This window comes from Pterocles gutturalis, unplaced genomic scaffold (assembly GCF_000699245.1).
Source record: "Pterocles gutturalis isolate BGI_N339 unplaced genomic scaffold, ASM69924v1 scaffold6802, whole genome shotgun sequence".
Lineage (NCBI taxonomy): Eukaryota > Metazoa > Chordata > Aves > Pterocliformes > Pteroclidae > Pterocles > Pterocles gutturalis.
The window spans coordinates 1-56,144 of NW_010110109.1; the positions used below are offsets into that span (position 1 = coordinate 1).

The 56,144-nt window shown below is 39.2% G+C and overlaps 1 protein-coding gene across 1 annotated transcript; it reads right to left on the reverse strand.

Moving 5' to 3' along the window:
- Nucleotides 1-480: 480 nt before the first annotated feature.
- Nucleotides 481-43,528, reverse strand: LOC104461578 (serine/threonine-protein kinase MRCK beta-like; the record flags this gene model as incomplete). Its single annotated transcript, XM_010073213.1, has 18 exons — nt 481-629; nt 2,237-2,342; nt 3,187-3,311; nt 3,888-3,993; nt 4,170-4,414; nt 4,852-4,962; nt 6,608-6,850; nt 8,393-8,526; nt 10,405-10,524; nt 10,632-10,798; nt 11,793-11,872; nt 12,852-13,100; nt 14,449-14,649; nt 15,975-16,068; nt 19,327-19,475; nt 26,354-26,449; nt 29,950-30,033; nt 43,437-43,528. Coding segments are annotated over 18 exons (2,551 nt in total), but the record flags the coding sequence as incomplete, so codon positions are not given.
- Between the last annotated feature and the right edge of the window lie 12,616 nt (nt 43,529-56,144).

Genomic DNA, 56,144 nt, shown 5'->3' on the forward strand with positions numbered 1-56,144 from the left:
TATATATATATATTTTTTTTTTTTTTTAAGGCTGACTGAATTTTATTTTTCCCCTGAATAGGCACATCACTACTTGATAGTGAAAACTGTACTTGAGAGACTTGCTATCTTCGCAGATATCTGCCAAACAAAACTATTCTCATAGCAGCTTTGCTTTTAATTCCCAATAATATGTCTACTCTCCAGTTAGTCTAAGAAAAGGACTTGAATTTGCTTTGAATTTGCTCTTATGTTTTTTTCCCCTAGGTGCCCGAGATCCATATCCTATTACCAAGATATTCACAGCAGTGAAATGTTTACTTGAAGAAATTTTTACAGTTCTCATTTGACTATGTAAGAAACATAGTCTGTAGAATGGGATCCTTCCGGCAAAGTCCAATATCCCAGGCGCAAGGGGCCATTTTAAGAACGTTTTTACTGTTCTAACCAGCAGTTTCGAGCAGTGCATTAAACCCCCAACAGAACCAAAGCCCTTGTTACCTTTCAAAAGATATGTTTGCATCTTTAACTTTTCGTAGCTCGTCTTGAACTAGTTGTTTGGCACGAATTTCTGCATCAAGGGCAGACTGTAGTTCCAGCCTAGCTGACATATCCAACTTCTGGCTGCGTCGCACTTTCCAAAGTGGATCCTGTTGCAGTAAGTTACTGAATATTAATATCAACTGTCTAGAGATTTCTGTTCTTGTTCAAAGATGTAGAATAGCTTTCACACTGGTTCAGAGAATGCTCTTTTAATTAGTTATGGATGGTATACCTGCTACATGGAAATCAGTCGATAGTTAGACTTTTTTATACAAAAATGAAGTAATGAGCAATTTTTTAAACAGTTAAACCACTAACACAATATGCTTGAAAACAAAATGCTGGGTCACTGAACATGAAAGTCAAACTGAGAGAACCCATTGAAAATGGCTAGTTTTCACTGTCCAAACTAGCAAAGAGTATAAAACTTCCACAGTTACACACTGGCATTTTGAACATTAGAAAATGTACACACTTAATGTAAAACATACTAATTTAAAACATGAGTGGCAAAACCATGAAAAAATGAAATAATATGGGTCTTGAGACACCTGAGCTACCCAAGATACCTAGAATGTTTGCCTCAACAATTCTTATGCTTGCCAAGTAGCATAAGCTACACCTCTGCATATACCATGAAATTCTGGTCTAGTACCCTCGAAAGCTAATTTTCCAAGCTTTTCCAAACATTTCTCAGTGCGGACTACATTTTTGACATTCCCTAATGGATAACTCTCACACAAACTTGCAAATAACAGTCATGAAAATCAGAAACACTTTTTTATGTTGGGAAAAAATTGCCTTAGGTCAGGTTCTGCTGAAGTTACAAAACCAGTTGTAATACAAAGAACAGACAGTGTTCTTTATTCTGCCAGTAGCTAGGAAGAAAATGCCAACTGCATTTGATATGATCTTCCTTCCTATTAAACCTCTTAATATTATAATTGTCTCTTGATGAGGCAGGCAAATGTTAGCTCATGGGAAGTCATAACTTTCTCTTATTTTCTCCTATTCACAGGTTTGGAAGCAGTAAGTGACTTCTTTTATCTATATAAACCAGCAACAGATGGACTCTTTGCATGGCAGACTGTACTTACTGGCATTGCTAGGGATGTGGGCTTCCATGCCTAGCTGCAAATGGCTCTCCCTTTCCTTATGCAGGTATCTAGTACCTGCCAAGGCAAAGCAGTGTTTTTGTCTTTGAAACCATGCTCCTTTGTGAGGGGCTCTTCTATTTTGCAGATTTTTTTAAAATTAATTTTACTACTGTATGGGCAAATTATGGGATAAAGGTCTTACTGGTTTGCATAATAAAGGTACATGCTCTCAGTGTGTCACTAGTTTGTAGCAATATCAACCACAAAATAAAACTTGTTATCTCACTGTAATGGCAATTAAAATTATTCACTTGCATCTAATGTGGTAGGTACATTTCTGTACCCCCTTTTAATAGTTTAAGTTCTTGTTTCTTCTCTCCTCTGTACTGTTTAAAGCAGCTTGTGGTGGCAGATATTAGCATGAAACAATCACCCCCTGTAATTATCAAACTCTGATCAGATTATCTAGATGGATTTCACAAGCAATAGATAAAAACTAGAAATGCAGAGCACTGGATTTATTAGCAAATAATTCTGATCAAGAACAAATAGCTGAAACTAAAAATGTAGCTTCTTGGACATCCCCAGAACAGCCCAAATGTTTGCCATTTTCTTACCAGTGTTCGTGACCCCAGACTGGAACTTCTCAATGATTCTAGTTCTTCTGTCATCTTGGAAGCTAATGCTTGGAGATAGCCACGAGCATCCTTCTCATCACTGACCCTGTTGTGCAATTACAAAACCCTGTTACTTAATAGTTTCATGGCTCATAGCACCAAATAGTGTACCACCAAATAATCAGAGTGTCTGCCCTAGATTTAGGGGCATAACAGCAATGCAGGAAAAACTCTCCCAGCAAGAGAAAACTGAATACATCTTAGATTGCCTACTTTAGATTTTTTTTTTAATCTGATTCTCTTGATTGTGGCAGTTGCTAGGGAAACTGAAGTTTCCTGTCCACCATCACCAAGAGTTCTGCAGAGATTCGCTGTTATTGTTTGGAACATCATCTGCATATTGCTTCTTCAATTTTCATAATGGCTACCTTCAAGTCCTTCTGTAACATCTGAGAGGGCAGATACAATACCAGCATCTGACTAATCCCCTCACCTTACCACTCTCCACTCACTAGCTGAAATGCCTTTTCAGACATAAGTATTATCCAGAAACTAGAAATTAATCTAATTGAAAACCACTGCTATCCAAGGACCAGTCTGCAATAACATTTAACTTCAGCCAGCAGAATTTCAAGCAGGAGACACATATAGGTGACCAAATGTCTTGCACGCTGAAAATACTTGCACAGCACATAACAGAGGGAAGGACCAACCCGTGAATTAAGTGCAAGTGCTTGTCAAGTACAGCTAGTGAGGTTCTATATGTTAACATGGACCTTTTAAATCATGTCCGTTTTCCTGAACAAATTTATGAAAATTAATCAACATTCAGAAGTACAATGCTTTTGTTGATCCCAGACACATAGAAAAGGCCTGGCTATACATTAAAAAAAGCCAATCAATATTTTAAAAGTTGAAAGTGGCTATCTGGATCTCTAAACAGCACATACCACTGAATAATTTCTGCAATCTGAGCTTCCCAGTGAGCAACAGACTCCTTCTTTGCTGCTAGGTCTTGGAGCTCATCTTCTAGCTGTCTGTTCTGTGCTGTTAATTTGTCCACAAAAGAGCAGAGCTGAAACAAAAGATTAATTTCACTCATAGCTTATGTCAGTTTCAGACTTTTTACATACATGTGTGTCTATACACCTACAGAATCTGAACAAACATGACCACCTTGGGCTATCTGGAAGTTCTAACACAGACAAAGAACTGGAAGTTGTTCTTCTTTTGTGAAAACCGGAGACTAGCTCCTGAGCAAAGAACACATTGCCAGGTCGCACACAACTATCCGAAACAAAGGAAAAGAAAAACCTAGTGTAGAGGCCATCAAGAGTAAGGAGGCTGAACTGTAAGCCATCAGGAAGGCAGGCAGTCTTTGTAAATGCTTCCCTCTCTGCACAGGCTTCATTAAGAAATCAGAAGGTTGTGCCCTCTGACTTGTGGGAATCAATCCCATAAAGAGCCCTACTGGGATTCTTAAATTACTATTTAGCCAGATCTGACATTTTCATGGTGAAAACTACATTTGTTTTATTCAGATACTGCCTGAACACTCACAGATCTCTCCTGATCAATGAGTAGACTACTTCAACATCAGAAAGTAACACAGAGTTATGTTTTGCTTAAAAATGTTTCCTAAAATATTTACCCTCTCGTTTTCTGTTGTTAGCTTTTTGTTATCTTCCAAGAGCATTGATCTTTCACGCTCATATTTCTCTTTCATTGTTCCTACTGCTTCCTCCATTTCACTGTGCCTAAGGAGAAGGACAAGAAACAGAAATACTTATACTGTAACACTACTGACCCTGCAGATGAGTTTTCAAAAAGGAATAAACAGCTACGGTGAGATACCATCCTGCACAGATATGTATGCAATGCAATATACACAAAAAAGAAAGCCCTAACTAATGAATCATGTCCAAAATCTTACCTCTCTCGCTTTGTTTTCTCTAATTTATCTTTTAATATCATGATCTCTTTCTGCAGTGCAAGTTGATGGCTCTCTGAATCATGTACTTCCTTCTTCACATTTTTCACTTCCAAAACATGTGATGCTTCTCGTCGGACCAACTCCTCTTCATAAAATAAGATTTTCTTTTCCAGCTCAGACTTAATTTTGGAAAGCTCCTGCTGATGTTCTAGTGTGGCACCTGCTGCCCGGCCTCCCTGCTTCAGCTGCAGAAGAAGAAGAGAAACCATCAGGAAGAGACTATGATCTTTATATTTTGGGAATACTATTTAAACTTAGAATTGTCCAGTTGGTGGCACCTTGGAAAGATTTTTATCTGGAACTGATTTAAAAGGAGCCTGTTCTCCAAGCATTATGCCCCCTAATTGACTGCTCTGACTACACAACTCTAATGAGGGGCTCAAACGGGTTGCAAAGATAACAAATGTTTAATATCTGCTTAGAATTAATAAACTGGACATTTTTAAGACATTACTGTCCAATGAGATATTAAAGTACTTCAAGCAAAAAAAAAAACCCCAATAAAATCTTAATAGGTTAGGTCAGGCTTCTAGTAATGCTGTAGTTTTAAGACAACAGTTGACTAAGCAAAACTACTGCAGCTCCTGTGTCATGAGCAAAAATCTGTCAAAAAACATATAACCTTTAGTGCTTCCAGTTCATTTTCCAGTTGTTTGGAGAAGGCCTCACTGTGCTCGCGAAGCTTGCGTTCTTTTGAAGCTTCTGATACAACTTCTTCAAGTTGGGCTTCCAGCTGCAACAAGAGTAATTTCAAGTCACTTCAAGACAAGATAGCACTGTCTCCTCCATATGGGTGAGCAGCAAGTTTTTCCTTATTTCTAGTTTACGTTACACCACTATAACAATCATCTCAGAATATCGTAACTGTTTTGCCTTCATTGATCAAGGTATCCATCTGTCTCACACAGCAGAGCTATTATTATATGACTTTTTGTACTGATATGAACTACACCAAGTATGTGCAGGGATAACTGCACAGCTTCTATTTATGCTAAGAGAAGGAAATGGCACTACAAAATAATTGCAGCTGTTAAAGAACAAAGTGTCCCACATCTACAGGTCAGCTCCATGCCTCTGTATCTGCTAAGGCCCCAACCTCTGAGCCAAATTATTGCAAAATACTTCAAATACAAACACTGAACGCTTTTACCTTCCAATGATGGAACAAAATAAGCTTGATCATCAATTTACAGACTTCAGAAAGCTTATCAGAAAGACAATTTAAGTTCAGTGGCAACTAAGGTGGCTGTTGCAATTCAAGCAATAGTGGCACAGTTTTAAAACCTGACAGGAAGAGTAAGATTTGTATCTCCGCATTCAAATGCAACTGCAAAGTTGTTCTTAAACAGATAGTACTTAGAATTGTGGGCCAAGATAATGAACTTAGGGACTATGTGCTGAACAGAAGATTGATACAGCTGTTAGGAAAGAGAGAACAAAGGAATTCTGTAAGAACAAAGACAGGAGATTCTGTGCATGGAAATATTTAACTAAATAAGCAACAACACCTGAATGTCTGCTGCACTGCTCTAGAGACAAGGTACCACAGCCCTGCTCATAAAATACGATGCCACAGACCTTTGCCTTTCCCAATAAACTACCACTTCTTATTAATGGATAAAAGTCGGAAATTTCACCTCTTACTACATTTTCATAGATTGCCGTTCAACTTGCTAGAAGTTTTCTGGCAATTTTATAAGGCTCTTGAATTTCTCTTCCACGCTTCACCCAGTTAATGCATAGTATTTGATGATTTTTCAGTGATTAAAACATGCTGGGTTAACCACAATACCTGTTTCTTATGACCTCTTCTGGTTATTCACCTCATCTTACATAAAACTATAAATAACCTGGAATACTAATAGCAAATTAACTTGCTTAAAGATATTACAGAGATATTACCAGGAAGGAAAACCACATATCTAGTCTGTATCACTATTCCTCCCTCCAGCTGAAGAGAAAAAAATCTGTTAAGAAAAAAATTAATTCAGAGTACTCCAGCCTTAAAGCACATGAAGAAGACATTAAGCTTTCTAGGTTTCAAGAAGACTATGAGTCAGAGCCTACAAGAATCAAAACACAAGAACTAAAAAGCTGGACATAAAGCAAGAATAGTTTCCTCCAGATTAAAATCAGACTGAGTACAAACAAGAAAAGACTCAGTTTGTTTCCTGATACATCAGTACAACATTTAGAAACAAATTCAAGGTCTGTTTTGGGAACTGTAGCAAAATTACATGGAAGAGTTACTGGGGCAACTTCTCACAGATGGACAAAGTAAATTACCATTAACAGTGCCAATTTTTTAATAAAATCACATATGAGGTACTGGATAAGCAGCAGCTGAAACGTTATTGTTAGCTTTTTTATCAAGCTACCTCTTTTCTGATCTTCTCCAATTTACGGATGTCCTGTCGCATAGCATCAATTTTCTGCATGCTCACTTCCACCTCTTCTTCTTTGTCGCGAAGTTGCCGGGACAGCTTCTGCTTTTGAGACCGCAAGTCTCCCATCCTCTCACTGAGCTCGGAGAACTCTTGCACAGCTAGCTTTCTTTGTTGGTGGGCATCCCTCAATTCTTTCGATTGTGTCTTTAATCTCTCTGAGGCTTCTACAAGTTGCTGGTTTAAATAAAAAAATATAATAAGAAGAGTCATTTGAACTCCATGTATTTTTTCCAAGAAAGGAACTGGACCTACATAAGCATGGCTTGAAAGTTCAACCACCTCACTTCTAAGCATTGTTTCTAATTTTTAATTTACACTTTTTTTTTTCCCCCTGGCTAAGCAGCTGCAGTAACATACCCAGAAAGCAGTTATTCTGCTTCTACTGTGGCAGCTCCAAGAGCACCTTTGCTGTTCCAGAACTCTTTGTTATAAATCTGACTACACAAGGCCACCTCACTTCTAAATAATTTAATTTTAGATTACTACCATGTAACTCCACAACAGCAACCTTTTTTAAAGGAATGTTTTAGCAGACAGCTCATTCAAGGGAACCACCAAATACACTGCACCAGCACTGAGATGCTGCAGTAAATCTTGTGGAAGTCTTCAGAAAACTGAGGAAGATTCCTTAGAACAAACCGTGAAGCTCTAATACTTCAATTTTAAGTATAAAAGTGGTTTCCTTTACAGCAAGTACTTAGCAAAAATTAACAAGTTAAAATAGAAATTGAATGTTCTACATCAAATCATTCGAGAGTAGGAGGAAAAAAAAAAAAAAGAGCAGAACCAGACAAAAGGATAAATGTACACTGGCCAAGAGACATCTAAAATTTCTGCCATTAGCAGGAGCACTGCAGGAGCATTCATTAACTTCTCAAAAGGCAGGTGTTCAAACCAGAGGAGGAGATTTGCCTTCTCTGCTATTCATATGATCCTGTGCATAACCCTTACCAGTGATTAACAGACAGAAAAGAGGCTGTTAAATTTTTTTTGACAAAAACCCTAGAGATTTTGGCTCAGGGATTACTTTTGGACCCATCTGAATGCCATGTGAACAATATGGCTACTAGCCCTTTCCAAAACTAGCTATTTGAATACAGGTAGCTTTTTTTGGTATTATTGAAAGTGGATATTATTATTATAGGATATGCAAAGCTCCTATTTAAGTCGGCAAAATATTTTAAAGCAAGACACCATTACATTTTAGGAAGAAAACAAAGGTGTAATTTACACGACAGTAAATAAACTCAGCAATTACATAAAAGTCACCCTCAACCTTAAGAAATAATTAACTTTTTGGTATTACAAAGAGTAAGTGCGTTCAAGTTGGCACAGTGACTTAGCTCTATTAACTCTTTCATATATATATATATATATGTTTCTTGGTATGTACAGGACTGATGAGTAGCTATAGATCTGAGTTTAACTCCTATGTATATTTAAACATTAGAGAATAATCAAATTTTTAAACTAAAACCATTTTTAGGTGTTTGTTCCATCTACCAAAACCTACTGAAACTAGTAAGATGCTTATAAACTTCCAAAAAAGAAAGTGTGTTACTTTGGAAAACTACTGTTATTACTAATGAAATTAACAGGTTCTCAGTACAGTTCTAAAAAGCAGCATTTTAAATACTGAAATTGCAATCACAACAAAACTGTTCTAGAACTGCTTTACATGACCATTTTTAAATGTATTTATCTTTGGATCAATACCTTATGCAGGTCCTCCTTTTCTTGCCGCAGTACTCTGCACTGTTTTTCCAGTCCTTTCAACTTCTGTATAGAGTCTTCATGTTCTTGTCGAAAAGCCACAGCATCTGCAAGTTGTCCTTCCAATTTACTTATATCTGTAGATTAATACATATTAACAGTAACTGGTCCCAAATTTACACAAATAAAGCAAGCAACATTAATCAAGCAAACTGGCATCATTTCACTTAAACAATTGATTTCTTTCCCATGCCCGCCATTTTGGATAGTTAATTTGGGGGCATTCACAGCTCCACAAAATTCTAATTTTCTCAGCCTATTAAAGAAATCCTCCCAAAGACTGTGATCTCTTGAAGTGAAAAAGACTCAGCACAGGGCTTTGCTTTGTTTTTGAGGAATGCAATTTCTGGCCCTTGAAAACACTGAAATAAATGTGAGTTGTTTGAATTCCTGTTCTAGTAATTTGTCTCCTAAATAGTTTTCATTATATGACAAGCAAGGCTACAGTCACCAGTCCATCCAGCAAGACAGGAAAGGACTATTTATTTCCTAGAGCACATAAGAACTCACAATCTGGGAAGGAAATACCATCCTGCACAAGGCAGGCTGGAGACCCGACTGCCCGTATTCTTGGTAGTATGTTCTCCTGGCAGTTCTCCCTTTACTCTCAAAGAAAATTACACACATTTGATTTTAAATTATCATCTTTAAACACAACAGACTAACCACCTTTATGTATTTCTGCTCAGTCTTAAGAGCCGGTAAGACAATGAACTGCCATTCTCCATTATGTTTTCATTACTACTTCTATTAAACAAATAAATAAGAAATTGCACACGGAATAACTGTCTTACTCAATTTCCACTGATATCTGTGGCAGAATAGGAAGCTGCACCCATGTACTCAGAGATCCAAATACTGCCATAATGATTAAAGTATTAATCCTTTTTTCATTTCAGACAAATCTCCTCCCACTCTACATGAACCAATAGTACTTCTTTTTAAACCAAACCATACTGCTAGTTTTTTTTATTTAACAGGGCACCACCAGCTGAAGAGCTGGATAGACATGAACCATTTGCAGAAGAGTAGAACCTTAACCTAACTCAAACCTAACTCCAGAATACACAAGAATAGCTTTTTTTTTTTTTTTGAAAGATAATCTACTTAGGAGAGCTGAGTTATTTTTGCAACACATGCACCTACAAAAGGGGTATGCTGCCAAACTGCAGGGGGAAAGAAAAGAAAAATCAGCATCAGCAACTCAGCATCTGAACTCACGCTATGTGAACCTCTTTGAACCTCTCAGCCAAGTTATTAGGATTCAAAACTACCATTTTGTTTATCACTGATTCCCACATAAAAATTAGATGCTAACAGGAGGTTTGTATGGATAAACTAAGAGCATTGTCAAGCAACAGATTTTCAGTGATATGGATGAGTCAGTCTTCTCTCAGGACAGATGCCAGTATTTGTTTTTCTGCAACGCTCAGTGCTTCCTAATTAATGCGTCAGCAGACAGAAACACAAGGGGAGCAGGAGCTTATAAATATTTAAATGTGAACTATTATCAGACATTCCCCCACCTTTTCTCCTACGTTACTACCGAACAACTAGTCTTCTCTCCCCACTGTCTCTTACACCTACCTCCAAGTAAAACTCCTCCAAAACAATACTCCCCACAAAAAGGAGGAAGAAGAGAACAGGATCTCCTGAGATTTTTAGGGAAACAAACATCACACAAAATATTTAACTGAACCCATCCACACAATTCACTGTACTCTAGACTATCCATGCTAGTATATGCTATCAGGCCAAGCAAGTGGAAGAAAAAGTTAAGTGGTCATCTGGAAAAACTGAAATGCCTCTTAACATTGAATCAGACTTAAAAAAAACCTTTATTTTTTCAGCACCTCAAGAACATTAATTCTACTTATTGCGAAAACACAGTATATAATGCTGCTAGGAGTAGCAAAATAAATTGCATTACTATAATTGTCACGCCAGAGGCTTACCTGTTAATTTGTTCTTCAACCGTTCAATTTCTTCATTTAATTTTTTAATCTCCTTATCACGGCTTGTATTTACTGTAACACACACTGGACCTTGGAGGTTCTGCATTGTCTGTGTAGGCTCTTAAAATCAGAAAAGGAAGGAAAAGATTTTCAATAAAATACATTCTAATTCTTCGTAATGAGTAGAGCTAAGTATCCAAACAAACACAAACCACTAAACCACTGACCTTGCAGTTTTCTGTTCAAATCCTGCTTTTCTTGCTCTAATTTCCGTATTTTCTTTTCATAGCCTTCTATTTGTGAAGTGTTCTTTAAGTCACGCTGTACATCCGTATCTTTGGTTGTAGTGTCAGACTGCATCGCACTCTTTAAAGTGCCTCTATCAGATAAAGAGCTGAAAATAAACATGTAAGTTAGAACTTCTTAATAAATACTCACAGCAGTCTATAGCAGTGACATGGTGGGATTCCACCAAATAGGCACCTTAAATTTACAAGAACAATTAGTGCAGTAACCGTTACTATTGAGACAACTGTCAGGGTAGGTAAAGTTATTATTCCCTAGTTACTGTGTATGCTGCTGTAGCATCAAGATACCTGCATTCAGGACTTTAATGATGTTGATGTACGTTCACTTTACAAACTGCCTGAATGATTGAATGATTGAAAATGTTAACTCTCCTATGCCAAAGTTTACTACTACCTAACAGTGAAATAAGCAGAATGGAAAGTGTACCTGCACCGAGACTGCTGAAAACCAAACTCAAAAAGTTTAGTTTCAAGTGTGAAAAAGATGGATTTAAGTTAAGCCACATGATTTCATTCTGAAAAGGATGAGAAGTGTGTACTGGGTACTTTCTGAAACAGTATTGCATGGGGTAACAAATCCCAGCAAAGGGAAATAAGGAATAACAGGGCAGAATAACCTTAAAATCAGAGACAAGTATACGTTTGAGGGACCCTCAAGTCAGATGGAGGCCATTTCAAAGATGGGCAATGTGAGCCACTTTGGCCATGCTCAGAAGCATCTGTTAACTTAGCCCACCAGCAGGACTTTGGAGCAATGAGCTAATCCTGAACTGTTCCTGGCAGACACACAACATGGACAAGAATTGCTCTCAGCCACTCAACGCAAGAAGAGCAAGTTTATACCCAATTGCAAGTAACACATCTAGTTGCTTAACTTTCATTCATTTCAAATAGATGGAATACTAAATGCAAAAGCATCTAATCTTGGCAAGCATGATCAAAATATGCTCAGACACTTGAAAAATAAAAAGGTTTATCCAGAGGTACACCTATGGACATCAACCTTTCTACATGTTTATAAAAATGAAAATTTCCTAGAATTAACTGCATTTGGGAAGCAAGACTAATGAAAAAACTTACCTATCAGTTGTGTATGTAAACCCAACAAATGGTAAATGCAATCCAGAAAAGCCTGTATGAGAACTTGGTGGCACCACTTCCTGCATGAAAACAACATGCATGAAAACCCAAAAGAGAACCCATACAGAGCCAAAGGCATTTGATTTAGCCTCAACGGTTAAAGACAGACATTTAAGGGAAAGACTTCTCTTAGCGCATACCAATACACAGTTGGCATTTATGCTTCATTGTACAGCCTTCCATTGTTCCTAGACGAACTTTATTTCAGATTAGGTCACTTAATACAATGACCTGAATTTAGGAGGCTCTTGAACTGGCACTTAAAAGGGCAGCATTTCAACAAGTTCAAAGCACAATGCAACCATTACAAGAAAACATCAAAATTCCCAGTTCCTAATTAAAAGTGACCTGGCACCAAAATGCATGCTGTTAGTTTTAGCATGCTAGTTACTGCTAGATACATAATCAAAACACATGCTAAAAGCTCTTCATTTCTTGGGATACAAGCTGACAAAAAAATTACAAAAGCCCTCTGGCTGCTCCTGATCCAAGTTTGTAAGCTACTACACAACAGAAATGGAGAGGGGGAGCACCAAAGTCCCCACTCCAAAAACCAACCTCCTGGTTCTGAAGCAAGTGGAGAAGTAACAGTGTGAGCTCTCTTGCCTGGACAGCTGTGATTACAAGCTGCATGGAGAATACATGTGTATTTCTGAAGACAGATTTTTTTTTTCGCCTTTGAAAAGGAATAAATACAAATACTAGCTCCTTGTAAAGGTAAACTAAAAGGGCAACTAAGGGTTTTTTCCCTCTACCTAAATATCTTTTAACTTTGACCGTGTAACAGTACTCCATTTTGGCAAGTGCTACCACTTAGAAAAGCAGCTCATCATTTCTGATAACCCAAAATGCCCGAGAGACAAAAAACCTGAATTCTTCACATTTGAAATTACTTTTTTCTTCTCTTACATTACTTATTTTGAAATAAGTTCTCACTACTAACTTACAGTGCAGCAGGTTGCATACTTGCATTAGTAATATTTAAAAACAAAGACTCACTGGATTTCTTAATACATCATCATCTACATCAAAGTTTGAAGTGTCAGAAGGACTGCTAACTTCTGGAATGTAAGGTGCCTCTAGGTTTCGAATGTTATCCCAATTAAGTCCTTCAAAAAATGCATGAGACTTAAAATCCTCTATTCCATTCTGTCCCAGTCTACGCTCCCTACTGCAGATAAGTCGCTGAATAAGATCTTTTGCTTCTTCAGATACATCTGTAACATGTGATGGAAACTGAAATCGTTCCTAGAAAACAAAACAAATAGAGAAATTTTTAGAGAAGGAATCCATACCATAACCTTCAACAGTAGTTTCAAAAAGAACGTGGTAAATTACACGTATTTTTTTTCACTTATAGGTTAAATACCTGTTTTTCTCACATTTAGCAAAAATTTATATTATCATAAACAAAAAGATCTAAAAATTGTACTTACCACTAACACCTGAAATTACTCTAGCTAAAAATTGGAAAAACTTTTCTGTATTTTATCTTGCTACAACTACCACTGTATAGTCAAGAAGGGCTTTTTGTCCTTATTTTTTTTTCAATAAAGGACTAGCACATATATATATATATATATCTTTTTCTAATACAACTTTCAAGTTTAAAATAATATCATTAGAGACCAAACCAGGATAACTGAAATTAAACTTTAAAACTTCCATTGAAAAACATACAATCATATTGATTGTGTGTCCAAGTGAGATTAAAATATTAAATCTGCTGGACAACAGCTTCAAATTTCCTCCCAAGTAGTTTAAGAGCCAGGTAGCCAGAGTTTATGCTGGTTACATTTGCAACCAGTCAGTTCACTGAAGAAATTAAAGCAAGTGAGAGATTAATATTCATCACAGCAAGGGTGTGAGCTCTGGCAAGGATTTCATGTCTTATCCATCACTGCTTCACTGTGAGGGAACTCATCCTGGGGAAAAGAAAATACAGCAATACACTCTACGCAAAAGTTTCTGGCTACCTAGGATGAATATGCACATAAACACATCCTACTAATACAGCTCTTGAAAGGACACTGTGAACTGGTTTATTCTTATTCTCTAATGTTCAGAATGCACCCAGAAGTTCCAACACTTCTCTACCACTTTGACCATGGACAGATGTCCTGACCTCATGTTCTTCATGCAGCTCAAGTTCACATTTTTCTACCAGTTCCACCCTGCACAACTCCCCCCAGCCTCATGTTCTTCATGCAGCTCATGTCTACAGTGGTTAACTTGCCTGTTCCCTTTTTTGTTCTGTTATCAGTGTGACAGAAAATGTGCACAGCTGTGTAAATAATACATTACTTCACTTCTCCTGCACAGCCCAGAGGAAACTTTAAATGGGCCTAACACGAGAGTTGGTTTTAATTTCAGTTTTGTGATGACTGCTTAGCTTTTCCAACAAGAATAACATCAACATTTAGACAAAAATTTCCATTTGACAAAAAATTCAATTTTCACAATTAAGAGAACCTTAAACCCGAACCAACAAATCACAACAATATGGTTCCAAAACATCGTGAAAAAGCCAAGAGCGAGCATCACTTCAATATCTTGAAATGTTTCTCTGTAAACATTACAAATTCATAGCTCTTACTTCATGATTCATAATCTTCCCATAGGTTTCCACTAAGGACTCTGCATAAAAGGGTGTTTCACCATACAGCATTTCATACATGCAGACACCCAGTGACCACCAGTCACATTCAGGCCCGTATTTTCCCATTCCATCTTCCATTGCTTGCAGTATCTCAGGGGAGATGTAGTCGGGCGTACCCACTGCTACTGACGACTGTACCTTTAAAATAAGGCAAACATAATTCTCGTAAGTTTTCAGGTTCTCTCAGCAACTTTCTCATTCACGCACTAGTATTTCTGACAAACAGAGACACCAGGACATGATTTGGGAAGGGAAGAGATTTATAAAATCACAGTGGCAAAAAAAAGAAAATACTAATAACAAAGACTGCAAAGATTAAGTTCCAGTCCACTTCTACAAAAGATGAGTTGATATGTTTTATTCTGAACACAGTAGAAAACCAAAATAATCACAACTATTGTGAAAGCAGAGAGACAAGAGGAGAATATGTTTCGCCTTTGTGTCTCTTTATACTTTAAAATTGCAATTGACTGCCAGAAGTTTAAATGAAAAATGAATAGGCAAGGAGTTCAAGTCCTATGCCTGAGTTTTACAGTTTGATTTGACGACCATAAAACAAGGTCCCAGGGTAAGTATTTCCCTATTTTTATTATATCAGAAATTGGTTTAATGTGCAAGTGGATGCAATACAGGTGTAAGGTGGGGAATTGCCCTGAGCCCACGTAGTGGGGAAGCCCTGACCATCAGGGCAGCAGCAGAGCAGCTCTAATCTCTAGGAATATATTATCAGATTTCACAAAGAGCTATACTGGCTCCTTCCATTTCATTCTGCATTTTAGTATGGCAAATCTTTGACATGCATTTTATGACTACAGAACATCATCAAGAACTGAGTTTGTGCCAAAACTGGTGAACAATGTTGCATGCCATACTTTGGCAGGATTGGCCCTTCTGGAAGCACCCTACACTCAGCAAAACAAACAAAAAAATCTCACGAGTGAGCTAGCTTTCAGGGGTGTATCCAATCTGGTGCACAAGATGGTCAATTACCGCAACGTTGCTGCTCCTTTTGTAAAAGGCATATGAAATAAACCGCTTGTTAATTATGTCCTCATTTTGGATGACTTATACTTCAAGTCTGTCACGACTGCATGTTCTGGTCACCTACGATTCCAGCATGTAAATAACACCAAACTTCTATCCTTTTTTAACACAGAGTCTTTGGATAGCTCACAAAAATATCACGAGAACTCACATGGCTAGTACGAGAAAAGGTAAAAGAAAAAACATAGCAAAGGATCATTTTAAAAGGTATCTGCCTGTAAAACAAGGAGACGAAGATGTCAAAAAACTTTTTATAAATACGTTGAGTTATACACTTCACTCGATTTTTAGCGTGTCAAAAAGCTTACAAACTATCACTTCCCTGATGCACACTGACAATATGTAACAGCTACAAGACCAGCAAATTACTCAAAAGGCCCCACTACCAGTCACCCAATTAAATTCTGCTTCATACATACTGTGCCATCTTCACTCATTTTCAGACAGGACCCAAAGTCTGCCAGTCGTATGTGGCCATTCATGTCCAAAAGAACATTATCAGGCTTTATGTCCCTGTTATAACAGAAAGAAGCAAAAAGATTTAAATATACAATATTAGCTGTGCTTGTAAAGAATAATCTTGTATCAGAACAACAAATAATTTTATGTTGGGATACCCGTGGATGCAAACTCTTTTTATTACAGCATTTACAAACCTCTCCTCCCGCTGAACTTACAACTTTGCCTGCAATATTGAAGCCTTAGATTACATCAGAGATTCAGCTCATCAAAGTTGAACTCTGAATGGTCAAACAACCAAGTAGAACAACTACGGTGGGTCATACAACTGTAATGGATACATAGTCTACCCCATCAACATCATTTCAAGATTATATGCATCACCATATATTGTTTAGGAGCAAGAAAGCCAAAAGAGAAAATGCAATCTTTTAATCTCATGTTTTTCACCAAGATTTATAACCAACTTCTGACTTCTCATCGATGAAGATTTTTTTACTTCTCTAAATTTTGTCCAGCCCTTCTGTTGGCCAGTATTTTTCAACTGCTATTCAACACTTTCTATACACTATTGCACAGCACCATTTGCTTCTATTGGTACCTAAGGACCTGTGCATCCTGTGTACATGCAGAGGTTAACTCTACAAATGACTAATTCCCTTAGCTCTAGAACATCCAAGTCTTGCAAGGTAAATTGTACCAGTCTCCCTTCCTTTCTGTACCCAACACTACCCAGGATCAGCTCCCAAAAGGCTACCATATCACCATGCCATTTTGAAATATTATTTATCTGAGCTAGCAAAAAAAGATAACCAAACCTATACATGTGTTGATTTTTTAAAATACCACACTTCTTCAATAATATTATGTATTAGTAATAAGTAAAACCACCTGTACTTTACATAACCCACCAGTCTTGCTGCACCATAAAATCCAGTATTTCTTTTCAAATGGGAAATTCCAAATGCCATTACACATGCTCAAAAATTTGAAAACTGTACAACAGCTTCAGCTTAATTTTTGAGGAAGAGACTAGAAAAAAAAAAGTACTCTAATACAACTTGCTCCATAGATGTGAAAATTGCCAATGTCTGATTTTTAGGGTGCTGAATTCCACAGTTTCACACTGGAGGAGACTTATGAGAAAAACCACAATAGGTTTAATAAAGGGTCCTCGTATGTGTAAAAATCCTGCCACTCTGATAAATTTTTCCAACACAAACTTGAATTAACACTTTTTAACCAAGGGCTAATGCTTTGACATTAATTACTGAAATTTTACTAATACTGTTGCTCATTAGCATTAAGACAAAATACTAAATGCTCATCTATGCCTGTCAACATAAATTAAATGCATACTTACTTGTTACAATACAGAAAAATATGTGCTAACCCAGAAAATTAGACCATCTCACTATGCTTTCCTAACAAAGAGTAATTTTCTGTTGTTAAGCTTATTCCATCCATTTCAGTCCCAGATAGTCTCAAGATTCCTTTACACTCCCATAAGCACAAGTCAAGCTCAGTAGGTGCAGAGTAGTATTAAAGCTTATATACAACTATACACCATTTCTTTTGTTTGTTTTTTAACAAATGCTGTTCACAGTGCCATTTGAAGCATGAGCCAATCTCATCCAACACATCTCTGCTTTACTACTTTGCATGCAGATCTTGCTTGCGTAAGGGAACACCGTTTCTGTTCAGAAAATCTTAATGCCTCATCTCTAAGCTCCACTGTTTCCTATCTATAGCTAACAGGTCATATAAGCCTTGAAAGTGTCCTTGAAAATCCTCTCCAGAGCAATCATGCTTTCTCCTAATCCATTCCAGTTGCCAAGCAGTAATTTTTTGGGCATTCATACCTCTCCTATTCAAATTGTATGTTTGGCCTCTGAGCCTCACTCCTACTGCCACAACAATCAGTCAGCCCCATGCAAAGATGCAGCTGGTCATTTTGTCAGGACACCTTTCCTCGGAAATGCGTGTAATGGTGCCTCTGGTGACGTTCTCTGAGTCCGTAACATTTTAGAATCACCACATATTGGTCACATTTACTCACAGGAGTATTACAGGGTTTATGTATCTTATCTCTGTTTAATTTTTGAAACAGTGATTAAAGTCCGAACAGAAGAGTTCAAAGCATTATAGTTCAATAATTCCCAGTGTCTTTTAAACATTCATTGTAAATAAAAATCACTTCACTTACCTAATAGTTTTCACTCACAAATTTCATAAAACAGACAGTAAAACTATCTTTATTTCACAGACTATGAAATAAAGGCATAAAGGGGTAAAAGGGACCTGGCCAAGATCTACCTGCCATGTCAGATACAATGCTAGTATGAAGTCCACTTCTCCTGAGCCAGGACTTTCCAGGACTTATCACGAACCCACTTGTATGGCCACAAGCAGCTTCCAGTTAACTGAAAAACCTAACTATTCTCACTCCGCATATTTTCTAACTTCTGTATTTACTGAAATCAAGCTATAAAGTCAGCATATAGAGACACAACTGCAAAGATTTCCAGAATTTCTATAGTTTTGCTTTGTAACTGACATATCATACACAGTTGTCAAATCTGAAAAAGTAAACAAAAGCTAGAAATTCTCACTTGATCAAGATTCTTTCAATTATGAAATGAAATATTTATCAGGTGCCTCCCTTGCACTACTCACCACTCTTCTAAAACAGTTGCTCCAAGAGGAAGCCAAAAAAGCAGCATGCAAAGCGTTCTCTACCTTCCTGACCCATTTCCTCTGGCAGAGAACGAGGAATATTATGTACTTAACGACTACAGAACACAACCTAAGTTAACGCGATGGTAGGCACTGATCTGGAATATACATCCTGTGTGCGGAAACAATTAGGCACATGCCCACTCATTACAAAAAACATTTGAGGACGACCTCAGGTAAACAGTTGCACTGATGTTATCATGGCCTTACTGTGCATAAATTTCACTAGAATGCCTAAACATTTGCAGCAAATTCAAACTGCTTCAAACTTCTAGATTGGCTTGGACAGAGGCAGATAAATGTTCATGAAGTGAATTGAGAATAAGTCAAGAAGCTTGATTAAAAATAAAAGCTTTAGTAAAGGTTAGTCAGATAAATGTCACTGCTTCTAGTATCAATCCATCAAAACTTGATATTTAAAATGTAATAGCTTATACAGCTATTATACAGTATATAGTAAGCAAGTAGTCACAGTAGTTTGCCTGTGGCTACTGTGTCCATTTGTATACGTAGCAATATCTTTAGGATTAATTTCATACAACTGTACATGTATTTTTTCCCGAGATGGTATTTTACCTGTGTACATAATGCAGCTCATGTATGGAATGTATAGCAAGCACCATTTCACCAATGTAGAACCTAGCCATATCTTCAGGAAGCTTGTCTTCAAACTTACTGAGAAGTGTCAGTAAGTCACCACCAACATAGTAGTCCATCACTAGATACTGAAAAAGGAGAAATAAAGTAGTTAAGTAAAGAGTGACAGGCGATAAGAAAAAAAAAATTAAAGCTCACCAGATATCTGCTGCAAAAGACCCTTTTACTAATTTTTTCCTATGCCTGGGGAAAGTTGTCAAAATCTGTAATAATTTGCATTACTTTTATTTGCTCCTTTAGTGTAAAAACATACCATATTCCTTTAATAATTGCAGTAAGGGTGACACATCAGCATTCAGTTCTTACCATAAAAACAACCCAACCAAAATATGGCACCAACAAACAAGTAAAGCAGGGTAAATTTATCTCTGTCCTAACTACAGTGCCACACAAATAAAATTATCTAATATCACCAACTAATGTAGGTTATCAACCTTTAAACTGACAATTTCCAGAGGATGCAGGAAAACTGTTAGAAACAATACTTGATGCAGCATAGTCCAAAACACGCATTACTACTTTTAGTACCATTTCAATACTACTGGTGGTTCCAAAAGTGGGACTTATCACATCAACATCTTCAAACACTCATCTTGGCACATGTCACATCACGGATGTATAACATGGCTGGCAGGAGCTTGATGACACTATTCATTAGGGATGCCCATGACAAGCCAGAAGCACTGTCAAGCCAGAAGCACTAGAGCGGTGGGAAACTTAAAAATCAAACATTTCTGTTATTTCAAATATGTTTCAGTTAAAAGGTAAACAACATCCTAGGCCAATTGGCCATCATCCTACCCACAGAAAGAACCAACACATATAGGGTAACATGAAAGGAAAGAACTCAGACTTGCTATTTGTTTCTCATACCACAAAACAGGGATCACGTTTTGGTTATTTCCTTGCAATATCCACCTAAATTCAGACCATCACTTCAAGTATAGTGACTTTATCTGGTACTGCCAGTCCTGAGCCATTTTGTTCCATGCTTCCCAAGATGCTTTGAGACATGGTTTTAGGAATAACTTTGCTTATTCTGGAAATAACTTTACAAAGCAGTCATCTTATTTTTCTTCTCAAGGTAAAACAAACCTGCAATCCACTTTCCCTGACACAGATTTATCTTCCATAAGAGATGCAAATTAAAGAAGACAGAATCATAGAATCATTAAGGTTGGAAAAGACCTCAAGGATCACCAAGTCCAACCGCCAACCCACACCACCTTACTCACTAAACCATGTCCCTAAGCACCACATCTACACGTTTCTTGAACGCCTCCAGGGATGGTGACTCCACCACTTCCCTGGGCAGCCTGTTCCAATGCCTGATCACTCTTTCAGTGAAGAAATTTTTTCTAATATCCAGCCTAAACCTCCCGTGGTGCAACTTGAGGCCATTTCCTCTTGTCCTATCACTTGTTACTTTAGAGAAGAGGCCAGCACCCACCTCACTACAACCTCCACAAAGGCCCATAAAGTGCAATACTAATCACTTTCTCACTGTCTTTTGGCTTAAAAGAGCAACTCTGAAAGGCATAGGTTTTGATATTTTTCTCCATCTTTTTCAAATTATATCTTAATCTGATAGGTAAATTTCATCACTTACATTGAAATCAGTCTGTACTGCACAACAGAAAGGAATTTTAAAATGTGTTGGAACACTGTACACGTACAACTATGTCTGAAAAAAAAAGGCTGCAGACAGGAATGAACAATCTTTTAAAAGGGATATTGCATTAAAGTATTTTGTCTCAAACAGAAGGCTAAGAGAGCTTTTAGAGCTTTCCGTGGGAGCTGAAATATCCTTCCTGTCAAAGAGTCAAGGTAACGCACTTCCCTCAGCTCCCACAGTGTTCATAACTCAGCAAGAACTCAGCTGACCCATGAAATGAGGCACTTGGATCAGAAGATGGTGAGACCTCTTCTGTAAGAAAGTCAAATTTTATTAATCTTCCTGAATTGGAACAACAATCTTCCTGCCAGGAGACACTTCTCCCTTCACATGGGGTTAAAATAAAGGCAATTCTGATGCTGAAATCTAGAGTTATCGTATTTCTTCCAGGGAAGGGACTACATCAAAGAGAGAGAGAAGTTGGAAATCAAAGGGGGAAAAAAGACATCAAAATACTCTTCATGAATACTCAGGAGTCTTTAAGAGGCTGAGAGCAGGCCAACACACATAGGCTCTTCTTCATGAATGAGACTGGGAAAGAAATTTTTTCTGATAAGTCATAAGAAAACCAACAGATTTGAATCTGGAAAAGATTAAGAACTTCAGGTACTATACATGTTTCTAATATTACCAAAGAATAGTTTGGGTTGGAAGGGACCTTAAAGATCACTTAGTCCAAATCCCCCTGCAATGAGCAGGGACACCTTCAACTACATCAGTTTCCTCAGAGCCCTGTCCAACCCGACCTTGAATGTTTCCAGGGATGGGGCATCTACCACATCTCTGAGCCACTTGTGCCAGTGTTTCAACACCTCCACAGTAAAAATTTCTTCCTTATGTCTAGTCGGAATCTAAATCTTTCAGTTTAAAACCATTACCCTTGTCCTATCACAACATGCCCTACTAAAAAGTTTGTCCACCATCTCTCCTGTAGCCCCCTTTAAGTACTGGAAGGTTGGTATAAGGTCTCCCCGGAGCCTTCTCTTCTCCAGGCTGAACAAGCCCAACTCTCTCAGCCTCTCCTCATCAAGCCCCAACTCTCTCAGCCTCTCCTCATATGGGAGGTGCTCCAGCCTTCCGATCACCTTTGTGGCTCTCCTCTGCACCCCCTCCAACAGGTCCATGTCTTTCCTGTGCTGAGGACTCCAGAGCTGGATGCAGTACTCCAGGTGGGGTCTCACGTGAACAGAGTAGAGGGGGAGAACCACTTCCCTCGACCTGCTGGTCATGCTTGTTTTGATGCAGCCCAGGACACGGTTGGCTTTCTGGGCTGCAAGCGCACACTGCCGGGTCACGTTCAGCTTCTCATCAACCAACACCCCCAAGTCCTTCTTCCCCAGGGCTGCTCTCAATCCATTCTCCTCTGAGCTTGTATTTGTGCTTGGGATTGTCCCAACCCAGGTGCAGGCCCTTGCACCGCATTGGCCCACCTCTCCAGCCTGTCAAGGTCTCTCTGGATGGCATCGCTTCTCTCCAGCATGTTGATTGCACCACACAACTTGGTGTTGTTGGCAACCTTTCTGAGGGTTTACTCGATCCCACTATCTGTGTCACTGATTAAGATATTAAACAGTACTGGTCCCAATACCAACCCCTGGGAAATGCCACTTGTCACTGGTGTCCACTTGGACATCGAGCCATTGACTGCAACTCATGAGGTTCGCATGGTCCCACCTCTCAAGCCTCTCAAGGTCCCTCTGGATAGCATCCCTTCCCTCAGGTGTGTCAACTGCACCACTCAGCTTAGTGTTGTCTGCAAACTGTGCTGTCTGCATCATTGATGATGATGATGATATTTAACAGTACTGGTCCCAATACAGACCCCTGAGGGACAGCACTTGTCACTGATCTTCATCTGGACCAGCCATCGGCCACTACCTTCTGGAGGCAACCATCCAACCAATTCCTCATCCACTGAACAGTCCACCATCAAATCCAGCTCTCTACAATTTAGAGAGAAAGATGCTGTAGGGGACCATAACAAAGGCCATAAGTCCAGATAGAAGACATCTGTAGCTCCTCCCTTGTCCACTGATGTAGTCACTCTATCACAGAAGGCCACTATGTTGGTCAGGCAGGACTTGCCCTTGGTGAAGCCATGCTGGCTGACTCAAGTCACCTCCCTGTCCTCCGTGTGACTTATCATAGCTTCTAGGAGGATCTGTTCCATGATCTACCCAGGCACAGAGGTGAGGCTGACAGGTCAGTAGTCCCCAGGGTCCTCCTTTCTACCCTTTTTAAAAATGGGTGCAATGTTTCCTTTTTTCCAGTCAGCAGGGTCTTTACCTGACTGCCCTGGCTTTTTAAATATCATGGAGAGTGACTTGGCAACTAGATCAGCCAATTCCCTCAGGATGCATCTTATCGAGTCCCATAGACTTCAGGACGTTCAGGTTCCTCAGGTGGTCACAAACCTGATTTCTCTTACAGTGGGAGGGACTTTACTCCCCCGTCCCCATCTTGCAGTCCATCCACTCGAGAGGTGTGAGAAGAGATTGCCAGTGAAGACAGAAGCAAAAGAAGTTATTGAGTACCTCAGCCTTCTTCCTCATCCATTGCTATCAATTTGCCAGCCTTGTTCATCAGAAGGGTACACTTTCTTTGGCCTTCTTTTTCTGGCTGACATACTGGTAGAAGCCCTTCTTATCATTTTTTGCATCCCTTGCCAATTTCAGCTCCAGCTTTGCCTTGGCCTTCCTGACCTCATGCCACATAACCAGGCAGCATCCCTATACTCTTCCCAGGATACCGTAAATTTATGGACTATGTTTTACCTACACCATATCTGCTTCAGCAAAATCACCAAGGTGGCTTACTTAACCCACCTTGAGTCAATCTGTCTCTACAAAAGCTTTATAAGAACCAGAAAAAAGCCATGGCAGCATTTCCACGTAATGTCATTTAAGAGCTGGCAGTTTAAAAACACTACCACATGGTGTATTTGCCTCTAAAGCATTTTAAAACTACAGGAGTAGAACCAGAAACTAAACTGCAGAACATACACATTTTGTAGACTTTTGTGTTTCTTGCTTTTATGTAAGTTCTGCATCATGACATGCTCTACTAATATTAAGTAGAGGGAATAAAACCACAATTACTTCTAGACTCTCCAAGAGCAGCTACTACTTTTCTGCCTTAACATCTTACCTTCTCTTTTTTTTTTGTCTCATTATGAGCCCTTTATCATGCAGCCAGAAGAGGATGGCAAAGCCCTAGGTGTGTGAAGACACCAAGGTCCTCTCACTGCTTCAGGGTCAGCTGAGGTGGTTTTGCATTTAAGAATCACTAGCTATAATGCACAAACATCACTGGGAGCAGATACAAGAACTTAGAGCTTTCTCTTTCAGACAACCAATGTCCATCTAGGTTGGAGAACAACTGTTGTCTGTTCTTGTTTTGTTCTCAGCTTTGCATTCCATTCCACAAGGATCAAGGATGAACAGCACAGCTAAAAAGTAAACCCAATCTGCCCAGGTTCTGTAACATGGGAGCACTCTCCTGAGATGTGGAAAAACACAGCTATAAACTTTTCAACCTGAGCAGAGAACTGAACAGAGATCTTCCAGCACCGGACAAGTAAACCACTAAGATGGTATGGAAGAGAACCTTCTGTCCAGGTTTTTGGATGGAAGTCACTTCCTGATGTGTTTTTCTTCGTGCATCATTTACAACAGAGTGACTGAGATGCAGATGCACTCCATCTGTGAGCACCAGACATTTACATGAGATGGATGCTGAGTAACAAACCAAACTGGAAGGCAGCATCTCAGCACATGCAGAACCAGACCTCAGGCAAGCTGGGAATCTTCTGACTTTGGCTGCCAGGCAGAGTTGTTGCTTTCTCAGATAGTGTATCTTAAATTAGATGCTAGATGTTTAAATTCTGCTGTCAAGTGAAAATTCAACATCTAAATGTCTTTGGTAACTTGGGGAAGAGACTGTATTATACTGCTATAGCTTGATTGGAACAGCTTTGTATAAAATGGTATTAGCAACACTAGATCCCACTCCATACCCTCATTACTACTCCTTGCTATCTTGCACAGCTAACAATTTTTCTTTAGGTAGCTCCATTCTTAGAAGCTACTTGGAAATACGACATTATAGGATGTCTGAAGGCCGTTTGGTTATGAGGGAATTTTAAATTATGAGATATCTTCACGAGGCAGTGCCAGAGGTAACTAAACTTTCAGGGATCGAAAATCTGGTTCCATCACAAAGCATTCAATGGTAATAGCCTGTAAATGAGGGTCTAAGACGCAAGTACTTATTTGCTTATGAGGTGCTTGTTATTCTGAAAATACTTGTAACATGACAGTCAAAATAATTTGTCTCTTTTCAGCACCTTGGAAAAAGTTTGAGTATTTTCTAACTCTGTCATATGCTCAGTTCCTGAACTCATAAGCAGCCTTTTATAAATACATTTTTTTCTTACTTATAATCATGACTTGCTACTGTGGTACTATCTAAGAAATATTAAGAAGATGAAAACTTTCACATTACAGCTATGTCAGTTGTTACAGAAATAGCAGGTTTGCAAACCCAGCCTCATACAGCCACATGGAAGCTGTATGGTTCGGTATACTGCAGTATGTTGGGGCTCTACTGACTGTGCTCCTGATCAGCACTCTGCTGACTTCTGTGACTAAAAGTCAACATAGCTTGTATGTTACAGTTCTAGTAAACCATTGTTAAAAAATGTAATTGGAGTCATGACTTTCTTCATAAATAGTTGATAATGTCTCTCAAACTACTGAGATGACCACTATGCTGATTTGAAAACATATTTTATTTAAATATTTTTAAGAAATAAGCAATTTTTTTCTGAGGCTTTTAAAATATCAGTTTTAAAACAAAATCTTAAATCACTTTTGACATTTTTAAACAAAATCTAGCTTCAAAAGACATTCTGAAAGTTTAAAATAAAATAAAAATATTTATTATTGTCACAGCATTAACATCTCTCAAATTATTTAACTGCAATGTCATCCAAAACATTAAACTTAAGCCTGATATATTTCATGCAAGGGTAGATTAGTTAATTTAAGATGCTTAACTAAACCTCTGTATACTACAGTACTACATGACTTTCTCACTCTCCTGGAGTTACAGTAAGTCCTTTGAAGTTTTTCTTCAAGGAGAAAACAAGACTGTTGAAACACTGCTGCGAGGCATCAGGTGGTCTGATTTAGTGCACTAATATCCTTAAATACAGCAAAAAAAAGTTCTTTCATAACCTAAAGCTTTTATTTGCTGATGAATCAAACATACCAAATAGTTCTCATCTTGAAAGGCATAGTGCAATGTAGTAATCCACTGACAATCTCCATTCACCAAGACATTTCTCTCCTCTCGGAAGCAAGCTGTCTGAAGGAAGAGAGAGGAAAAAGCCATTGTCAACATCAACAAGGAGTTTTCACAGGATGAATATATATGGATGTTTTATGGGATTATTTAAAAATAACTGAACAGAGGTCGCTATTCATTGGAATTCAGTCTGCACAAACGACAAGCCAGGGAATCTCTGCAGGCTTGTAGTCAGGCATTCAGTCACTCTAATCCTGACTGCAACCTTAAAAAAACCCAACAAAACAACCAACACACAACACCTCCCTCCCCGCCCCCAACACCAAAAAGCCCACAAACCAATTTGAGTAAACACTGAATCTTTGTTCCATAATGTATTTTTAAAAGCCAGAAAAATTCTAACTTGTCACTGCAATCTGTAGCAGAAAGATAATGGCTCTAGGAAAGTAAGTCTGGTTCTTCTGAAAAAGACCTTTGTGAAAATGGCTTCATGTATACTTTTCCTACACTACAGTTCCAGACACTGACAACACACTAGAGGAAATAAGCAGATTTCACTATTCCTGTCTTATCTTTGTCCAGTATAATACATTTTCATTTTCAATAATCTTTCCTCTACTTCAAATAGCACACTGCAACACTTCAGAGAAGGAAGCTCTGTGTAACAGGTTTTCTCAGCATCTTTACATAAAACCAACTTTCATAAACTTCAAGCGAGTCCTCCTTAATAAAAATATATTAATGTTTTTATTGCATCAGAACTATCAAGATGCAGACCTTGGGATTTTTCTGCTACTCTCAGAGAGCCGTTACTATGATATTTGGTAGCTGCAGATTCAAGTGTTTGGGTGCTAGATAATTTTTATTTTTTTGTCACTGCCACTTGTTCAGATGTCTTAAAAAATGTACCACAGAAGGAACATTCCTGGGAAGCCCAAGCCTTACCGTATACTGATTGCATCTTATAAAGGTATCTTAACCATTTTTCCCACTAAGGAAGCAAAACTCAATTTACGTTTCTGCTGAAGAAGACCATACTGTGGCCACATTGTAAAGTTAGTAAGTATTGGTGCAAAGAGATGTAAAGTGTAATTAAATGTTAACTGCGAGCGGTTTAACGGTTTATGAATGCAAGGCCAAAGTATCACTCTACAAAAAGTTTGGCAGCAACAGCAGCTCCCAGTAATCCTATCCCCTGCCCGCAGCACCAGAGCACAGCACTTCTCAGTTCTCCTGGCACCATGAAGTGAGGAGGCTGCCAACGCAGCAAACTAGTTTGTTTATTTTTGAAGACATCAGTTCCTTGATCCAGTATCCAGTTCACTGTGCAACCTCACATAGCAAGGGAATGTTATGAACACTTCAAAACCAGTAATGCCGCTGAACACTTTGCATCAACAATTCAAAGTATGAAACTCTCTAATTTTCTGCTTCCACTAGCTTAAAAGGCCTTGAGACATGCCTTGAAAAAGCATGCCAGGTGACCTAATCAGCTAGTCAGAACTTATTTGGAACTGTCAACAGTAATACACTCATGACTATGTATTTTGCTGTCAGAACAACAAATAGAAATGGTTCACCTCATCAACATAAATGGCATGCCTATTTTTGCTTGCAACCCACTTATGGATGACAGTTGATATTCATTAATCTTTCCTGTATTTTAGTGGCTTCCGACCATAGTGGTTTTTTTTCCCCTCACAGTTAGTACACAAATAAGCAGTGTTTAGATAACTTTTGTTTAATAAGTCATACAATGTTTTGTATTACAATTCACAAAACAAACATAAGCCAGCAGAATGTGTTTCTTAAACCACTCATACAGTGGATAACAAAACACCTGACGTCTGCTTTTCAGTGGAGCTGCCCACTTAAGAGGCCACTGTATTCTTGCAGGCTTCATTTTGAAAAATAACAAGTTTTACTTCATTTGGGAAATTTTAACACCCAGATGTTTTATGAACTTGATACGCAGGTTATAAAGTCTTGCTTATCCAGAAAAGCCAAATCAAGTAAGCAAACGGAACAGGAAAAGACAAAGGGGCACAGCAGAGAAGACAGGTCCTTTATTGTCTTTTGTAGATGGGGAAAATCAGCTGAAAGAGATCTTAACTGGACTATTACTTGTTCTAACTGTGTATTGGGAAAACTACTGCTCATTATACCTTTTTCTTTGCTGATAACCCTCTTCCACCTCACCTGCCTGAAACGGTAAGAGGAGTTATTCACATAATTGGAAGACAATTTGTAAACAGCTGTCTCCTCGGGACATCTCTATATGTAGATATTTCAGCTATTTAGGTAGGCCATTTAATTAAGTCACTTTAAAAATCACTGAAACAACCCAGCATACCTGTATTTTCATTAGAGTTTGGGAGCCCCCTAAAAGCATTTGGGTTTAAAAAAATTCTATACTGCCAATGAATTAACCCAACAGAAATCTGTGTAGAAAGGGCATGAAATTTCCCCAAGACAGAGGAAGGCTTAATGCAGAACCGCTAATGCAGCACAGCCGAGAGTGTGAACTCTCCTGACAGCTCAAAGAACAGCCGAGTGGCAGGGGGTGGGGGAAGAAGAGCACGGACCGATGGACAGAGTGTGACTAAATCAGGCAAATGCAGTGGTGAAGAGGCTTAACAAGAGGGAGAAGGATTTATTCACAGGAAAAGAGCTGGCACTGACTCACTGAAAGGAAGGGAGGAACTAGGAAGGGTAGGCTGGGGGGGAGGAGGTGTCAGGAAGGGGACAGAAGAATGGGACAGGGAAGGGTCAGCAGGCTCTGTCCTCAGCAAACAGCTAGCCTTTGCCCCTTAACAGGGGCTGCAAGTATTGGTGGGCTACATGTATTTCCCTGCATTTCCCATAAACTGCTGATTTACACAGTATTACATTTGCCATAATGTTTTCCTCTACAATGCAAGAGTAGGTATTCTAGGAATATGCCACTTCCCACGGCATATTCTCAGCAGGTCCTTTCCTAATCTGTGAAGTATGCATGCAGATTTGCATAATTTGGTGACACAACATACATCTCCTTTCATCGAAAATATCCTTTTTAAACAGATTTACCTTTTTAACATATTTAGGTTTACAAACTGAATCCATGATCCCAAAGTATTTAGTTATAATTTCACCAGTTATATAAATCCTGTTACAAACTGTAGGATGCAAAACTCTTTAATGTGTGCTTTCCGGATGCAAGAGAAAAAAAAATTTTCATAATGTTTTTGTATACAGCTGTGAATGTCATAGTAGCACTAATCTCAGCTTTCATGTAGTCTTTAACTTGCCTTTATTGTAAACAAAAATCTGGCCAATAAATTCAGGGTAAGAACTAGGGCAGACTGTCTGGTAAACGAATACACAGTAATGCTGAGAACAACAGATGCCTGGAAGGGACTGTCAGGCTTGATTGCATTAAAACAGCTTAAGAAAAAAAAAGAAAAAAGAATGAAGCTCCTATGCTCATGAAATAATTCTTCCTAATCTGGAAGAGCTTCAATGTAAATTTCCTAATGCCATTTTAAAAATTCTCTGTGTTAGAGAACCATATTACTTACCTCTGCCCTTTTAAGCATTTCCCATTTATTTAGAATTTTCATTGCATAAATGCGCTCTGTACACTTCATTTTAACAACTGCAACCTGAAATAATAAAATATCTTTATTTAACAAAAGCATGGTCAGAGAAATACAATATTTAAATGGCTTAGTATTCACACAAAAGCATGGTCAAAGAAATACAATATTTTTAAACAGCTTAATATTAACAAACTATTAATAAGTTACTACGGAGGCATCAGCAATCAGCTCACACACTGATAAATTACAGCTTGAGTCTTTTCTCCTATATTCCTCCTACATTACTACTACGTACTTGAGGCACAGCACACCATGTGTGGTCAAGTGCTCATGATTAAGTACACCAGGGATGATACATGAGGAGTACGAAGCTTTTCATATGAAGATGTGTAGTAAAGCTGCATTGTTTGCCAAGAACAAGTGATGCTTGTACACCGTGCCTTTGGCCAATGAGGCAACATTTAAAAGGGCAGCCTGAGAAAACAAGAAAGGCTGCTATCAACAGAAATACACTAGATTTGACTAATTTGTTTTCACATTTCCGGCTTCAGAAACTTGAAAGATATTTGCAAATTAACATGCTTTTGTGTACTGTATGCAGATATTTAAAAAGAAGTGAAAACAGTATTCATTTACTTATTCATCATTTTGCTTGAAGTATTCTACTATGCATCCTGTGTATTAGACTTGCTCAGACTGGTTTATTACGAACAGTAGCTGTGCACACAGCTGTACAGTGGAAGAAAAAAAAGAATACAAAAACTTTTAGGCTTAGGAATGCAAAGACTTTATTTTGACCAAGAGTTGTACTCTCCAAGACCAAAACTAATTCTTCTTGTAGTAAAGCCATCATTTCCACAAAATTCTTTCAGCTGGCAAAAGAAAAGCAGGCATCGTGACTAAGACAGCAACATTTTCACAGGACTATACATGGACTGCTTGAATATTTCTGCTAAGCTCTATTGCAGAAGCAGAAGACCAACCAGCTTTCATTGCTTCCAACGGAGCTCTGAGTAGCAGTGTGAAAAATAATAGGAATCACATCAGCTCGCCTCTTCTGTTGCTTAAAAACTCTTATCTATAAAGGATTCAGGAGCTACAGCAGCTCTAAGAAGATGCTGACTATAAACCAAGATTGGAATAATGCATCAAGCAGAGCAACACTATACAAAGTCCTGAGGAGGGAAGAGGGAAATATCTCCCAACACCTTACCAGTAAAGAGGCTCCAGACGAGGGACAGGAGGATGACTGCTCCTCCAGTAACACAAGAATGGGATATTCCCATTTGGACAGACACCTCACTCTGCAGATGCATCCCTAAGCCTCCCACCCCTTGGTGTGTGAAGCTCCACTCACCAGGTCATGTAAGGGATGAGCGACACCTACTACACGCCTGCACACACAGTCATGTAGCGGAAACATATCTTAAGAAAAGGACTAAAAGCTTTGGGAAACTGCAAGATGTTGGCACTACCTGCCATACGTTTTAAACTCTGCTCCATACCGAACGTGACGACTCAGGAAATATCCCCATCTCCACTGAAGGGATAGACCAAACTGAGCACAATTACCTGCTGCAGAGGAACAAAAGCTCTGAGGCAGTAGTTCCCAGGCACAGCTCTGTGAGCCCAGAAGTAGCAATATTCAGGTTTCATTGCACCACAACACTAGAATTGCTCAGCCATTTAAGTACAAATATAGCGCACAAATCAGAACCCAGTTATGCATCTAGTGCACTTTATCTAAGGCCATCACTGCCTGAAAGCACTGCAGGCTGGCCCAAGTCTGAAGCATGCTCAACTGCGGAGGGATGATGTGAGCCCGGCATCACAGAGGACACGCACAGCTGAGGAGCTGTGCAAACATTAGAACAAAAGAGTAAATGAGAACTGGCCTGAAAAAAATGAAAGAAAAAGGAAGCCAAATCTGTAGGACCTATTTAGCAATTCCCCAGTTGCTATCTATATTAGTGTTATTTATTTTCAACTGAAAGGACTGCTTAAAAAAAGCCCAATTTAAACTTTCTGGAGGAAGATAATTGTCTTCTGTGAAAGAAAAAGTAGAATTAATACAAGGAAAGTTGACTCATTTTCACATTAAGTGGTTATCAAATTACGGCACAAGTAAACACACTGCTGCTTTAGTTGTAAGGGCAACAGTGGGACAGTTTCTTGTGCCAGCAGAAAAATTAATGTAACCATACAACAAAATGCATAATTCCCCAATAATTTTATCTCTGGAAAGAAACCTGAAAGGTACAGAAGATGTCTCAGAGAAATAACAGAACTTTGGCCTAACTAGACCTGACTCCTCAACCCATTCTAATCATTAGGACTTTTTTTTTTTTTTTTAAGAAAACAAACAGAAATGCAAAACCCAAACCTCATTGATGTCTAAACTGAACCAGGGAAGCACAAACTAAATTATGCCTTGATAAACTCAGTATTATTATAAGCAAGAAGATTATTGCAATATTGCAAAAAATCCTATACCCTTTGTTCCATAAAACACCTCAGCATTTCCTTGAGTTAGTGTTCTTTTACTTTCTTCATCAGGTAGCAGTATTTCTAAGTTTACATTCATCATATAATGCTTTGGCTGCTTCTGAGATGCTGTGGTAAAGTTGTTTTTCTATTACTTTTGTATTAATTCCTCTTTCTCTGGCATACCTCAAATTCAATTACAATAACCACACTGACCACTTTATGAGATCAAACAGAAACCTCTTATATTGCAACAGTGCTGACCATGCAAGACGTCAGGTTTTAAATATGATGGCTCCTATAGTACATACCAATCCACCGCATCTACTAATGTAAGAAAAAAAGGTCGGTTGGTATTCAGAGGTATTCCAAAGGACATAGATTTGTACACTGCTGCAAATGCCTACTTTAGGAACAAAAGCATTCCTTCTGTCTTCAAAGTTTAAAAGTCTACTGGCCAAACAAGTGCTCACGTTATGTACAGGCTATAAAGACCAGGATTTAATTACGATGCTCACTCTTCATTTCCAAGGCTATTATAACTTACACTGTAATAAAAAAAAAGTATGCTAAGGATAATGAAAAAAAAAATGCACAAGCAGAAGTATAAAACAGCTTCTGAAGAAGATTTAATAACCTAAAACATTCCAGGCCTGGAAGAGATAACAACTGTAATAGGCATACTAAACCAAGACTGTTGCAGAGAAGATGAAGAGAGAACAATTATTTGCTGTTTCTTATAACACAGAAGTTGAAAAGCATCAAATAAAATAAAAAGGTAGCAAGATTAAGGAAGTATTATTGTCACACAACAGTTTTGGAACTCAGTCCCAGTCTGCTGTGGACACCTAGGTACTTAGATAGCATTTAAAAGTACATGCTTAATACGCCAGTAACACACAGCAGAAGTCTCAGAGACTACTGACCACTGAGTTAGAGGCATGGTGAAGGAGCCCCTGAACCATCAGCCACTGGAGGAAGCTGGGTTGAGCTCTGCTCTGGCCTTGAACTTTTCCTATACTTTCCCTATACTATCCTATACCTGAACAAAAGGATGGGATGTGGGCTAACTAATCTAACTCAACAATCACAGAGTGGTTTGGTAGAGAGATTTAGGTGATTGTGCTTTACCAAGCCTTAAAACACTGATAAGGAAAAATTCCAGATGCAGCGATTCCCCCGCTACTGCAGCCCCCTTTCCAGACAAGGCCCTGCGGGTCTAAGCTGTCACCAGCTGATGTAGTTCCTGTCACTGGGACTTGTCATGCCCAGGATTCACAGCAACAGGGACAGTGCAATAAAGATAAGTACGTCTCCTCAAGCACCTCAGAAAGCCTAATGAATCCTAGTGCCTACACTTCAACCAACCCTATGTCAAAAAAAAGTACAAGAACGGGGGCTAAAGGACAAGTGAGAGCCAGCTTTGGTAACTACAGGCCATAACACCCTATCAGATTGGTATTGCTTCAGACATCCATTTTCTTCCAGTACTTTTTGCCTCAAAGCTCTGATTCACTTGTATTGCAATAACACAAAAATGGAACCAATATAGATAAAATAACATTTTTAGATTTTGGAAAGAGCTAGTATTTTGCTTCTTCAATTGTTTTACAGAAGTGTTTTGCTGCATTTTCATCTTCAAAAGCCACTTGATATTGACATTTAGGGCTGCAATGTGCAATGCCAGCCAAGGCCAAGTTCCACCCTTCCTCATGCCCCGATGAAATCTACAGGGTGGGAATGTGAGCCAGATCAGCCTCTACAAACATGACAGAATTTCCCACCACTGTACTCTGCCCTTCGAGTGACACAGTCAACACCAGTAAGCAGTATCAAGTTACAAATTTTCTTTTAGGTAAATGAGAAGCATGGTGCAAGAAAGAGCAGAAATAATTTAAATACAAGACTGGATTTCCACAAAACAATTAACATAGTTAACAAAAAGACTTCCTACTGGAAAGTTTATAAATTCTTTGATGCTCAACTTCTTGGGAACCACGCTGGCGTTAGTTTCAAGGCAAAGATAAAAAAGCCACCTAACAACTATTCGTGCTTGTGGCATGTTAAAACTTTCAGGTAAAACTTATCCTCAAGGACTGGACTTTCAGGGATAAGGTGAAACTCAAATGCAAAAAGTTCTCCACTGAAAAGAAGAACACTGACATATAGGTGATAATCCTTGTGCAATCAGCTCATAATGACAGGTAGGTAGGCAAACACTGGAATTCACAGGCAGATCCACAGCACTAGGGAGGGGTAAACACTACTGCCTTGCAGAAAGACGAACTCACTGGAAACTCCACACACAGCCACACCCCAGAGAAATAAACTTTATTTGCAGCAGGTGTGAAGTAGGACTATTGACTTGATCAAGGAACTAAAGAGCCTCTCATACTACTGTAGGAATAGAGAAAGTTCTGCTTGCTCAAAAAAAAAAAAAAAGTCAAAAAGTAGATGTGATTGCTACATACAAATAAAATTGGAAGGAAGGACATCAGTAATAAGGATGATAAAAGATAAAAGATCTGCTTAGGCTAATGGGCAATAAAATTACATGGATAAAATTGTGCAAAATTACCGTGAATTAACCTTTGGCAGGAACTTGGAATGGCCTTTGACAGTTGAACAGAGATTTTAGACAAGACTTTCAACCAGGAGAAGAGATAAAATGTCATTTCAGATGTAAACAATTTCTCTGTAATGTCTTATTACCAGATTCATAATTGAATACTACAGTCATTTCCCTCCATTAAAGCTTGTATATGCCACTTTTGCTCTACTATTTCTGTCTCATGCTATTGATACCTTGGACACTAGCTACTGAAAAAAGACCGCAGCAACTGTTTTATCCTCCTGATACTCTTGGATATGAAAAGTCTTTGATATATAGCTCATTAGTTAACAGTCTTAATACTGCGTCTTTGAGAAAAACTGGTCTGGACTGCTCTATCAGTTTTCTAATGTCTGTTTTACATTTAAAATGAGCAACCAGAGTGTTTTTTGGTAGGGTTCATATGTCACAGTCCACATTTCCAAAGCAAAATCATCTTTTGAACACATCGTGGATCTTCATGTCACGCAAATAAGAAATCGTTTACAAGTGCCAAGCAAAAAGGTTCTGCAAAAGAAGAATAAAGGCCCCAAGTAACACCTAAGCTCCTCCTCAGCAATCGGGGGGACTGCAGAGACAAATGGCTGGTCTCACAGCAGCACGACAATAAACTGTGTCTATCCAGCTCCTTGCAACCTGCCTGTCACCATAGTAACTTGGTGCTGCCATACAAACAGACTCGGAGCTGGGGAGGACTAAGATAGCAACCAGCTCTTTTGAGGCATTTTCAAAACAAAGCAGCTTCTTTCTTCGTCCAGTTCCACAACAGAAAATACCCTTCTTTGATATTATTTTTGTGAAGCGCAGACTGTGGAAAAAGCAACGCTAATTAAATATTTTTTCTGCATCGTATTCTGAACACTTTGACTCTTTGAATAGCTGGATGAAAAGTGTCATATGTTGTTTGCAATTCTTAATAATTCTGTTATTCTAAAATGTAGGAAGGTACGGTGCTTGCTGGGTACACCAATCACCAATGCTTCTGAACAGGTGAGACAGCCTTAATTGCAGTCTATAGGCTCACTGTGCCCAGGTTAAATTCTAGAAGTACATAAAAACGCTAAACTCAGTACCTTTCAGCTGCGATTACAAGGTGGAGAAGGGACAAACAGCTCCGCATTGCATTGCCGGGAACAACTGTCCGCAGGAAGCTTGGGATTTGCGTATTCACTTTGAGTCTCACTGCACCCTTAGCCAGTATAACTCTCATTAGGAACCACATAATTTATCAGAAAGCCATGGTACACAGGGGATCAGTCTTGTTCTCTAAATCATTATTTATTTTCTTCTGGAAACAGATTCTTACATCTGTTGATTCCAGCTAAGACTCTGACTAAGCATCCTGAGTTGAGGTGACATGTCCTATTACTAAACACTGCACAGATCAAGTCTGTACACAACAGCATTTATATGAAAAGGTACTTTTAATCCATCCAGAGAAGTAATACTTAGGTGGGGCACATTAAGAGTTTCAGTTATTTTTGTGCTAAGCAAAACCAAGCAGTTCCACCCTTCCGCAGCAACCACAGTAAGTGTTGCTCATTCAAGAAATCCTTGCTAACAAACAAGGGAAGGAAAACAATTGTTTCAGTCCCATGCTGCCAAATTTCCAGGAGGTGTCAGCCACATTATACAATTCAAGTTCTCAAACAAGGTACATCTTGACACGGTTCTTCCTTCAGTAGCTGCTCTTGACTGAAATGTGTTAATCTACAGCAGGGTGCCTAAATGGTCCTTGACATGAAATGAGGAAAAGTGATCTTAAAAGACTCTCAAGTACATTACCAAGAGGTCAGATGAAGCTTGCAAAGCAGCAAGTGCAAGTATTTGCAGACAGACAGTCCCCATACACGTGATCCTCCTCCTCCTCTCACCGTACCGTAGCACTAGTGCTCCCTGTTCCCTTGGCATGCAAACACCAAGCGTGCAGAGGGCACTTCTTAGGCTGGCGTAAGTTCCGTGGGAAAGCACTATCTCACCATGAACAGGTTTCTCAGGACACTATTCCACTTCAAATAATGGTCCACAGTGTTTCTACATGGAAGGATAGGACTAGTCAGGCACATGTAAACTTCAAGTCATAGGTGGGTTTGGGGTTTTTGCTTTGGCATGGTTTTTTAAAGGTCTAAAAGCTGGAGGAGTTTTCCATTCTGTGCTCATATACTTTAAAACAGTCTCCTAAAGAATGTGTATTTTCACTACTTAACAAAAAACTTCACACTGCACAACACTGAATCATAGAATGGTTTGGGTTGGAAAGGACCTTTAAGACCATCAAGTTCCAACCCCCCTGCCATGGGCAGGGACACCTCCCACTAGCCCAGGTTGCTCAAAACCTCATCCAGCCTGGCCTTGAACACCTCCAGGGATGGGGCACCCACAGCTTCTCTGGACAACGTGTACCAGGGTCTCACCACCCTCACAGTAAAAAATTTCTTCCTAATCTCCAATGTAAATCTACCGTCTCTCAGTTGAAAGCTATTATCCCTTGTCCTATCCCTACACGCCTTTGTAAAAAGTCCCTCTCCAGCTTTCTTTAGGCTCCCTTCAGGTACTGGGAGGCTGCTATAAGGTCTCCCTTGAGCCTCCAGGCTGAACAACCCCAACTCTCTCAGCCTGTCCTCATATGGGAGGTGCTCCAGCCCTCTGACCACCTTCATGGCCCTCCAACAGGTCCATGTGTTTCCTGTGCTGGGGACTCCAGAGTTCAATGCAGTATTCCAAGTGGGGTCTCATCAGAGCAGAATGGAGGAGAGACACCTCCCTCAACCTGCTGATCATGCTTCTTTTGATGCAGCCCAGGACACGGTTGGCTTTCTGGGCTGCAAGCACACACTGCTGGGTCATGTTCAGCTTCTCATCAACCAATGCCCCCAAGACCTTCTTCCTCAGGCCTGCTCTCAATCCGTTCTCCTCCCAGCCTGTATTTGTGCTTGGGGTTGCCTCGACCCATGTGCAGGACCTTGCATTTGGCCTTGCTGAATTTCATGAGGTTTGCATTGTCCCACCTCTCAAGCCTCCACCAGCCTGTCAAGGACCTTCTCCTACAGCAGGCAGTTCTCCATTCTCCTAGTCCCTGCCTTTGCCTTCTGTGACTTGGGCAGTGTGGCTTGAGCACTTGACTGTGAAGACTGAGGCAAAAAAGTCAATGAGTATCTCAGCTTTCTCCATATCCCTGGTAACAAGGTCTCCTGTTTCCTTCTGGAGAGGGCCCACGTTTTCCCTAGTCTTCCTTTTATCACCAATGTACCTAGAAAAGCTCTTCTTGTGGCCTTGACGTCCCTGGACAGATTGAGTTCTATGAGGGCTTTAACTTTTCTAACCTGATCCCCAGCTGCTCGGACAATTTTTCTGTATTCCTCCCAGGCTACCTGTCCTTGTTTCCACCCCCCCGTAGGCTTCCTTTTGTGGTTGAGTTTGTCCAGCAGTTCCTTGCTCATCCACGTGGAGGCCTCCTGGCTTTTTTGCCTGACTTCCTCTTTGCTGGGATACATCACTCCTGAGCTTGAAGAAGGTGATTCTTGAATATTAACCAGCTTTCTCGGGCCCCTCTTCCATCCAGGGCTTTATCCCATGGTACTCTACCTAGTAGACCCCTGAAGAGGCCAAAAGTCTGCTCTGCTCTCCTGAAGTCCAGGGTAGTGAGTTTGCTGTGTGCCCTCCTTGCTACCCTTAAGGATCTTGAACTCCACCATTTCACGGTCACTGCAGCCCAGGCTGCCCTTGAGCTTCACATTCCCCACCAGCCCCTCCTTTTTGGTGAAGAACAATGTCCAGCATAGCACCTCTCCTTGTTGGCTCCTCTGTCACTTGGAGAAAGACATTCTCATCAATGCATTCCAGGAACCTTCCAGCTTGCTTATGCCCTGATGTGTTGTCCCTCCAACAGATATCAGGGTGGTTGAAGTCTCCCATGAGGACCAGGGCTTGTCAGCATGAGGCTGCTCCTGCCTGTCTATAGAGGGCCTCATCTGCTTGGTCTTCCTGGTCAGGTGGCCTGTAGCAGACCCCAACTATTCATTATTGTTTACAAAGACAGACTTCTACAATAATTTTATTAATAGAAACCAGAATTAAGATTACAGAAAACCATTTTAGTTTTTATTTATTTCAGGGGGCTTTTTAATTATTATTAGCTTTATTCCTCATGAAGGTTGCCCCTCTGCACGTGAGCTATCTGCATATATGACCCACAAAAAAGACTGAAGGTGAAATTGGGGCACATACGAAAATGTTCCACCCAGCTGGGTATACACCAGGTGAATATACCCTAGGAGACAGGGAAGAGCCACAAGTAGTTTATCCTTCTTACAGCTAGCATGTCAAATTACATGTTATTCTAGCTGTCATGCACTTGAAGAACGTTTCAAACTTTCTTCAGAACTATGAAACTTCTGAAAAAATTAAAATTATGTTCTCAAGCAAGTCACTCCAGGAGTCAGAGCCTTAAATGCTGCTGTAAAGGATATTCAGACATTCAGTTTACCCTAAATGCAAAGTAGCTGGCTTAGTTTATGAGAAAAGGAGAACTGCGTGTTTTGGCAGGTGGCTAGAAAAGAAACCTCTAAGTTCTGTGCTAGGCAATTTCTGTCCTATCATAATAATGAAAACTTTAAGAAATATTTTTTCTCTTGCTTTCTCAAATCTCCCACACTACAAGAAATTTCACTCAGGTGGTTTTGGTTTACCAGTTGGGTTTTGTTCTCACATTGCTGGAAAAAGTGTAAAAAAACAGGTTGAGTTCTGCTGGTTTGAAAAGGAGAAAGAAAGAAAAAGGCACTGACGTGCCAGTACAGCTATGTGCTGGTGATTATATCAATCTGCCTTAAATTAGATACTGATTTTGCAGTTGTGTTCACAGGGACAAGCTCACATCTGGTCTCAATCCTCTCTCTGTTCAAAGACCATGCTTCCTTGGCTTACATGTTGTGTGGAAAAAATGACCACTGACCCTAACTAATAGCTAATATTATACCTTTATTTTGTTGATGCTACCTTTCTTCAAAGCTAAAAGTTCTGCAAAAGTTATTTGGTAATACTAAAGACTCTGGCACTCTCCAAAAAGTCCAAAGTAGCTAAACTGAGACAAATGGAAAGTTTTATTCCTTTTTGAAGTCTGGCTTGTTTAACTGTCAGCATTTAATTTAAACTACCTAATTCTAATACAAATATGTTTCGTTTAATTCTGATTAATTTCTTTATACATTCTAACAAATATTTTACAGGTATTTTTAAAATTTATTTCTAGCAGATAGTTGTGTTTGGGTTGGGTTTTTTTTTTTTAAACAAGAACTAATGAATAACCTTAAAACCACTAGAATCCCATCAACCAATTTCTAACATAGTTCCTACATATGTATAAATGTACCATGGAAAAATTACTTACAGCTCCCCCATTCAGTTTTCTGACGTGTCGCTTTAAACAAGTCAGATGTCATAAGTCCCTCTCAAGAAACTAGACTTTATTTTCTTATTATGGAATTTCAACCGTTATACAGTTACTATTTTATAATGCCTACAATATCTGGCAGTTATAGCAGGGTAGGGTACACAAGGGTCAAAGGATTCGTTCATAAGCAAAAAGCATGAAAAATTCACTGGCAAGGGAGATTAAAGTATAATGAACTTAAAATCAATGATTTCCACATAAATCAAACTGATCAAAAAGTTTCAAGCTGCTATAACTATAAACTAAAACTTTAATAATTAAAAGATAAACAATACAGGGTGATACTGACAGATAACACCACTGACTTTGTGAGCATTCACAGCTCTAACAGAAGGATGAAATTAAGATACTTTCTCATTTGACTTCTGTGAAATCTCATTTCCACTGAGGAGGATGGGATGTATGAACTGCTTTAGTTAAGTTTCATGCTTTTCCAAGTGAAAGAATATGAAAGGCATTGTTGATTCAGGCACTCCAGACACTACTAATACCAGTTTCCACCCAGAATTTCTCTCTCTTATACACCTTAAGACTCTTGATCCAAAGCTAAGAAATGTCATCCTAAACCCCTTAGCAAGTATAACCTGTAGTCTCTTGAAGTTGATATAAATACTTCATCTCCTGTTGTACTGAGATTTCTAGTTGGTCAATTCCTTAAGTGGAGAAGAGCATCTTTTGAAAAAAAATACAGCAAGTACTATGAAAAACAGCTCTTCCTTACAGTTACACTGTGTGAAGGCATTCCCAACACTGACTCCATCTGCAAGTAGCTATTATAAAGCATTTCCTTGACCTGAAATAATTTTTGATAGCTATGGCATTCAGAAGTCTAGTACTGAAAAGATCCAGAAACCACTTTAATCCCACCGAAAGACAAACTGCCAAAACATTAATCTAAAATTCTTTAGATATCAGTGGTCACAGCTACTATAGCAAGTAATTTGGCACAGCAAGACCAGAGCAACAGATGAAAGTAGCCTGTGCTGAGCCTTCCCATCCATACTGTGTGCAGTTCAGGAATTTAGCTTCAGACAGTATCTAGCCTGGTCTCCTGGACCAAACATGCTTTGAAGCTGTTAGAACAGCCAAACCCAGTGACTGATTCTCCTGTACTCTTCAGGGCCAGAAGCACATTTGGTGCACACCTGGAATGGAGGTTGTCATTTAGTTCCCTCCAAAACAAATCCAGCTCATGCACAGCAAAATAATTCTGCAGTAAGTGGGGGCACTCTCTTCAAAACTGGGCTGCTGCTTGCAATCAAAACCCTAACAGAGAGGTATACGGTTACCTCCTACTGTCCTTATTCTCTAGGCCTTCTATCTACTCATAATCCCCTCTTCTCAGTCCTCTTTTCTGGACTTAATTTGTAGGTTTCAGCCCTTCCTTAGACTTAGCAGAATTTTTCCCATTTCTGCTTTTTCTTGACAAACTCTTTGCAGTAACTTTTCTCTACAGAAGTCATGTTCAAATAACACAAGCCAGCTAAAAACACATACTCAAGTGAAATAACCAACTGATTCTCATGCAGTATTCTCACTAACCTAAGATAACACTTCAATTTTTGTCAGATATGTTGTAACTCATCAACATCCACTAGAAAGTGAACTTTTGTCTTTCAGTTCAAGATGTTACTATTTATCTGAACATTTTACTTAAAATACTCAAGTACCTTCAGCAGCTATGCTCACGATGATTACACGCGAGCTATATGTTACACGTCACATCATTAGACAAAGAGATGTTCTTGAAACACTCATTTCTGTTACTTCACCCACTACCAAGTTCATATGCACACAGAAACCTCATTGCTCTCTGAACCTAGGTCAAGTAGGGTCCCGGCATTTTTCTAGCTTAGTTTCTGGTCTGCCCATGAGACTTCTGTCCTACAATCAAACCCTGCGTGAAAGAGTTTGATGTGTTGAGGGCACACCGTGCTCAGAAGGAAATAGCTGCCTGGCACACAGTCCTGCTCTCTGTGGAGATGAAGATGAGGCAGCCTAGCCTCAGCCACTGGCAGAAGCTGTAACCAAGTGCTAATGGGCTGAAGTGAACCGCTAATGGCTGTCACTACATTCGACTTCAGGTGGCACTACTTAAAAGAAGCTTCCTGAAAGAAATCTAAGGGGTTTTTTATAACTAGAAATTATCTAGTTAATAACCTCTTTTGCTGACAGCTATGGATTTAGTTACACATACTTAAATGCTGAAAGGGTTGTCTTTGAGGCTCTCCAGAAGTCTCTGGTATCCTATGCCTATTGGAGGGGACATGCTAGTGGCAAGCCCTGTCAGACTTCTGTGACTGATGAAACTTTCATCAAGCATATTAAGAAGTAAAGCTTCAGCTCAGGGTCCTGGGACTGGCGAGTCCTCAAAACACAAGGCGTTCCTATCATCCCAGCATGATTCAACTTGCTGTCCAAAAAACAGATCCAGCAGTCTTTGATCTTCAAAGATGACAGGGAACAGCCTTTGAGGCAGCCAAATGTTGTCTTTCTGCATTACCAGATTGCTACAGAGACAGGCAGATGGGTGGAGCAGCCTCCGCGTTCCTACCATAGAAGCAGCCCAATTCTGTGTTAAATTATAGCAGCACAGAAGAGTACGTATGGCAAGTGGGAGAAGAAATATCAAATTCAGCTGTGCAGCTGCTAGGTGGGACCACCGTGTTCATACACACATTGAAGAGACACTTGTTTTTGCTACACTGAAGTCAGAACGAGCGAGTCACAGAAATGGCAGAACTGTACTCTAAACACCTTGCTTCAAAGGGACATATCACTAGGATCTAGCTACATCACACATTTGGAAGTATTTTAACATATCTGTGTGAATCTTCTGTCTCTAGGACAATTACAGGTCAACTGTATCGAGAAAGCAGATACACGCATGACAAAAGTTACAACTGAGAGTAAAAATCTTACCTCACCAAATGCACCTCTTCCAATCACTTTTATAATTTCAAAGTCATCTCGATGGAGTTGCATTTCCTTTACCAATTTTGTAAATGGTCTTGCTGTTTAAGGGAAAAAAAAAAAAATTCAATTATCAAAAGAAATATTGTAAGCCAAAATAATCCATAAACCAGAGGACAAAAGTACTCATTGCATACTCAGTGCAATAGTAGTTTTTCAAATAGTATTAGAACTATACCAGGAAAATAAATATTAGTTACATTATTTAACACTTAGAATTTTTTAAAAGTTCAGTCTCATGATGGGTTCTGTCTTACTGTCAATGAGTAAAGAGCAAAGTACTCTTTCAGAAAGATTTTTCCCCCTCTTTCTTTAGAGTTTTGTGAAACAGTGAAAGACCATGTGAAAGGGATAGAGCTGATTCATTATTGGTAAACCCTAGGGAAAATCTGTCCTATAGTTCAGCCACTAGGATAACTGTCTTCTTAAACCAAGTTCAGCTTTACTTTTCATTATTTCAGCTAGCACCAGCTAAGGCTTTAACAACCCACTCTCAAGAGAGGGCTGCCTCTACTCAATAGCAATGAAACCATTTTCTACAAGATCTGTGGCTAATTTAAGATTTTTACTTTGAACTATCTTTTCTGTTGAGCAACATTCATCAGATCTCAATTAGACAAAGTATTGAAAGGCTGCAGCCTAGAAGTGTTCATCTAGTAACTAACCTACACTTTGTTCTGGTGGTCCCGCTGGACAAAAGATATTTCTCAAAATATCTGGTTGATAAATTCCACTGTACCTGCACATCCCATCGATTTTCTCCTCTCTAGCTCCCATTCAGAATGTTTTATTTCTATCATCTCACAGGACGAGGATTACTGTTTAGATACAAAATTTGTTGCAATCCACTGCTCTGATTATGAAAACCAAACCAATAAGGAAAAACAGTGGCGCAAGCTTAACTGCACAAGAGCAAGTATGGTGTCTACAAAGATGCTTACGCTTCTAAGCGCAAAAATAAATTGCTGTTCTCCACTTCATCACAAACATTACTAGAATAAAAAGACCAAAGTCTTCAAACAGTTGTATTTTTTCTATTTGCAACTGAATAAAACATCCCAGAACTGCTACTTTTAATTCAGCCCAGACTCCCGTTTCACCTCACCTTACATTATGATTAAGCTAATGAGTTATAAGCCAAACAGAATTCCTATAAGAGGGGGTCACTTCCTTGACAATGTATTTCAGATGCTAACACAAACAAATCAAACCTTACAAACACACAGAAGGTCCAGAAGTCTGAGCTGGAGATCACAAACTTCAGTACGAAGTCTAAGCAAGCAAGCCTGAAAACCTCTCAACAAAAAATCATATAACAGGTAATAAAATGAAGAAATAGCTGTACTGAAGAACAGCCATGCTGCTTCTCTGGACTTTGGAGAGGCGTCATTGAAAAGGCTTCCTCCGCAAATAATACCCCTTTCACTAGATGTTTCTTGTCTATTCAAAGCACAAAATTTAAGAATGAGACTACTAGATTTTCTGGTAGATTCCCCATTTCAGCTGCGTAGAAATGCCTACCATGGTGTGTCCCCCCCCCACCACAAGGCCATTGAGACTATCATCCCCAAACCCCAAATTGTTTCTAAAAAACTTACCTAGCAACACCAACTCAAACTATTCAAGAGACCTATACCAGTCCAAGCAGACATCCATATAAGTAAATACCAGTGCCAAAGGCTATAATATGTAACAATTACTTTGCAAGGTTCTTCTGCCTCCTTCCCTTCGCATCAAATCAGGACAGACTGAGGAAACGCAAGTACAGATAAGAAATAAATGTGAAAGTTCCATTATTAAGTTATAGATCACTACTACAGATTGCAGAACACAGGTCATTAGACTAATTTCACAGAAAGCCAGCTTCTATTACTAAAATTCAAGGTCAGGGTAAATGAAATCCAGCAATTTTACTTCCAAGAGATACCCAAGAATAAGACCTTTAAAAAAATAAAATCAATTTTAACAATAATGCTACTCAGTAAACAGAATACCAAAATAATTTAAGTATTTATAAAAACCCTGGTGCTGTAAATCGATCACAAGGAACTCTCAAAGCAGAAAGACACAAACCTATGCAAGTTTAACCTGTCTTGTACACTTTAAAAAAACCCCCTTATTTCTTACATTTTTCTTGTTTTGTCAACTGGTGACAAAATATTTTGTTTACATTTTTGCTTGCTTTGAAGTGTATCAAACTTCAGGTCTCTAAAATTTCGATTCAGTTTAGAAATACATTACATTGTATTAAGCAAGTGAATTCAATGAGTTTTGTATTTTTAAAGATAATAAATACTACATATCAAGCAGAACATGTACTTAAATTTGAGTAAACAGAAGAAATCGTGTCTGCAGAGAAAAGCACTCATCCTATCTCTCTAGGAATTATCTCCTTAAAGAAAGCAGGATTAGCAGACCTCATTCTCTTTACTACCCTTTCAATTCAAAAACTGCAAGAGTCCTAGGTTGGTCCTGCTTTTTCCATCTCAATCGGTCAACTGAAGTGCTACATACTAAAATGAATTAGTTTAATACATGTAAATTTAAAAAAAAAAAAGTATTCCCTCCTAAAAGGAAGCTACTTTTTTTACAAGCTATTTGTGCACTTAACTAATGTTGGCTTTTAGTATTTAGCAGCTGTTGGTGTTCAGAACCCCTGCAACTTCAGTGGTCTCTCTCTTGGAAAGCTAGCACCACACATGAATATTTCAAGGTAAAGAAAAATTTTAAATTGGATAGCACTTCCCCTGAAATGGAAAAAATTCAAGTCTTCCTCAAGGCATCTAAGTTTGCTTAAAAGTAAATAAAATTTGAAAATAAAGCCTAATATCCCCAGAATCTCATTGTGAGAGGTTACACAGGAGAAAAGACCTCAGAGGACGTAAAACACCAATAATACATTTAAAATGATACTTGGCATTTCAGAGTAGAACCCTGTTTACACCAGGATGTAACCTGCTGCTTTTAAGTACTGGATTGCACAATTTTTGCCTTTTAGTAAGTTAAATCAAAAAATATTTTCGATTTGCTTTCTCCCCCCCTCCTCAGAAGGCTGCTGCTCCTCCACCCTTTAATATCCAGATGAGTAGCATGCACAGAACTGGCAAAACCGAGTGAGCAGAAACTTGCACCAAGAAGTACCGGAGAGCTGTGTTCGCTGTGCTCGCCAGAACAATGCCAGGTGATATACCCACCACTATATAACTGGTAAAAGGCTCCAGCTTCTCCTTTTTATATATCACTATTTTATCAATAAAGAATTCAAAGCAAACTTATTTCTCTCCGTATCCTGGAATGAATAATTACACTTTACTGATTAGTTTTCATCCTCATATAAAAGCAGGACTTATGATTTGGAGTTGATTTAATACTTAATGAAAGTATTTCATCCCGGCAAACAGAAGCATTAGCTGTACTGGGGGTTTTGTTGGCAGTGATTACTGAATTTTGTTATACATACTGTTGTCAGGGTAACATTAGCTGAGAGTAATTGCAAGAGTTTGTTTATTCATGACTGTGAGGCTGTAATCAGAATTTGGGATAGGCGTTCTATGTGCAGTGTATTTGTATGCATCACTGCCTCTTCTCTCAAGCTGATTTTGCATTATTGTACTTACACTTGTTTGGAAGAAGGGTGTTCTCCGTAAGGCCACAAAAGAAAAAAAAAAAACAAACCCGACTAATTCTAAGAAGCTAAGAAATGTATGCTCTGAATAATGTAATACAAAACAGTAACAGTTGATGTTTTGATCAATATTCATAAAGGGAAACGAAATGCCACCATTTATTTCTTTTTCGAAAACCAGAGTATCCATGAAAGACATAATTCTCTAGCCACAAACAAATTATATTCTGATCATATTCTCCTCTTCCCTTGATAGATGGGACTAGGATATTTTCTTTGCACAAAAAGAAAACATCAATTTGAATAATTTGAAAACATAATTTGAAGTCCAGTCATAGGTAAATAGGTTTGTGATTTAGGTTTGCAAGCTGGTGCATCTACACTGCAGTAATTTTGTATTATGCCACCTGACAAAAGATATTTGAAGACTGTTTCAGAACAACTAAAATCTGCAGGAAATGCCATGGGAGATGATCTGACATGGCAGACTGGCATTCTGCACCTCTACCCCAGGAATGGGCACACGCCAGCGTCTGTCAAGGTCAGAAGCATATGTCAAATTTCCTCTTATTTCTGAAAGCAGGTCAGGAAAGGATGGTAGTATTGCCAACACCACCCTCAAAAATTAATAGGACAAATTTTCCCAAGCTAGAAATGTGGTTAAAAATGAAAAGTGTTGAGGGATGTTTTGGATTTTTACTTTCTGTTCAGACTCTGAACCAGTCAATTTATGTCAATAATTTACTATCTAGAATCACAAAAGAGAGCACCTTTACCTTGCAGTGGACAAAAGGCTACCCACTGTTTTTATGATAACTACTGCTTCAGCAGTGGAGTTACCCAATGTCTCTAATTTGAGGAGTACTGCCTGTTTTGTTAGGCAGTGTAAGTTTCCAGAAATTCAGAATCACAAAAATCACTGAGTCGAAGCTGCCAAATGTTCAAGAACATCTGATGTTTTGTTATCATTGGCAGCTTCAAGTTTTAAATAAATGTGATAACTGCAAGAAAATAATACACAGACTTACAGCTCTCTTTCAACAATTCAGGTTGAAAGGGACATTGAGAGGTCTCTAGTCCAACCTCCTGCGCAAATCACCATCAACATTGATCTCAGACCAGGTTACTCAGGTCTCAAAAACTTCCACAAAGACTCCATGGCCTCTCTGGACAACCCATTCATATACTGGACTGCCCTGCACCAGACAGTTTCACATTTCAGAACTGATCCTATATAATGATTTAAACCCCAAATCACTTGCAACATGATGATAAAATTCAGGCAGATCTAGCCAGAAGGTACGTTCAAACTGTCTGGTTGTACAGAAATTCATCTGCCACCATGCTCCCTTTATCTACTCATCCCTTTTACAAAATGTTGTGGTAGGAAACTGCAAATTACAAAATATTGATGTCAGGGAAAAAACAAAATGACACAGATAATTGTCTGTGGAGCCATACTCCCACCAAGCAGATCCAATATTTTATTGAAGATGTTTTCTTTGGAGGAAGAACATGAAAGAGCTGTGAGTTTTACCATTTCTCTCAACCACCCCTCTTAACTCACATTCTAGAAATCAAGTAACTGGTTTGCCCTTTGTGCACCCTTTCAAAGAAACAGCATTCCTGTGATATTGCTACTAAAACAGTAGGCTGACAGGTTTAACAAGTTAGCGCTTGTATACATGTCTTGGGAGATACCCACACCCAGGTAGCCCCAACCTGCTTACTAGGGTGATAAATACCTGTTACAACCCACACTTGTGAGTTTTAAAGAAGTACAATCCTCTCGCTACTTGAAATTTTCCCTGTATTTTAGAAGTGTAATTTTTTGTTAATTCTTTCATTCTTTGTTGACTCCAGTCTTAATTTTTACAGTTATAGATCTTTGCCTCCCTTCTCTCATGTTGGCCTGTTTCCTTTTTCTGTCCACCCAGAAAATATAGTTTTTCAGTCTGGCTAAGGTATGTGTGATCACACTTTGGCAGTCTGAATCCATTCCACCTGCCTGGTACCTTTCGATCTCAATAAAGACCCTTAACCCTTTACCAGATTTCACTGAAGTTGTCCAAAGATACCAAGTTGCTACAAGTTTAATAAAAAAACTGGCAGTGAATAGATAAGACACCCACAGTATCACCTCCACTAAGGGAAAGGCTGTGGCTGGAATATAGCAATCACCTGCTCAGCTGGGCAACCAGCACACATGAAGGTGCAGAGCAGACATATCTTGTTGTCCCTGGTCACGGAGGGACAGTAGAGCGATACTGACACAGAAGAGGGAAGAAGGGAAGCGTGCAGCAGGAAAGGGAAGGCAGTACAGTGGGAAGAGCAGAGGGTTACTCCACTGAACCTACTAAAGGAGGTAGATCCCAATTCTACAGGAAGCCAAAGTTCTGCCATTTACAGGCAAAGGTGACACATTCTGTATTCTCTGACACATTTTCTCCTGGCCTTTCACTCCTGCTATGCCCTCCCTCCTGTTTTTATAGCATACATATGCACACTTCACTTACTCTGTCTGCCTCTTGCTCAATGATCTGATTCGCCACCATTCATCAACATCCATTAGACAAATAAATGCAGCAGTGAAAGACTTTGGTTATCATTACAATGAAGGCAAGCTCCACTAGGTTAAAAACCTGAGGAGCACGACCTGGTTACCTCTCGCAAAGTGCTTACAGCCCTTGCAGAACAGCCTCCTGATACAAGACCCCGCTTCTACAGGCTGTCAGAGTCCCCTCTATGCCCTGAGCAAGGTCATCCAGCTTTATAGTGCCTGGCTAGTCAGTACTTCCTAATTTTAACATGTTCTCTTCTAACAGTACTTATCTGAACTGCAATGCCAGTAGAAACACACACTAATGCGACACCAAGAAAGTCTGAATATTCTTGAGGCTGATTGCCAGCATTTTTCAAGAGAATAAAAAGTAACTATTATTAAATTAAATATTGTGTTGTGATAAGTAATCTGGTATACAAATGCTTTTAAAAAACCTCAAACTTTTCTGAAGGAGTAGCACACAAACTTACATTTCTTTGGAGTTACGATTATGGATTTTGCTTCGTGGTGCTTAGGGACATGGTTTAGTGAGTCAGGTGGTGTGGGCTGACGGTTAGACTTGATGATCCTTGAGGTCTTTTCCAACCTTAATGATTTTATGATTCTATGAAAGCCTTCTGCCATATGTAAAATAGAGTGCCTGACCACTTTCAATCAGACACCTTGCTGGCACTTAACAGAACTATGAATTCAGACAAGATTTGAATTATATAATAATCATTGCTTTTAGGCACAAACCAAGACTGAGTGCTCACAGCTTCTGCGTTTTGCTCCACGGGTGGCTTTATCAGTTACAGAGGAACTGATCCTGGCATTTAGAATTTGTATACTGGTTTGCAATAACTGCATGAAAAAAAATATCACCATGCTAAAGGGTAATGGTATCAGGAAATGTTTTGAAGAAAAATATTGAGTAATAGTTCTGGTGCTGATCCTATGAGCACTGCTAAATTTGCCAGCAAAAGAGCAAGGCATTTACCTTGAAACATCATCCATGCTGCTGTCATTCTCTAAGCACGCTTCTTGTGTGGCAAGCCCCAAAAGCAAGTACCACACAGAAGGACTCAATCTGCAGCAATGTGCTACTATTTGCCAGCTTGCTGATGAACCATACCAGGAACACTTAATAGCTGGCTATCTGCCTGACTAGCCCATTCACTGCTTTTCATGCTTACAATGAAAGGACACCAAAGATAATACTTAATATTTGTACAGACAAGTACTGAGGAACATACAGATGGTTCCGAGTAGTTCAAGAGACAAAAATGCGTTGTTAATTTAACTCCTGTCAAAGCCACTGTGCTTCTCTTTCAGAACTAGACAGTAACAGAGTTCCAGCGGGCAAGAGGAAGTAACTGTTGGCTTACATAGCCAAGAACAAACACCAAACAACTATTTGCTCTTCTCACATGTAAGACAGTAGCTTACCTATGGAAAAATAATGGTCAGGTAAAATAAAAAACGCACGCCAATCAGACCTAAAGGTAAAGGCATATGCTAATGCTATGATGGATGCAAGTACAAGGGAGAGGAAGCTTACATCTGAGATCCAACAGAGGAGCAAGCTCACTGCCTAATTTCTCATATTCAAGTGGTGTTAATATAATGGAATGATCCATAATTTAGGAAGGTACAACTTGGTCTCTAGAACCAATTCAGGCAGGTTTTGTTTTGTTGACTTTGGAAGACAGAACAGTTAGCACTAATACTGAAGAAAAATGTGACTGTGAATGGCATTTAGTTTGGGAAACCCAGAAGTGACTTAACATCCACACAAGCTTGGTGCAGCTTCACAGTGTGTAACATTTTAGCATACAGCTATCACGACACAGACAGACTTTTTTTAAGCAGGATGACACATTCTGAACACGAAAACCTGGACCTTTATGAGTACTAACCAGGGCATTTCAAAAACCACTCAGCAACCTAAGTTCTAGCCCAACTCTCACAGGAGAATTTTAAAAGCTCCTACAGAAACAGTGTTCCTGACTGCAGTTTGTAGCCCAGTTTTTCATACTTCTTCCCAAATTGTCACATTTCTTTGGGAGAGGGAAAGCTGCCATGCCTCTCCAGCCTTTCCCTAAGGTTCCCAGCTCTTTCAGCAGACTAAGCATCAAACATGGACTGCCCTGTATCAGTCTCTTCAGCCTTACGGACTTCACTGACTAATCTATTGTGGAGAAGCCCAACAATGTCAGCAAGTTGTGAGTTTCTGAAGAGACTGACATACCAGATCTTGCTTCTAACTTTAATTTCATAAGGTTTTCAAAGGTGGTACTTTCCTTCCTCTTAAGCCTTGTTAAAAAATGCAAAGAAAATATGACTATTCAAGAATAAAGTATCTCTTCTGCTCTTGAATAACTATTAATATCCAATGCCTTCTTGAGCTTCATCCTCAGTCCTTTTATTTTCCTCAAGACGATCATACCCAGCCCAGAAGACACATGCACACCACGTCATATACAGACTCTCTGAATCACAGATTTTCTCTGGCACTGTCTGACACCCCAGACATTTGAGAAAGCTCCATGGGGAGCTGCACGACCACTTCAATCCAGGAAATCCATTCTGCTGCCAAAAGAGTTCCTCCTTGTTCCTTCCCACCACACTCCACTCTGTTGTTTGGATCATCATTAGTATTCACGTGGTATGTCAAACCAGGAAACATTTCCAAGCAAAAGCTAACTTGTCTGTCCCATCCCCTCCCACTAAACCATTCACCAAACGTGACTCACACACAGCTGTGATGTTGGAGCCCCAGCCCCAGGCAGGCAGCAGGACCAGGCTGGGGAAGGGCAAAATGGCCTTTTTTGGAATTGATGTGGATCTGCCTTGGACTGCGGTCAGCATGGAAGTGCTATGCAAGAGTCTGTTTCTAGCCAACTTACAGCAGGTTAGGACTGGATCTTCCAAGACACATGTCAAAACACTGTAAGAAATGGATGGCAACAAACACCACAGAATACAATCTCTGTTTAATACAGCTTTATTTGTACCTGAATTGTTCTGTACTCCTAGTCCAGGGCCAAATTTTGCAGGTGTTGGGGAGGCCATGTAAGCCACAGCAAATGGAGATCACATACTGAAGCATCTCAGTAATGGAAAAATTGTTTCATGCTTTGACATGAACCACTAGTTCCAAACCGTAAAATTTCAATGATTTAATTTCTTTCATTCCATAACAAAGTTATAAATATTGCTAAAATCCACTTATTTTACTGGATGATGAATAATCTAAAAAACAGAGTTACTATTCCTTCTGTAAAATAGATTGAGAATTATGACTGCTTAGAAAAACCCTTTGATATTGTCAGTTATTTTTCAGATAGTTTCAAACTAGAGATTAAGAAAACCTCAAATTTGACCTCACCCAAATTTCAATAACAACATATGAATGAATCTAAATTTCATCAGACTCAGCATCTTTTGCACACCCTGCCAAGAGGTAAAACAATTCCAATCTGATGACCACACTGTGCTGATATAAGCTTACATACGTTTACATTAATTAAGCAGCTACTACTTACATCATCAACGTATGAGCAAAGTTCTAGTTTTCTGACTGCATACTTTATTTCATCTTAAACGTGAAAGCTGCCAAGAGAAGCAGCATAATAATTTTATCAATTATAGTAAACGCACATCTTTTGTTTTCTCCAGATATATGCAAGATGTTCTCTCAAATTACTAAAAACCTATATACATGCATTATGTAACATAACAATTCATACTTTACATTGGTGCTATATTTACCACATGCCACCTCCTTTATTTGAAAGGTTAGAGGTTTCTATCAATAAGCTCTTCTAGATAAAGCACCCTACACAAATGCACTTACAGAAGAGAAATCCACCTTATGAGGTATCCCTTTTCTCTGCATATAAATATCCTTTCTTCTGCTTATGACGTAAAGATATAGTTCAATGACACAACCAGGACAGTAACAGAGACCAAAGCGAGATGAACCGTCCATTCAATGGCCTTCGCAGCAGTCGCGTTGCTGCAGAGGTGACCTGCCTTTGTGCTAACATCCAGGCAAGCCGCACAGAAGCCGAGACAATTGCCTTTTTTCTGATACTTCACCTCTCAGCCAGATCAACACCATAAACTAGGAAATATAAGACTAAGGAGATGGGGCATTAGATCAGCTTACAGTGCTATAGAACTGCATCTGAAATTTTTTTGTTTTAATAGCTCAAAGCTGCAATGCTATGTATATAAATACCCTGAGCTCTTTTTTCATTTCAAGACTTCAGATAGCAATAACTACTTCAAGCACAGGTGTGGCACATCTTTCTGTTCACTCCACTTCCTTTTAAATGGCAGCAGACAGGAGGACATTTTCTCAGACATTACTCACCCTATTTCAGAACTTCCTTAGAGCTCCAGATCTAATTAAAAGGTCAACAAAAGTCAGGTTTCTGCTGTAGGAAAAGGCCACGAAGACATGCGACAAGCAATTACTGGAACCAGGCACTAGAATATTTGGAGTAGCTCAAGTTACTCGGAAGCTGAGAAGAGCAAGATTGTCTTTAAATCTGAAGAGAACACTAACAATTACTGTGCTAAGATTTGCTACACATAGTGGCAGGCTCAGAGAGGCTTTTTTATTATTATAAATACTTTCACTTCTTCAGTTCCCTCTCTAGACTGGGAACTCTAGAGCCAAAGCCCTTCTGCCTTGCTCTGCTGATCCCAGTGCCTCTGGCTGGGAGTGATGAAGAGGAAGACCCTTTACAGCAGCACTATTTTCAGGGACTCCAAGTGATAAAGTCACTACCAACATAACACAGGGCAAGCATGGCATTAGGAGCATGGTCAGCCATCCGTAACAGAAAAATCCAACAGTTTCGGGGTATTCAGACAGCAAGTGCATCTCTAGAGGGCAGGATGCTTCCTGACACTTACTTGCTCAGAAAGGATGTAAAGAGAGTAGAAACGGAAGAGATACATCTGTTGGCCTTCCAAGGTGTGATGAAAACTTTATCCATACAAGGTAATGTGCTTCTAATTTCACTACACAACTTTCCCTTAATGTCTGACACTGATTTCAAAATCTGGCTACATCTGTCCCCTGGCTTTCCATATACGACAGTTAAAATTTAAATTGAAAAAGAAAAGTCTAGATTTTGCAGGGGGAAAAAAAAAAAAAAAAAGAAATCTACTGCAAACAGATGAGATCCTAAATCTGGCCTTAGATACAGGTTTCTAGAAATAGCATCCAACTGTGGTACATGGATCACTAGCAGTACAGAAGATATTTTCTTAAAGTGCTCATGGCTCAAAAAAAAGCCAAAAATTGCCATTATTAAGAAGTAAACAGAGAAGCCTGCAGAATTCTGTTCTAGAATATTGCCTATTTAATTCATCAGTTTGCTAAATGGCACCAGCAATTATTCTGAAGTTTGAAACTGACCGAGATCATAACACCTGCTATTAAATAAGAATGAAAACCTATCTAAAACTTGCCCAGAAGCAGGGGATTTTTAAATGAAAGAAAACATTTTGGATAAACGAGGATTTGGAATTTTAGACACACAACAATCTATACATGTTCAAATTGTCAGTGTCCTTCAAATCAAACAGGCATCCTTAGGCAAGTCAAATCCTGGAACAGTTAAGAGTGAATTTTAAAAATCCAACTGATTTAATGCATCACTAAAAAGTTTTAACATCACATGTATATGCAAAGCAGACAGAATAAGAATCTAAAAAAGAATGCCATGCCTCTTCCTAGAGACATTTCCAAGTCTCCAAGCATTCTAAATACAGCTGTCTCTAGTACCACTGTGAAGTGAAGATGTTCTTCATTCTTGTCTTCCTTCATTCTATACTTTTGTCACCCTTATCCAACTTTTTCCTGATTTATGTACAGTACACTGAATAAGCTCTTTCCCCTTATCTCAATATTTTCTGTATCAAATAACATACTTTTGCTTGTCTTGGTTTAGTATTTCTGGTGGGTTGCCCCTGGCTGGATGCCAGGTACCCACCAAAGCTGCTCTATCCCTCCCCCTCCTCAGCTGGACAGGGTAGAGAAAACATAACTAAAGGTTCGTGGGTCGAGATACAAACAGAGGGGTCACTCACCAATTGCTATCATGTGCTAAACAGACTTGACTTCACGAAAAAAATCAGTTTAATTTGTTATCAATCAAATCAGAGTAGGGTAATGAGAAATAAAAACCAAATGTTAAAACACCTTTCCCCCACCCCTCTCTTCTTCCCAGGCTCAACTTCACTCCAGATTTCTCTACCTCCTCCTCCTAGCGGCGCAGGGGGATGGAGAATGTGGGCTGCGGTCAGTTCATCGCACATTGTCTCTGCCGCTCCTTCCTTCTCAGGGGAAGGACTCCTCATGCTCTTCCCCTGCTCCAGTGTGGGGTCCCTCCCATGGAAGGCAGTCCTCCATGAACTTCTCCAATGTGGGTCCTTCCCATGGGCTGCAGTTCTTCATTAACTGCTCCAG